This window comes from Lycium barbarum, chromosome 2 (assembly GCF_019175385.1).
Source record: "Lycium barbarum isolate Lr01 chromosome 2, ASM1917538v2, whole genome shotgun sequence".
NCBI classification, from domain to species: Eukaryota; Viridiplantae; Streptophyta; class Magnoliopsida; order Solanales; family Solanaceae; genus Lycium; species Lycium barbarum.
The window spans coordinates 135,858,679-135,930,767 of NC_083338.1; the positions used below are offsets into that span (position 1 = coordinate 135,858,679).

The 72,089-nt window shown below is 37.0% G+C and overlaps 2 protein-coding genes and 2 pseudogenes across 2 annotated transcripts; 1 reads left to right on the forward strand and 3 right to left on the reverse strand.

Moving 5' to 3' along the window:
* Nucleotides 1–4,131: 4,131 nt before the first annotated feature.
* Nucleotides 4,132–6,852, reverse strand: LOC132628970 (putative F-box/LRR-repeat protein At5g02700; annotated as a pseudogene).
* Nucleotides 6,853–32,489: 25,637 nt separating this feature from the next.
* Nucleotides 32,490–33,002, forward strand: LOC132628972 (RING-H2 finger protein ATL46-like). The gene has a single exon (XM_060344723.1). The coding sequence runs from the start codon at nt 32,490–32,492 to the stop codon at nt 33,000–33,002; it is 513 nt and encodes a 170-aa protein (XP_060200706.1).
* Nucleotides 33,003–34,171: 1,169 nt separating this feature from the next.
* Nucleotides 34,172–39,417, reverse strand: LOC132628973 (uncharacterized; annotated as a pseudogene).
* Nucleotides 39,418–62,880: 23,463 nt separating this feature from the next.
* On the reverse strand, nt 62,881–66,196 carry LOC132627453 (F-box protein At5g03100-like). Its single transcript, XM_060342802.1, has 3 exons — nt 64,078–66,196; nt 63,516–63,677; nt 62,881–63,317 (listed from the first exon to the last, which is right to left on the reverse strand). The coding sequence occupies exons 1-3, from the start codon at nt 65,062–65,064 to the stop codon at nt 62,952–62,954; spliced, it is 1,515 nt and encodes a 504-aa protein (XP_060198785.1). The 5' UTR covers nt 65,065–66,196; the 3' UTR covers nt 62,881–62,951.
* Between the last annotated feature and the right edge of the window lie 5,893 nt (nt 66,197–72,089).

Below are 72,089 nucleotides of genomic sequence, written 5' to 3' on the forward strand. Positions count from 1 at the left end.
TCAGAAGGAAATATAATCCTGATGGTTCTATTGATAAATATAAAGCTACCTGATGGTTCTATTGATAAATATAAAGCTACCTGATGGTTCTATTGATAAATATAAAGCTAGACTTGTTGCTAAAGGCTTTACTCAAAAACAAAATATTGATTATTTTGATACTTATGCTCATGTGACTAGAATTTCCTCTATTCGTGTTTTGTTTGCATCGGCATCTATTCACAAATTATTTATTCACCAAATGGATGTCAAAACTGCATTTTTAAATGGTGATTTAGAGGAGGAAATTTATATGGAACAACCCGAAGGTTGTTTAGTGGCTGGTCAAGAAAATAAAGTTTGTAAATTAATAAAATCTTTATATGGTTTAAAACAAGCTCCGAAACAATGACATGAAAAATTTGATCAAGTTTTGTTAAGTAATGATTTTACCTCTGTTGAAGTAGACAAATGTGTTTATACAAAACTTGTTAATAGTCATTGTGTTATTATATGTCTTTATGTGGATGACATGCTTATCTTTGGTTCTAATCTTGATATAGTAAATGAGACCAAAAAGTTTTTGTCTTCAAATTTTGACATGAAAGATATGGGAGAAGCAAATGTTATTGGGCATGAAAATAATTAGAAACAATGATGGTTTGATTTTGACTCAAGGACATTATGTAGAAAAAATTCTTAAAAAGTTTGAAAATTTTGATGTGGTACCTGTAAGCACTCCTTTTGATTCTAATAGTCAATTGAAAAAGAATCATGGAGAAGCACTTTCTCAAAATTATTATGCTCAAATTATTGGTAGTTTAATGCATTTGATGTATTTTACTAGACCCGATATAGCTATGCAGTGTGTAGATTGAGTAGATATACTCATAATCCTAACAATGATCATTGGAATGCATTAAGAAGGCTCTTGAAATATTTGAGAGGTACTATGAACTACAGTATTAACTATAGTGGATTTCCCGCTATACTAGAAGGATACAGTGATGCTAACTGGATCTCAGATTCAGATGAGACAAAATCTACTAGTGGCTATGTGTTAAACCTTGGTGGGGGTGCCATAACATGGAAATCAGCCAAACAGACCATAATTGCTAGATCCACTATGGAATCTGAATTTGTTGCTTTGGAGTTGGCTGTTAATGAGGCTGAGTGGTTGAGAAACTTCTTAGCAAGTATTCCAATAGGAATAAAATCAACACCTTCTGTGTCTATGCATTGTGATTGTCAAGCAGCGATAGCTGTAGCGAAAAATAAATCTTTCAATGGGAAAAATAGACACATACGTTTGAGACATAATGTGATAAAGCATATGCTAAGAGATGGAATTATTTCCATAGATTATGTAAAGTCAGAAATGAATTTGGCAGATCCTCTGACTAAACCTTTGCAAAGGAAATTGATAACTGAAACATCGAGGGGAATGGGACTTACTATGTCAACTTGAGAAGATCAACAATGATGGTAACCCAACCTATGTGATTGGAGATCCCATGAATTAGGTTCATATGGGTAATAACAAGTCATTAGTTGATCGAAGGTGCACTATTAAATCATGTCCCTTCCTATGGTGTGCGACTATAGTGCAATATGCTGCAAGACAAAGTGAGGTTGAGCTATAAACTCTTAATCCATTACCATATTCTTTATAGGTGGTGTATTGCTCTGCAGAATACACTTGATGGGTGGACCTATATGAGTGTGAAGTGGTGCCGCTTCTATGAAATTGTGAAGGATTTCTAGAGCACTCATGAATACCAGGACATGCGCATGGCCTCTTAGCACAAAACCGCGATAACGACAAAGATTGTGCGAGTATAATGTGATAGAATAAGACCATAGGCTTACAAAAGAATTCTTGGTTCATAGAAGTTCAAAACTTCACCATTTATTCTATAAGGATATTCTTATTTTGTCTAGGTCTGGTTCATAGTCTACGCGACACCAGATTCGACGCATTATATTTATATGTGAAAACCCAACAAAACTTTTATTTTATTTCTTATTATTATTTTGATATATATGGGGGATTGTTAGAAAAAATATATTATTTTTCTTTAGTATCTCAAAATAATACCAACGATAATTGACAAAGTTTTATTAGTATTTTATTAGCCTTAAATGGCATCATTCATTTGATAAATATGATTGTTGCCAAACGGTCACATCATTTGATGATCACATCCTTTTTGGTCAAATGTATTTACTGCCAACGTATCTTGCAATTCAATTTGTTGCTTTATGGCTTTTACTTCATATTAAATATTGGGAACGTTGGCAGATGATAGAGACAATGAGAAATCATCTCTTTCTTGGAGTATGTATATATGACCTTGTGTCACCATCTATGGCAGAGAGGAAAAAGACAGAGAGAAAATAGTTCTTCTTATTATTATTTCTTTTGCTGGGTTATTACTTTGTGAAATCTTTGTTAGATTCTGGTTCCTAATTTTGTACTAGAAGAACTTGTTGAATCCTGGGGGATACATCTATACCGGGTGAATTATCCTTAAGGACAGTGCCTTGGACACGCCTCAAGCTTTCAAGAATTTCTTATTATTTCCGTGTTTTGTACAACAATTTACAACACATTGGTCAAGGGTCACTTGATTGTGCAATATGCTTATCAGAATTCAAGCTCGGAGAAAAGGGGAGAAAGCTGCAAACGCGCCAACATATATTCCATGAAAACTGCTTGAAGAAATGGCTAATGCAGAAGGATAGAAAAGCAACTTGTCCTCTTTATAGGAGTGTAGTTATATCAGAGAAAATAGAGGAACAGTATCGAAAACTAGAAGATGAAGGAAAAAGAGATAATAGCTTTGAGAAAGAGCTAGCTCTTCTCTTGCTATCTTGCTTGAACAGAGGATATTGCCATCATTGTCTTCCAGTTTTTGGCTTTTCCATCCGATGTAGCTTTTCCAACTGATGATGCACAAACAATAGAGCCCATGTCAAACAATTATTTCACAAGAATTTATCAGGTTCATCAAAATTTAGATTCACTTTTACTAGTTTGACCGGTCATAGTATTTTGTGTCATCAAAATAGATCAAGTACAAGTTAACATTGAGCGGTAACACGATTTTTCTTTTCACTCACTAGCATTAAAGGGAAGGATTAAAAAACTATAAAAGTTGTAATCTAAGTCAACAGAAGCACACTTTGATTCCAATACCGCCAGCCACTTCTGCAAAATTCAGTAGTTTGGTCTTTTATATCAGCAATACACAATCAGAAATGTCAGCAGTATCTTAATGAGCTTATTCAAGTTGCACTCCATTCTTTCATCTTTTTGCTTGATCTTTCCAAATCACCATGAAAATTAAAAAATTGTATTGTTGGTACGTAAATTGTTTCTACGACCTTATTTGGTTATACTATTTCAATTTTGTCATCAAAGTAGAGCAAACAAAAGTCAAGATGGAGAGTTAACACTTGAAGACCTTTTCATTATGCGGTACCCAAAAAAAAAAATGTAAAGCAACATCTCAGAGTCTGTATGTCAAGGACTAACAAACTGTAAAAGTTGTATAAAAAATCAGCAGAATACTGACCAACATTGTTTGACACTCACCCAAAATTCAGTATGTTGGTATCATTCCTCACGATTCACAAACAGTGTCCTGTAATATGTCATGTCCAACCAAACTCAGAAAACAGTTATTTCCAAAAAACAAAGGGGATAGAAGATACCAATAATTCCTTAGCATGGGATTTATCAAGAAAGCAATTATTCCACAAATTTCTTACAACCCCTAGTAAGCTATTTAAGCCCAACTTGAATCTGCCTGATAAATGAAGATTTCAGGTGAATCAAACAGATGTATCAAAACCAACACTCTTATAATATGAACTTAAGTTCAAAAAATAGCATTTGACCGCATTGCAAGCCTCAACCATATGGCTACGGAATCTTTGAAATAAACAAATAGAACAAACCTCTTTCTTCCCAGAAAATGCCTAAAAGGAACTACCTCCCATATCTTGATGCCATCGACAAAGGTTGCAAAACATATCATTTCATGAGCTTAATTATCATAAAAAGTGTTGCTTGTAGAACGCAAGAAACAAATTAGCTTCAGGAGAAACCAAACAACCATAAAATCTGGTATGCAAAATAAAGGCAAATTAACAGGAACAATTAGTTAGTATTAGTTACATGGACAAATTCAAGATTTTCACCAGTAGTAGATCAAAAACTAAATTTAAGGTAACATTTCTGGTGTACTGAAAACAGAAAACTACTTACAAGCTAGTCATGGGAAGCTCCCTCCTGGTAAATAATCACAGAATTGGTCGAGTATTTTGGGCAATTTAACAATTTCTCAGCCAATTGAAATAAATATCGAGAGACACGGTTCATTGAACAGCTATCACACTTTCTTCTCCTTGATATAATTATGAACTTCTCCAAAACCATTGCATTCTCTAGTAGAAATTCTGAAAGTCTGAAAAGCTCATCATAGCCCCATTCAAGATGCTTCTTCACACACATCCCTGAAGAGCTGACAACCTTAACATTCGTGAAGTTGGGAAACCCAAAACTTGACAGGAAATGAATATCATGCCCATTGGCCAAATATCCCAACTCAAATTCGCATCGGGAACGACCCAACTGGAGAAAGAATACAGTTGGAATCAGATGCAGGTTTACAGTCAATGAAAATCGTAATGCATAAAAGTAAAAAACAATGATTTCTAGTAGAGGTGTCTGGTATAGAACAATTTATGAACTGACCAATTTTTAATGGTTCTGGGAAAATGATTACAAAAGCTGTTCCTCTCAGGATGACTCTTAGAATAGGTAGACCAAGCTAAGAATAAAAGCTCTTGAGTTTGTCAACAATTTTTTCCTATCAAAGCCCGTTAACCCCAGTATAAGCAACACCACTAGTCATATTAACATGGAGTTTTCTAGTGAAAAACGTCTCTCGCTGTAATCAAAGATATATTTGCATCCCCTTAAGAAAACCTTTCAGTGTGGTGAAGGGGATGCTAAAACCTCCTAAATGAATGTGCAATAAGAAGAGGTAAAACTCAAGTAAGTTATGGTCATAATCGCCATAGTTATCTTGAGTGTCTCCACATGAGGAAAGGCTCGCAAAAGGATAGCTGCTCCATTGAAATAAAAACTTGTGAAATCCAAATCTAGAGTTAGATACTTGCATTTCAATTCTGGAAGCTGCTGCCCTCCAAACTGTAACAAGACCTGATGCAGTAATCCCAATGAAACTAGTAAAGGATAGAGAAAGCAAGAACAACCAAAAAGAGAGTAATACACAGCTCATAGATAATGGTATGGAAAACCTGGCCATCTAACGCTTGTGCTGAATGCGTAAAGAAATATCAGACTTTAGAGCATTGACAGAATGATTACAAAAAGTCACAAGAGTTTTATATTTAAAACAGTAGCTTTTTTTAATGTGTGAAAGCTTTCAAATTGTATTACAAAGAACGACACAAACCCAGTGTAATCCCACAAGTGGGATGTGGAGAGAGCAGTGTGTATGCAGACTTTAACCCTACATAGGGAAGGTAGAGAGGCTGTTTAGGCTGTTTCCGAGAGACACTCGGCTCAAAGACAAATGCAATATTCTAAATACTATTCTGTGACTGCTTGCTAAAAATAATGCTAGTATAGAGCAAATAAGGTCATTTTGATTTAATACAAACCTCCGTGAACCATGTTGCGTAACTCAGCTTCTGAAGATAATCTTGGACTAGTGTTCTGATAGCTTGACGATCATCAGGACAAGTGTCATCATCAAAAATATGTTTAGCAACACCAGAACAACAAATTCGGAAAGTAAACCTAGCACTGCCCACAGAAGATACATTTACTAGCCTACACTTGTAATCATACAGATCTCCAGAGATCTCCAAATGCTGAATGTACGAGGCAACAATTTCCAATGAATGATCACCGGTCTCATTCGGCAACCAATACTCTTTGAACACAAGCCTCTTTAAATTTGAAGAATTAATTTCCAGACGACCAAATCCCTCGACTTAAGAGAATTCGAGAGTTTCCAAAGCAGGACAACCTGAGAGTAAGTTTACAATATCGTCATCATTTAATGGAGTTATATATTTCAAGGTTAGTCTCTTTAAAGACTTCCAATCTATGACCAATTCTTTATCAAAATGACAACAGCTCAGATCCAATGTTATCAATGAGGAACAATTGCAGATAGACTGAGGCAACTTCATGGTGTCATACCCATCCCATTCTGACCACATAGTCTGATGCAACTTGATGGTGTCGTACTGGAACAAGTACATGGATGATGATGATGATGCAGAATCCAAGCTGCCACAAGGGAAGCCCGCAACGGAGATAGTCTAGAGTATAGGATTAGCGCACATAGTTTAATATTTTGGAGTTTTTGGTACAATTGACTTTGTTATTTATTAATAGTACTACTGTTTTTGCGTTCTACTATTCAATATATTCTTGTTTCTGATTCATTTGATTCCCAACCAGGCTACCAAAAGTAGGACTAACTAGGTGATATTTGGCACAAATATCATGTTTTGTGTCATATTACAGCCTACTCTTATGACTTTTATCGCTTAATTCATGATGCAATCGTCATATTTGAACTTATGTTGTTATATTTCACGTGTATAGGTACGATGACGACAAACGATGGAAACTGTGCTTAAAATGATTGGGTTTCGTAGCATATGACGATTAGATGAGGTGACGAGTCGAAGACCATAAAGGATGAACTAGAAGGAGATTAATTTGACTGAAAGGACCTCGCTTTTCTTCTGCATCGCGGAAGCATCGCGGAAAGAAAGCGGACCAACCAACTCAGTCATCACCATCTCGCGATCCTTCCGCATCGCGGAAGGAAAGCGAGAACCCTCAGTACATTGCGCGATCCTTCCGCGATGCGGAAGGAAAGCGGGGATCTGCGGAAGTTATCCCGATTAGACTAGGATTTGGATTCCTTATTTGTTATTTTTACCCTAGCCTATATATAGACCTTTTAATAGCTGAGAACGGTGTGTTGGGATTATTCAAGGATTTGTAAGCCACCGTTCTATTTTTCTCTCTCTAGGTTTATTTTCTTTTCATCTTTTTTTCAACCCTAGTTTATTCATGGCTTCTTTTGTCTATGATCGAATCATGAGTGGCTAAACTTCTTAATTCTAGGGTTGTGGCGAAAGACTTGAAAGTTGATTTGATGACAATTTTTATCTATTGATTTTCCATATTTTTGGGTTGCTTATTTATTCTTGATCTTAATTGTTTGATTATCTGGTCAATAGTTAGACACTATCCGTGGTGCGTGAATTGAACTTGAGAAAGGGAATTCACGTACGTAATAAGAATAAATAGAGTTTGTTCGATTTAATCATTTCGCTAATGACGATAGAGATATACCCTTTAGTCCTACTTAGTTGAATACGGAGAAATAAATGCGTTCTTGTTACCTCTGATGACCATAGAGATATAGGCGTTATAGTAACATCTACAGGCTTGTGAGTAGTTCGAGAGAATATCATAAAGCATAATTAACCCGTTAACTAGTAACCCAGGAAATAAAATAGGTGGAATTGTCTGAAGATCAACTGGATTGTCGAAAGCCATAACCCTAGATCTTTCTCTCATCTGATAATTCTTACAATCTTTGTCAACATAGTCCCAGTCATAAAAACACCCATCTCAAATTGTTTACTTTTCAGTTTTAGTTTAGTACAACAAACATCTTGATTTTCACTTTCTTGAATAGTTTCATTCGAATTTGAATTAGCTTAACAGTAGAATCTAAGTCTCTGTGGGATCGATATCTGGACTTAACAGTCTATATTACTTATACGACCACGTATACTTGCGTGTGCGTTTGGGAGCAACAAGTTTTTGGCGCCGCTGCTTTATCCACATGTTCCCGATCTTCTAATCTCGATAAGTGATCTGCTACCTGATTTTCTGTGCCCTTTCAATCAAGAATCTCGATGTCAAACTCTTGCAGCAGCAACACCCAACGAATAAGCCTCGGCTTTGCATCCTTCTTTGTAAACAAGTAACGAACTGCCGTGTGATCAGTGTAGAAAATCGCCTTCGTGCCCACAAGATATGATCGGAATTTGTCAAAGGCGTAGACAACTACCAATAACTCCTTCTCTGTGACAGTATAGTTCATCTGGGCTGCATCAAGTGTCTTGCTGGCATAATAAATAGGATGAAAGATCTTGTCCCTTTTCTGACCAAGGAAAGCACCCACAGCAAAGTCATTTGCATCACACATCAAAATAAACGGCAGAGACCAATCAGGTGCGATGATAATAGGGGCCGACACCAACCTTCGTTTCAGCTCATCAAAAGCCGTCAGACAGGCTTCATTAAACACAAACTTCACATCTTTCTCTAAAAGCTTGCACATTGGATTAACAACTTTAGAGAAGTCTTTGATGAACCGTCGGTAGAATCCAGCATGCCCAAGAAAACTGCGCACTCCTCGAACTGAAACGGGTGGTGGCAGTCTTTCAATTGCTTCAATCTTCGCCTTGTCGACCTCTATTCCCTTGCTTGATATCTTGTGCCCAAGAATAATTCCCTCTCGAACCATGAAATGGCATTTTTCCCAATTAAGTACCAAGTTCGTTTCTTCACAACGAGCTAACACGGCATCAAGATGGTTTAAACAGTCATCAAAAGAATCTCCAAAAAACAGAGAAGTCATCCATAAATACCTCCACATAATTTTCCACCATATCGGTGAAGATAGCCATCATGCATCGCTGGAAGGTACCTGGAGCATTGCACAAACCGAAAGGCATCCTCCGGAATGCAAATGTGCCATATGGACAAGTGAATGTGGTCTTCTCTTGATCCTCAGGCGCAATCATGATCTGGTTGTAACCCGAATAACCATCCAAAAAGCAATAATAATCGTGCCCAGCCAATCTGTCGAGCATCTGATCCATGAAGGGTAAATAAAAATTGTCACGACCCAACCCCGTAGGCCGCGACTAGTGTCCGTGCTGGACACCCATACATACCCAATAACCCAAATCAGCATATTAACAGAATGTATCAATATAAAAGTCAGTTGGCGTTACTAGTTATCATAGATGAACAGATACAGCACGTGGAAGCCGATAAGGCTATCACAGATCATATCAACGCAAAACATATACATAACCCACATGTATATCTACAAACCTCTACAGAACACAACAGAATCATAAGACGGGACAGGGCCCCGTCATACCCCTGAATAGCGTACATATATACAATAGCAAAGGACTGTACCAAAATATAGGCTCCGGACAAAAGAGCGCCCCGAAATAGCAGAATATAGTCCTAAGCAGGCGGATCAACAAATCTGTCATCTGAACCTGCGCGGCATGAAAACGCAGCCCCCGAAGGAAGGGGGTCAGTACGAAATATGTACTGCGTATGTAAAGCACGGAACGTAGTAAACAAAGTCATAATCGAAACAGAAGATACAGAAAATGAACTGAATATCCAGATTAGCAAAATGCTGATCATATAGCATAAATAGTATTCGCTGAAAACATATGTCGTACCTGGTCCCATTACGGAACAAGATCATAACCGAAACAGAACTTACAGAGGAGTGCGTGTAATATCCGAAGTATCAAATGCATATTTTCAAAACATGAGGAGTGTGTACAGAAACATATACCATATCATATCCGACCCCTGCCAAGGGACTCGGCAAACAGAACGTGGCCACCCCCCGACGCTGGTGCCACAACACATAAGGAGCAGAATAGGGGATAACCCCGTAACATAACATATCAAATCAGATGGCCATATCAGATCATATCATATCAGAATGTGTGTACATGGCACAGCATACTCCACAAACCATGTACATATATACCTGGCCCCTCACATCGAGGCATGGTGAACAATGCAGCAGAATACGCTTGACAACATATCCTGGCCCGGGCTCAGTGTGGGAAACATTGAGGCATCCACGAATGGAGTAGTGAGAAACTAAATGCAATAAAAATACCATATATTTCCAGAGACTCAATGAGGCATATCGGATGACAAATCAAATCAATAAAATCGGACATAATCATAGTAAGTGTATGTCGTATGTCATAATGAGTTACGGAAGAATAATCCTTCTGGGATCATTTTCATATTCCAAAATAGTTTACCAGACTCGAGGGAATCATTAAAACAATTTTCCTTAATAGTTAAAAGGATAGTTAAAACGTTTCATTTTATATTGTTCGAAAATAAGGCAATAGTACACTAAAAGGCAAAGGGGGAATAGTGGGAGACTAAATGAGACACAAAATATCATACCTTTACAGATATTCAATAAAGTATTTAGAATAAGTATCATTGGTAGTTAGAAGAGTAGTTAAGGCGTTTCCTTCAGAACCGCTTGAAATTAAATTATAAACACAAAAAGGATAAAGTCGGAAATAGTGGGCCCACCTCGGGACAACGAAGCAGTGGGCTCAAATTACGTATATTAAGTTTATGGGGTCACCTATAGAGGTTCTAAGGACATTTCATAACTTTCTAGACGATTTGCGGAAATTTACACAAGTCTTTATCAAAACATACTTATAGGGTTCAATTCCATTGAATGAAAAAGGGATATTTTCAAATGCGGATTCCGATGAACATAATATTTTCCGAGGCTCAAATCCGATCCTAGTACACCTAGGACATGCCAAAAGAAGAATCGGGATAGCTTTACATACCTTGTATGCTCTTTACGCCTCTCCAAATTCGATTCCCGTTTCGCCCAAAATCTGCAATTGGTCACATTTACCAATTCTCACTTTCCAATCTTTAAGTATCCAATCTTTATTCATAATTGCCTACAGAAATTTGGGCAGCATCTCCCCTATACATATAGCATCCCCGAGAATTTAACTCGGCCAAAACAATCAACAACAACCCAACAACAACACCACCAACAACACCACCACCAACAACAATCAATATAGGACACAATATAACACAACTAGTCTTCTTTCCGACATAATGCAAGAACTTTCATTCCGACTTCCCATTTTCAAACCAATCTCAATGTTTTCATATTCATTATTAATCTAGATTATCACAATATAATTTGGAAGCATTTCACATCATTTCCACAAAATATTCACAAGATATACAAAATATACAAACTTTCCACCAAAGTCATAATTCATCCAAAACTTCTAATATTCAACCTACATATCCATAACATATTTCCATCTTCCAATTTCATCAACCATGATCATAATTCACATCTTAACAACTTCATTTCCATAATATCACAAAATCATTCTAAAGTGACATAATCTTCTACATTCCAACTTCAACCAAAATTCATTCAACTTTCATTCCCAATATAATTTTCACCATAACCACAACTAGAATACAACATAAAATTCAACTCATATCATATATACAACAATATACACACACAGCTACATACATATATACATACCCACTTTGCAAACTTTCATATTTCCATAATTTCTACTCATTTCCACATACCACAACATAAACAAACCTTCATAACATAAGAAAAAGGAATTGATTCTTACCTTTTTCTACAAACTTCTTCATTTGAACAAGTTGTCAACTTGAAGAAATAAGTGCTCCTTCTTCCAAAACAACTACACCAAGTTGTAAAGGACCCTTAAATTAGTAGGAATACCACAAGAAAATAATTTTTGGAGGAAGATTTTGAGGGGTGAAATTCCCCTAGCTATGGCCGAAATTGCTCTTCATGTTTTTTGCTCTTCTTGTTTTGTTTTAGTTCTTGAAGTTTCTAATGGATAAATGATGCATATATGGCCCCTTATATTAATTACCACATGGAAATTATCTAATTTGGTGGGCTTGGACCAGGTATGGCCGGCCACCCTCTCACCTTGGGCCTAAATTTTTCTTTTCATTTTTTTGGGCCAACTCGGTTGGTCCCGAGTTGGGCCTAGCCCACTGACCTTTCGACCTTTCGACCTTAAAACGTCCATATCTCCGTGTACCGACGTCACCTGGGAACCGACGACCTATGGTTGGAAAGCTGATTCAATTATCTACAACATATATTTCTTGGTATTTTTCCAAATTCCAAACTTATAATACCGTTTTTTCCCCCCAAAGTCAGGTCACCCGAAAACGTTTTCTTAAAAATATTCGTTTGGAGGACTTCCACTTTGATTTGGCCCAAGAGTCCTTCTTGAGTTGTGTTTAACTTCACATATGTGATTCATATAATTTGTCACATGTCCCAAAAAAAATCTTGACGTGTGGGTCCCACCTCAACTTACAATTAATCCGACGTTCGAAAATACGGGATGTAACAAAAATGATCTTTTCTGGTGGCGTTGTTCAACTTGCGATAGTCGATACATATCCTCCAGCCCGTAACAGTTCGTTGAGGCACCAATTCATTCTTCTCGTTTTCCACCACAGTTATGCCCCCTTTCTTCGGGACACATTGTACAGGACTCACCCAATTGCTGTCTGAGATGGGATAAATAATGCAGCTATCAATCCACTTTATTACCTCTTTCTTCACCACCTCCTTCATGATCGGGTTCAGTCGCCTCTGACACTAAATACTGGGTTTCCTGTAACACCCCGTAAACTTGAACTAGGTGTGAATATGTAAAAATCTTGTGTTAAGATGATACTTTATCTATATGAATCCATTCTTGATGAATTCGGGTGGAGGATGGTTGTTCTGAAGTCAAACCAACTAGTGAAGTTCGTAAGGGCCCTTAAATTCGCCTAAGTTTTGGTAGGTCTGTCTTATGGACGATTTTCGTGAAAATTTGTTGATAATTTGGACAAAATTCCTCAATGGAAGTTGTAGATCTTTTAAATATCTTTCTAACAGTAGGTCGCCCAGACCGAGAAACGTTTTGTACAAAGAGTTATGACCGTTTTACTGAAGCCTGTCTTCGCTGGAAATTTGGTAACTTCGACGGAGCAGATCGACTCTCCGTCGTTCTGATCGACGCTCCATCCTTTGAACCGCCGATTGTGAGGAAAAGAAAGATTTCTCACTGGAAATTTGATGAATTCGACGGAGCAGATCAACGCTCCGTCGATCTGATCGACGCTTCGTCCTTTGAACCGTCGATTGTGCCTGCCGGGCTGAAAATTTATAAGTTGCAAAATTTTAGTTTTTCTTCCATTCTTTTCATTCTCAAAAACCCTAAGGACGAAAATATCTCTCTAGGGCTCCAACACTAAGGTAAGAACATCTTAATCATTGATTATCAATCCTAACAATAAACCCATGATTCTTAACATGATTCTTGTGACAAAAACCTAGGGTTGCAACATAATTCTTTCCAAAGGGATTCAAGCTAGGGTTTGGGTGTTCTTCATTAGAAAAGTGAATTGTTAAACTTTGTTTAACAAATTAAGGTATGTCTCTTTTAAAAAATCATTTTTGACTATAAAGGTGATTTGGATGTCTCTCTTTTAAAAACTTATTTTGAATGAAAGTCACTTTTGAAACTATTGTTGGAAGTATAAATTTTATTCAAGATTCTTTAATGAATGAAAGTAAAAGTAATCTTTTCATGTTTCTTGGACTCTAATTCATGTCTAAATGGTGGTTAATGTGTGTGAGGGGACAAACCCACATTAAACCGAAATTGTAACAAACCCTATATATGTATAAGTTATTATGAATGTTTTCATCTATGAGAGATGCTTAATAATTATGGTTAAAAGTTGGTGATGACATTCTCATTGATGAATTGGGACATGGAAATCTTTTGTAAAGAAGTTATACGTTTTCAAAACTTTGATTGGAATGACTTATTCTTTCGATATGGCATAATGAACTTTAATGTTATTGATGGTGCGACTACTTTGAGACAAATTGTGAATCGGCTTCTATGCCGTGGACTTTGTTGTTGTGTTTGCCTTGCTATTCGGGAGGAAGAGTAGTCACTATGGATCCTAGTGTATTAATTGCCTTGCCATTCGGGAGGAAGAGTGGCCACTTCCGGGTTCGCTACTTGGGGTGCATTAATTGCCTTGCTATTCGGGAGGAAGAGTAGCCACCGTGAATCCATATTTCGGTGAATTGCGCAGTGTGCCTTGCTATTCGGGAGGAAGAGTAGCCACCGTGAATCCATATTCCGGTGTATTACGCAATGTTGTTGATATTGAGTTGGGCCCATATGGGCGATTGTGATATCCATCTTTATTATGGAACTGATATTTATGCCTGATCGATTTAAAGCATAATTGAAACCGGGATTTTTGGAATGGCTTTATAAACTGTTCAACAAACGATATTAAGAATTATAAAGTGGAATGTCAGTTGTTTTTATACTATCTTTTCAGAACTAATTTCTTTATGTATTAGTATATTTGATTTTATATTACTCATTGTCCCCGAGGCACTCACTGAGTACGAAGTACTCAGGCATACCATTATTGTTTTTGATGGTATGTTAGGTAACGAAGGAGAGCAGGTTCGTGATACTTCAGGCGCTTTGGAAGGGCTGCTGATTTGGTGAGCCCACACGTTCATTCGTGGGACACCCTATTATTTTGTTCATTTATTATTAGTTTTTGGGCTGCGTCCCGATGAGTCAAATTATTATCTCTTTATCCTAGAAGCTCCATAGTATACATTCTTGTGGGTAGTTATTGAGTTTTGTTAACTCTTGGGCGTTGTCACGTTTTGGTTAACTTTTATGATATTAAAGACTTCCGCTGATTTAGTTTACGTATTCACCATTTGTTACATTTAATTTATAAACTGTTGGAGGCGAATGTTGAACCTGGCGGGTTCAAGTATTATTGCGTGTTGTTAGGTTCTTCCGATGTTGTTCATGACGTCGGATGCCGGTCACGTCTAGGGTGGGTTTTGGGGCGTGACAAGCTTGGTATCAGAGCCTAGGTTTAAATACGTCCTAGGATTATTGTCGGTGTCTGTGGAGTTGTGTCTAGTGGAGTTTTCCTTGTGCAGCCTGATCACCTGCATGACCGAGAAACTCCCAGGACATTTATAGGTGTTTCCTATTCTTCTTGATTCTAGATTGTGTTATAGAGCTTAACGTCCTTTTTAGGATCGTTCTAATTCGCTCGTTAATTCGTTCCTTGCAGAAATGACTCTGACGCGATCCAAAAATGGTAAATGAGGAAGTCCCGCGAAAGTTAACCGAAATCTTGGGGGCGCGAATGTTGGTAATGGAAATGATGCTGGAAATCAAGCACCACCCCCAGCACCGCCTGCTCCTGCTGTTCCTGTTGCGGGTGTGCCTGAGATTGGTACTATACAAACGGCTATTCAAATGTTGACTGCTTTGGTTGCGGCTCAACAGCAGCGTGGAGGTGTGGGACCTCATGGTGTAGGCAGACTTAAGCAATTCCTAGACTTAAAGTCACCAGAGTTCTTTAGGTCACGAGAGGTGGATGACCCCTAACACTTTGTAGATGAGACCTTTAAGGCGTTGAGGGCAATGGATGCCCAGGATTCAGAAGCAGTGAGGCTTGCTTCATATCAGTTGAAGGATGTTGCTCACGTATGGTTTGAGATATGGGAATCTGAGAGAGGTGATGCTGCTTTAGCTCCGACGTGGGCTGAATTTGAAGAGGCGTTCATGGAAAGGTTCTTGTCTGATGAGGAAAGAATTACTATGGCTACGAAGTTTGAAAAGCTAGAGCAAGGTAACACGTCAGTTCGTGAGTATAGTTTGGAGTTCACTCGTCTGTCAAAGTATGCTTTATACATGATTCCGACTGAAAAGCATAAGTTGACTCGTTTTGTGAAAGGCTTGATACCACGTATCAAGTCTGCATGTGACTCCTTATTTTCTCTTGATATGGGTATGAAACCCGAACCTTTGTTGAAACCCTTTGCTGTTGATACGCCTTCGGGTGTTCCTGTTATTGCTTCTAGAGTGTATACAAATTGTGTTGTTGTGATTAAAGGCCATGAGATCGTGGCTGATTTGTATGAACTTGAGATGGTGGATTTTGATGTAATTATGGGGATGGACTGGTTGTCTGCGTGTTATGCTAATGTGGATTGTCGCCACAAGTTAGTTCGTTTCGCCTTTCCCGATGAGCCTGTTATTGTGTGGGAGGGTGAAATTGCTAAGCCAAAGGGTAGATTTATTTCCTATCTTAAGGCTCATAAGATGATTACTAAGGGGTGTATTTACCATTTGGTTGCTGTTAATGATACAAAAGCTGTAGTACCTGAATTTGCATCTGTTCCCATAGTCAGTGATTATCCCAAAGTATTTCCTGAAGATCTTTCTGATATTCCTCCTGATAGAGTTATTGATTTTGGGATTAATGTTATCCCTGACACCCAACCTATTTCTATTCCACCTTATCGTATGGCTCCAGCGGAGCTAAGGGAATTGAAAGATCAGTTGAAAGACTTGTTGGATAAGGGTTTCATCCGATCAATTTCCTCACCTTGGGGTGCTCCAGTCTTGTTTGTTAGGAAGAAGGATGGTTCCCTGAGAATGTGTGTTGACTACCGTCAGCTTAATAAAGTGACCATTAAGAATAAGTATCCCTTGCCTAGAATAGATGATTTGTTTGACCAACTTCAGGGTGCTAAGTTCTTTTCAGAGATTGACCTGAGGTCTGGGTATCATCAGTTGAAGATAAAGGAGGAGGATATCCCGAAAACTGCTTTCCGTACGCGTTATGGGCACTTTGAGTTCCTAGTCATGTCCTTTGGGTTGACTAATGCGCCTGCTGCATTCATGGATTTAATGAACCGTGTGTTTAAGCCGTATCTAGACCGCTTCATTATTGTGTTCATTGATGACATTTTGGTGTACTCTAAGAATCGTGAGGATCATGCTAATCATTTGAGGATAACTTTAACAACACTTGAGGAGAACGAGTTGTATGCAAAATTCTCTAAGTGTGAATTCTGGCTTGATTCTGTGGCTTTCTTGGGCCATGTGGTGACCGGGGACGGCATTAAAGTAGACCCTCAGAAAATTACAGCAGTGAAGGATTGGCCTAGACCCACTAGTGCGACTGAAATTCGTAGTTTCTTGGGTTTGGCAAATTATTACCGAAAGTTTGTGGAAGGTTTTTCGTCAATAGCCTCTCCACTGACTAAATTGACACATAAGACTGCTAAGTTTCAGTGGTCTGAAGCTTGTGAAAGGAGTTTCCAAGAGCTTAAGACAATGTTGACTTCGGCTCCTATTTTGACGTTACCTTCGGGGTCTGGTGGATATGTGGTGTATTGTGATGTTTCTAGAATTGGTTTGGGTTGTGTGTTGATGCAGAACGGTAAGGTGATTGTTTATGCTTCGCGCCAGTTGAAGAAGCATGAGAAGAACTATCCGACTCATGACTTGGAGTTGGCTGCTGTGGTATTTGCTTTGAAAATTTGGCGTCATTACCTGTATGGTGAGCATTGTGATGTTTTACTGATCACAAGAGTCTACAATATATCTTAAAGCAGCGAGAGTTGAACCTCAGGCAGACGAGGTGGTTGGAGTTGTTAAAAGACTACGACTTGAATATTCTGTATCATCCTGGTAAGGCTAATGTGGCTGTTGATGCTTTGAGTAGAAAGTCTATGGGCACGTTGGCTTATTTGCGTGCTCATGACATGCCCATGGGGAAAGAGATTCGAAGGCTCGCCAGTATTGGGGTTAGGCTTGATGAAACTGAAGATGGAGAGTTAGTGGGAATCACTCCATCACGGTCTGATATTGTAGAAAGGATTAAATTCAAGCAATATGATGATGAACTTTTGGCAAAACTGAGAGATGAAGTGAAAAGGGGTGAGTACACTTCATTTACTGTTGGGACTGGCGATAGTGTTCTGCGATTGCAAGGACGATTGTGTGTTCCCGATGTTGATGGTCTTCGACAAGAACTAATGATAGAAGCTCATAGTTCGAAGTATTCGGTTCATCCGGGATCCACCAAGATGTATAAGGATTTGAAACAACACTATTGGTGGAAGAGCATTAAGGTTGATATTTCTAACTTCGTGGCTAAGTGTTTGAACTGTAAACAGGTGAAAGCTGAACATCAAAGGCCTAGTGGCTTGGCTCAAAACATTAAGATCCCTCAATAGAAGTGGGAGATGATAAATATGGACTTTGTTGCAGGTTTACCTCGCACAAGGGCCAAGTATAATTCAATTTGGGTGATCGTGGATAGACTCACGAAGTCTGCCCATTTTCTTCCTGTAAAGACGTCATATGCCGCTGCAGAGTACGCCAACTTATATTTGAAAGAGATTGTTAGGTTGCATGGTGTTCCGACATCTATCATATCTGACAGAGGTACACAATTTACTGCTCATTTTTGGCAGACGTTTCAAGAAGGTTTGGGGACTAAAGTGAAACTGAGCACTGCCTTTCATCCCTAAATTGACGGGCAAGCAGAGAGGACTATTCAAACTTTGGAGGATATGTTGCGTGCTTGTGCAATCGATTTTGGAGGAAGTTGGGATGAACACCTACCTTTGGTGGAATTCACTTACAATAATAGCTATCAAGCTAGTATTCAGATGGCTCCTTATGAGGCTCTTTATGGGAGGCGTTGTCGATCTCCAATTGGTTGGTTTGAACCAACGGAAGTAGAGTTGTTGGGTCCTGATTCAATTCATGAGGCGATCGAAAAGGTAAATCTTATTGTTCAACGACTAAATACCGCTCAGAGTAGACAAAAGTCTTATACGGACACGAGGCGTAGGGAATTGGAATTTGCTGTTAGTGACAAGGTTTTCTTGAAGGTGTCACCTATGAAAGGGGTAATGCGTTTTGGCATAAAGGGCAAGCTTAGTCCTCGTTACATTGGTCCTTATGAGATTATTAGAAGAGTTGGGAAGGTAGCTTATGAGTTGAGGTTACCGGCTGAGATGTCCATGGTTCATCCGGTGTTTCATATTTCTATGTTGAGGTTGTATAAACCTGACCCTTCTCATGTGTTGAACTATGAAGAGGTTGATATTGATGAATCCTTGTCTTATGAAGAAGAACCAGTTCAGATTTTGGATCGCCAAGTTAGAAGGTTGAGAACAAAGGACGTTGCATCGGTTAAAGTGTTGTGGCGAAATCATAATACTGAGGAAGCTACTTGGGAAGCGGAAGAGGACATGAAGAAGAGATATCCTCACTTGTTCCCTATTTCAGGTATGAGTTAAGTTTTGAGCTATTATTGCGCAAGGTGATTGTGTGGTTAAAATTCATGTTATTTAATTACCTTCCTAGAATACTATCCTCATTCGAGGACGAATGATCTTAAGGGGGGGATAATGTAACACCCCGTAAACTTGAACTGGGTGTGAATATGTAAAAATCTAGTGTTAAGATGATATTTTATCTATATGAATCCATTCTTGATGAATTCGGGTGGAGGATGGTTGTTCTGAAGTCAAACCAACTAGTGAAGTTCGTAAAGGCCCTTAAATTCGCCTAAGTTTTGGTAGGTCTGTCTTATGAGCGATTTTCGTGAAAATTTGTTGAGAATTTGGACAAACTTCCTCAATGGAAGTTGTAGATCTTTTAAATAACTTTCTAACAGTAGGTCGCCCAGACCGAGAAACGTTTTGTACAAAGAGTTATGACCGTTTTACTGAAGCCTGTCTTCGCTGGAAATTTGGTAACTTCGACGGAGCAGATCGACTCTCCGTCGTTCTGATCGACGCTCCGTCCTTTGAACCGTCGATTGTGAGAAAAAGAAAGATTTCTCACTGGAAATTTGATGAATTCGACGGAGCAGATCGACGCTCCGTCGATCTGATCGACGCTCCTGCCGGGCTGAAAATTTATAAGTTGCAAAATTTTAGTTTTTCTTCCATTCTTTTCATTCTCAAAAACCCTAAGGACGAAAATATCTCTCTAGGGCTCCAACACTAAGGTAAGAACATCTTAATCATTGATTATCAATCCTAACAATAAACCCATGATTCTTAACATGATTCTTGTGACAAAAACCTAGGGTTGCAACATAATTCTTTCTAAAGGGATTCAAGCTAGGGTTTGGGTGTTCTTCATTAGAAAAGTGAATTGTTAAACTTTGTTTAACAAATTAAAGTATGTCTCTGTAACACCTCGTAACTTCGGACGAAAGTTTGACTCATAAAATGATACTATAATGAAACCAATATGAGAGCTATAGGAAGTGTTTTGAAAACCAATTAAGTCATAAGAAATGTCTTTGGGCAAAGAAAAGTTGGAAGCCACTCTACGGGGCATGTTTGCAAGTGAGTTTATGGAAGGTCTTACTTACAATGATCATAACCCCTTTATTAATTGAGAATTTGGGAAAACTTCCTTGATGAAAGTTGTAGCCCTTTGAAATAGCTTTCCAACGGTATATTATGGGTCTTAAACGGAGCTATATACAAAAAGTTATGGCCATTTTACGACAGACTGTTCGGCAGAATATCACCCTCTATCAGACTTTGCGGCTCAAGATGCGGCCCGCAAACACGACATGCGGCCCCGCAGTTCCGACGCAAAGTGTGCCAGAGAGATTTTGTCCAGAATTTTCTGGACTACTTTAAATAAGACCCAACTCGACCAAAATCATATTTTTCATCATTCTTGGTCAAGAAAACCTCTAGAATACTCTCTAACCTTCATCCACACGAAAATTCAAGGGAAACCCATGATCAATAACACCAAATCCATGAACCCAAGTGTATGAAACCTAGCCAAAGTTCATCTAATTCAAGAAAACCCAAGGGAAGTGAAGTAGGGTTTTGGTGCTAGAGGAGTAACTCCGCTCAAGACTTGTTCAACCACTATCTAAGGTAAGTTTCATGACTTTCTCATGATGATTAAAGTGTTGATGAGTTCTTGGGAGAATAGTAAATGGGTTTGATAAAGAGAATTATATGAACTATGCTAGAGTTGTTGGATTGTTGACTTGGGATTGTTGTATTCATATGGGTGATGAAAAATGATGTTAATTACATCTAATTGAGATTTTAGAATTTGCTAGTTGTAATAGAATGGGGATTTGGTGAAGAAAACACCATTAATGAGGGTTGTGGAGCTTCATGCCCACTAAGTGTTCGATAAAATGCTTAGATGACCAAAGCATGAATATTATTGCTAATATAGAATCCCTTTGACTTGTATTGATATAGATCAAAGTTGAAAGGGTTGACGAACATTGTATTACGCTCAATGACTGGAATTAAGGTATGTGAGGCTAACTATCTACGTTAGGGAATGTTCATGATTCTCCCTACGCCTCATTCTTCATACTTGTCAGTAATTTGACTCAGAATACAATTTAGCCCAGTTTTATGGTATGTTGTAGAACTGTTATCTTCTAGGGTTGTAGTTACAAAATTTGTTCATGGTTATCAATTTGAATATCATGAACTCAGCACGTAATCTTTATAGACTTATGTATTGTTACCACATGAGTCTCAGTCTAGAAATTCAGTATGCTCAGAAACAGTCAGTGTATTCAATTCAGTCCAGCATGTCTATTTCAGTTCAGCACTGTTCATTGTTGTTATGGTCTCAGTCCTTATTAATTAACCATAATTATACATATGTGATTTTGCCCGAGGGCACAGCACAGTCTTGTGTATACGTATACATGGCCGAGGCCATTGACTGACGCACTACTAGGCCGAGGCCATAGCGTGCATTTATTACTGGGCCGAGGCCCCACATATACAAACACAGATAATACAGATGATTCAGATACAGAGCATGGAGTATTCATATCTCTACTTCCTTGCTATTACAGTTACAGTTATAGTTTCATTTTCAGTTTCAGTATTTTATTGCTTCAATTGCTTTACATACCAGTACAATTCAAATGTACTGATGTCCCTTTTTATTGCTTGGGGGCCTGCATCTCGCGATGCAGGTAACGATACACAGGTTGACGACTCAGCTAATTAGGAGTGCACGTATCAGCTACTGGTGAGCCCCACATTCCTTCGGGGCGTTGTCAGCTATCCAGTTATTTCAGTTTATAGACAACTCTATTATTCAGTACTCTTAGAGGCTTCATAGACACAATTCAGACAGTCAGATATTTATTATGTTAGCCTTGTTGGCAGTTGTTCAATCGTTTTGGTTTAGCCATGTTGGCTACAGTCAGATATGTTTCAGATTGTCTAAGTATTTCCGCATTATGATTTCAGCCAGACCTTTAGTATATCATTATGTGTTTAGTTGTTTCCATATTCAGTTATGTTTTGATATCACATGTTGATTCAGTCAGCCAGTTGGTTCGCTCGGTCACATGCAGTCAGGCACCGGGTGCCGTGTTACGTCCAGGCCCAGGTTCGGGGCGTGACAGTCTCTTTTAAAAAATCATTTTTGACTATAAAGGTGGTTTGCATGTCTCTCTTTTAAAAACTTATTTTGAATGAAAGTCACTTTTGAAACTATTGTTGGAAGTATAAATTTTATTCAAGATTCTTTAATGAATGAAAGTAAAAGTAATCTTTTCATGTTTCTTGGACTCTAATTCATGTCTAAATGGTGGTTAATGTGTGTGAGGGGACAAACCCACATTAAACCGAAATTGTAACAAACCCTATATATGTATAAGTTATTATGAATGTTTTCATCTATGAGAGATGCTTAATAATTATGGTTAAAAGTTGGTGATGACATTCTCATTGATGAATTGGGACATGGAAATCTTTTGTAAAGAAGTTATACGTTTTCAAAACTTTGATTGGAATGACTTATTCTTTCGATATGGCATAATGAACTTTAATGTTATTGATGGTGCGACTACTTTGAGACAAATTGTGAATCGGCTTCTATGCCGTGGACTTTGTTGTTGTGTTTGCCTTGCTATTCGGGAGGAAGAGTAGTCACTATGGATCCTAGTGTATTAATTGCCTTGCCATTCGGGAGGAAGAGTGGCCACTTCCGGGTTCGCTACTTGGGGTGCATTAATTGCCTTGCTATTCGGGAGGAAGAGTAGCCACCGTGAATCCATATTTCGGTGAATTGCGCAGTGTGCCTTGCTATTCGGGAGGAAGAGTAGCCACCGTGAATCCATATTCCGGTGTATTACGCAATGTTGTTGATATTGAGTTGGGCCCATATGGGCGATTGTGATATCCATCTTTATTATGGAACTGATATTTATGCCTGATCGATTTAAAGCATAATTGAAACCGGGATTTTTGGAATGGCTTTATAAACTGTTCAACAAACGATATTAAGAATTATAAAGTGGAATGTCAGTTGTTTTTATACTATCTTTTCAGAACTAATTTCTTTATGTATTAGTATATTTGATTTTATATTACTCATTGTCCCCGAGGCACTCACTGAGTACGAAGTACTCAGGCATACCATTATTGTTTTTGATGGTATGTTAGGTAACGAAGGAGAGCAGGTTCGTGATACTTCAGGCGCTTTGGAAGGGCTGCTGATTTGGTGAGCCCACACGTTCATTCGTGGGACACCCTATTATTTTGTTCATTTATTATTAGTTTTTGGGCTGCGTCCCGATGAGTCAAATTATTATCTCTTTATCCTAGAAGCTCCATAGTATACATTCTTGTGGGTAGTTATTGAGTTTTGTTAACTCTTGGGCGTTGTCACGTTTTGGTTAACTTTTATGATATTAAAGACTTCCGCTGATTTAGTTTACGTATTCACCATTTGTTACATTTAATTTATAAACTGTTGGAGGCGAATGTTGAACCTGGCGGGTTCAAGTATTATTGCGTGTTGTTAGGTTCTTCCGATGTTGTTCATGACGTCGGATGCCGGTCACGTCTAGGGTGGGTTTTGGGGCGTGACATTTGCTGTCTTCCTCCAATAATATTTTGTGCATGCAAAACGAGCTACTAATACCTCGAATATCAGCTATCGACCACCCAAGGGCTCGGATTCGATCTCTTAGCACTCGTAACACACGTTCAACCTGCACATCAGTCAAAGAAGCAGAGAGGATTACGGGCAATGTGTCTCCACTACCCAAGAAAGCATAGCGAAGGTGAGGAGGCAACGGTTTCATCTCAAGAACGGGAGCCTCTTCAATAGATGATTTCGGCTTCTTCCATGACTCTGGTCTGTCTAGCTCCTCAAACAGTGTACTTGCTCGTAGATAAGCACATGAAGTGTCAAGAATGCTAAGACACTCCTCCACTTCTGCATCAATTTTCAGATCTTCCCCATACACCAAAGTTGTCTCCAATGGATCTCGCGAGGCTAGAAAGTGATCTAACTCGGCATTTGTGAGCTCGGGTTCTACCACGGAAATCATCTTCAACTCCTCATAATGGGCTGGAAGTCTGGTAGCTTTAAACACATCAAAAGTCGCCTCTTGCCCATTAACCGTCATGGACATCTTCCCATCTCTCACTCGGATCACAGCATCGACAATAGCCAAGAATCCTCTCCCCATGATGAGAGGAACACTCTTATCTGCCTCATAATCAAGTATCACAAAATCAACCGGCAGAATAAATGGGCCTACCTTCACAAGAACGTCCTCAATAATACCATCAGGGTTAGCAAGAGATCGATCAGCCAACTGCAACGTAATAGTGGTTGGCCTAGGCTCTCCCAAACCCAATGTTTGGAACACAGAGGTGGGCATCAGATTAATACTAGCACCCAAATCACACAATGCTAGCCCAACTTCAATGTTGCCAATCGTAATTGAAATTGTGAAGCTGCCCGGATCTTTCAGCTTTGGAGGAATTTTACTCCTCACTCTAGATTTGCACTCCTCAGTAAGTGCAACAGTCTCAAACTCTGTCCAACGCCATTTGTTTGTGACCACATCTTTAATATATTTCGCATATTTTGGGACTTCTTGCAGAAGCTCCACCAAAGGTATGTTGATGTGTACCTGTTTTAAGAGTTCAAGAAATTTCTTGCAAGCCGAATCTGCTTTCTGTTTCTGAAGTCGCTGTGGAAAGGGGGGGGGGGGTCGCACCACCTCCTCTACATGTTGCTCTGCGACTGTTTGCTTTGGTTCAGCTCGTTTAGCAGGGATAAGTTCTGCCTCTGCTATGTTCTTCTTTTTCGGCGGCACTTCTTCTAGCTTTCTACCATTCCTCAAGGTGACTGCCTTGAATTCTTTTGAATTCTTTTCAGTATCACTCGGAAGAGCACCTGGAGGTCTGACATTCTGCATAAGAGCCATCTGCCCCATCTGACGCTCAAGCTCGTGAATAGATTTCTGCATCTCACTCTGAATTTTCTGATTTTGCTGCTGCATCACCTGATTTTGAGCTATGAGCTGCTTCATCATCTCCTCTAAATTGTTAGCTGGCTGAGCTTGAGGTTGCTAATAATTGTTCGGCTTGTGGAAATCCTGCTTCCCAAATGGAGTGTTGTAATTATTTCCATAATAGTTTCCCCGATTACCAATACCGCGATTCTGCTTCCCCACAAAATAGACGGACTCTGGATTCAATGGACAATTGTTATAATCATGAGGTTCACCACAACTTACACATGCTGCCTGCTGAATATGTTGAACTGGTTAAATCTGCTGAGCTTGAGGAAACGCCCTTAACATCACGTTAGTGAGAGTACCAATATCAGCCCGAATAGCTGCAACATCATCAACTTTAAGAACCCCAGTAGCTTTTTGTGGTAACCCCCGGCTATTCTCATGATACTCATGATGACCCTCAGACATCATCTCAAGGAGATCTTCCATCTCTTCATATGTTTTGTTCAAGATCTGCCCTTGAGCTAAAGCATTCAACAGGGCCCTCGATTCATGGTTAAGACCCTCTACGAAATAGTTGCCAACGATCTCCTTTGGCTGCATGTGATGGAGGCAATCTCGCAGATAGCCCTTATACCTTTCCCAAGCGTATGGTAGAGATTCAGAATCTCTCTGAGTGAAGTTAGCAATTCTTCCTCGCAACTCCTTTGTTTTCTTGGGTGAGAAGAACCTGTCGATAAACTTATTTGATAATATCTCCCAAGAAGTAATAGAACCTGCAAGTAGATTCGTCAACCATTCCCTCGCTTCGCCAATCAGTGAGAATGGAAATAAGGACAACTTCACATAATCATCGAGAACATCTCTATATTGGAAATTTTCGCTCAACTCCACGAACTGCATCAAGTGCTTATGCGGGCATCACTAGACTTACCCATATACTGGCACGTATGTTGCACCAGCCGCACTGTTCCTTCTTTTAGCTCGAAATTTCCGGTAATGTCAGGCCTAACAATAGCCTTAGCGATAGTTGCCAGACTGGGCCTAGCATAACTGGATAAAGAATCCGTTGTTCTTGTGCTCTCGCAGCTACTCTTTCACCCTGTTCATCGCCGTTTCTAGCTTTATTCCTTTCTGCCTGTTCAAGAGCAAGTCTTGCTGCTTCGTTAGCCATTCTTCTCTGTCGATGAAATGTTCTTTCGATTTCGTGATCAAGATCAGCTAACGGTTTTCCTGAACTTCTAGTGCTTGGCATAAACCAGAGAAGCCTGAAGTGACACAAGTAGAACAACGAAAACGTAAAGACTTGAATAGAAAAAAAAACAAACTCAAATTAGAAAAACAGTAAATTTTTCTAAGTCCCCGGCAGCGGTGCCAAAAACTTGTTGCTCCCAAACGCACACGCAAGTATACGTGGTCGTACAAGTAATATAGACTGTTAAGTGCAGATATCGATCCCACAGAGACTTAGATTCTACTGTTAAGCTAATTCAAATTCGAATGAAACTATTCAAGAAAGTGAAAATCAAGATGTTTGTTGTACTAAACTAAAACTGAAAAGTAAACAATTTGAGATGGGTGTTTTTATGACTGGGACTATGTTGACAAAGATTGTAAGAATTATCAGATGAGAGAAAGATCTACGGTTATGGCTTTCGACAATCTAGTTGATCTTCAGACAATTCCACCTATTTTATTTCCTGGGTTACTAGTTAACGGGTTAATTATGCTTTATGATATTCTCTCGAACTACTCACAAGCCTGTAGATGTTACTATAACGCCTATATCTCTATGGTCATCAGAGGTAACAAGAACACATTTATTTCTCCGTATTCAACTAAGTAGGACTAAAGGGTATATCTCTATCGTCATTAGCGAAATGATTAAATCGAACAAACTCTATTTATTCTTATTACGTACGTGAATTCCCTTTCTCAAGTTCAATTCACGTACCACGGATAGTGTCTAACTATTGGCCAGATAATCAAACAATTAGGATCAAGAATAAATAAGCAACCCAAAAATATGGAAATCAATAGATAAAAATTGTCATCAAATCAACTTTCAAGTCTTTCGCCACAACCCTAGAATTAAGAAGTTTAGCCACTCATGATTCGATCATAGACAAAAGAAGCCATGAATAAACTAGGGTTGAAAAAAAGATGAAAAAGAAAATAAACCTAGAGAGAGAAAATAGAACGGTGGCTTACAAATCCTTGAATAATCCCAGCACACCGTTCTCAGCTATTAAAACTTCTTTATATAGGCTAGGGTAAAAATAACAAATAAGGAATCCAAATCCTAGTCGAATCGGGATAACTTCCGCAGATCCCCGCTTTCCTTCCGCATTGCGGAAGGATCGCGCAATGTACTGAGGGTTCTCGCTTTCCTTCCGCGATGCAGAAGGATCGCGAGATGGTGATGACTGAGTTGGTTGGTCCGCTTTCTTCACGCAATGCGACTGGAGGGCCTGATGTTCTGAGGCTTCCCGCGATGCGAAAGAAAAGCGAGGTCCTTTCAGTCGAATTAATCTCCTTTTAGTTCATCTTTTATGGTCTTCGACTCGTCACCTCATCTAATCGTCATATGCTACGAAACCCAATCATTTTAAGCACAGTTTCCATCGTTTGTCGTCATCGTACCTATACACATGAAATATAACAACATAAGTTCAAATATGACGATTGCATCATGAATTAAGCGATAAAAGTCATAAGAGTAGGCTGTAATATGACACAAAACATGATATTTGTGCCAAATATCACCTAGTTAATCCTACTTTTGGTAGCCTTGTTGGGAATCAAAATGAATCAGAAACAAGAATATATTGAATAGTAGAAAGCAAAAACAGTAGTACTATTAATAATAATACTACTGTTATGATGAGGAGATCTACAAGCACAATTTTATAATAATTAGCCTCAAGAAATGTTATGTTTTGTTACCTTGATTTGGTCAATTACATCAAGGTGTATGGTTGTGACATGGTTCCCTTTTTGGCTTTTTATTTTGGAAAAAACAGGTCTGCATTGTTTGTTTATCTCAAATAACTTTTAGCAATTGTGATTGTGGCTTACAGTGTTGTCATATTTATCACTCGTCAAAAATTTGATTAACACAAGGAAATGTTTCCATCTTACCTAGGAAAAAAAATAAAGAAATGAAGGCAGGGGTATAATACCAGAAGAAACAATAGGAGGAGGTTCAGTCTGAAGTTTAACAAATGGCTAATCTTTAAATAGTTAAAGAACTCTATAAGTTTTAGATAGGCAAATTTACTTGCCATAGGTATTTATTAATAATAACAACTATTTAATTTATTTATATTTCGTAGCTACAGTGATTTTCTAATTTACATATCATAGCTATACCAAATACATAGAGTTATTCCATGAGTCCGTGGCATTTTGCACCCTTAATGTGTGCTCTTTTTTTCAACTTGCACCCTATCCTATTTTTTTTTATGATTTAAACCCCAATCTCTTTATTTCCTTGCAAAACAATAAATTCACCCTTTTTATAAATTTATCATGAGGGAAAAATAGGAATACAAATAATATATCTTTTTTTCCTTCAATTTATTTATTTTATTAGAACTGCAACAACAATAAATTTTATTTTCAAAGCTCTTTTTTTATTTTTTTATTTTAAGTGATATTTCTCTATCAATAGTTGCTAAACATTTGGAGTTCTTATTGTTACAAGTTTGTCGTTTTTCCTTTATAAATTAGTAGTAATTAAATTATAAAGGAAAAATGACAAACTTATAACAATAAGAACTCCAAATGTTTAGCAACTATTGATAGAGAAATATCACTTAAAATAAAAAAATAAAAAAAGAGCTTTGAAAATAAAATTTATTGTTGTTACAGTTCTAATAAAATAAATAAATTGAAGGAAAAAAAGATATATTATTTGTATTCCTATTTTGCCCTCATGGTAAATTTATAAAAAGGGTGAATTTATTGTTTTGCAAGGAAATAAAGAGATTGGGGTTTAAATCATAAAAAAAAAAGATAGGGTGCAAGTTGAAAAAAAGAGCACACATTAAGGGTGCAAAATGTCACGGACCCTTATTCCATTGTATCAAGCTTCTCCCTCACCCCTCTCTCTTCTCCCTCGCCTCTCTCTCCATTCCCTCTCTCTTCTCCGTCGTCTCTCACCCCTCTCTCTCCATTGCACCACTACAGCTAACGGGGCAGTCCTAGCCGCCGGTAATGTCAGAATCCATGACTTTTTCTCAGATCTGCATTTGGTGTATTTTCCGACGATCTCAGATCTGGATTTGATGTATTTTCCGACAATCTCAGATCTGGATTTGATGTATGTTCCGACAATCTCAGATCATAGTTCTGGATTTGGTGTATTTTCCGACAATCTGGATTTGGTGTAAAACCGAAAATATCTTGTTAACACTTCTGTATTTCTTTGAAAATTAGATCTCTATTTGTATTTCTGCCGGATTTGGTGTATTTTCCGACGATCTCGAGGTCTGGCTTGAGTGTATGCGAGTGTATCCTGCATTTTTGAAAGTAGTATTTATGTATTCCGAAGGAGTTTTTTTGGGAAACTAGATATATTTGATTGTATTTTTGGGCAAATTAGATATATTGACTAATTTTCATTCGTTTCTTAAATGTATTTGATTGTTTTTTTTTTTCTCAGATCTGAGTGCATTTGAGTATATTCGTCTGGCCAGATACATTTAAATACAGTCGAATACATTCTACCTTGTGACTTCCGGCGGCGACCTTGCTAATCGGAGCTCAAATACTTTCAAATATAGTCACAACAAAAGGATAGATCAATATATAAATACACTGTTCCGTCGTGTATTTAAATGCATTGGAATACAATCATTTTTTAATACACATGTATTCAAAGAAATTATGGTTGCATGTATTCATATACATTCAAATACAGTCGACATCAAATAAGGTTGGATACAACAGAACAGTGTATTCACACTCAAATACAGCGAATTACCCTAAACTAGCTACGAAATGTATATACATACTTAAAAAGTAAAAACTTACTCGCACCGAGTGTTTACACCGGACCGATAAATAAATGACACTTGTCGCTTATTTTAACTACAATTATTAGTACTTAACTATAGTTAACTAGCATGTGTTTTGCACATGATCTTAATATAAAAAATAAGCTTAAAAAATACCTAATATTTTGCTATTCTCACTTGTCCTCTTAACGGTGACGTCAATAAAGTAGATTGGTGGCTTGTCCTTTTTTTGCCACTAACAACATCTCAGAATCAAAGGCCATCACTGGTCATTTCTTTATTCCTCTTCACTGGCCATTGCGATATAAAGTTTTTCCTTCTGATGTAATTATCGTTAGCAGAGTAAACATTTTTAACCTTAACCAAAAAAATACACTTGTCTCTATATACCCTCAGTACACATCAAAAGATTAACACATACAAAAAATCTTCACAAAATTGTACTTGACATTTTCGTCATGCAAGATTTTCTGTTCAAAACGAACTAGATATACTCATTAGTTTTATAATTCTTTCTAGCACATCCTATAAGCTCTTAATCAGAACTCTCAATCACGTGGTAATTTTGAAATTATGCCTTTTGATTTCCAATGGGCGAATGAAAGAATGACAAAAATATTTCGGAATTATGCTAGAGAAGAACGGAAGACCTAAAAGAGGGACAATGTTGACGGTAACCCTAAGCTTTCTGACATTAAGATATTATGATTTTAGTTTCTTTTAAAATTTTCTATTTATTAAAAGTAGAATTCCTAATAGATTTTAGTTAGTCAACTATGGTTAATTTAACTAAATTAGGTGTAAACACTCGGTGCGGATAAATTTTTACCTACATAAAATATAGCTACCAATTGTTAAAAGCTGTTAAAATGTAGTGGTTTGTGTAAGTTGCCCTTTTAGATAGGGGTGCTACAAGCGGCTACTTGGTTCATATCTACTTTAATTGGGCCTACGTGGCGTAAATTCGGATTAGTCGACTCTAGTAAGTGTCGAAATCAAATCGTTAAACAAATAAAAAAAGGGAAAAAGGCCAGGAAATACAAGAGATCTTAAAGTAACACAACATATCTGAATATATCATTTTTCTTCTATTCAAATTTGCAAGTGGCTATCAAGGACCAATTCCTTGCTTGAAATCCAATGTTGCAATAAATATTACCATATTCTTTGGCCAAAAATACATAATCAAAGTTGCAGCAGAGACGATTAAACTGGAACCAGAGGATATAATCAGGAATAAATGCATGTCTAGGCCCTAATGGAACTCGTCTTGCACAAAGTTAAAAAACAATGATTTTATAGTAAGTGTCCCCTATAGCCATACAGGAATGGTCCTGTAAATGAAGTAGATACATCATTTGTTATTAAGCAGACCTTTTCAATATGAAATTTCCACTTGTCATAGATGGATTGGTTTAAACCACTAATTCAAGATAAAAAAAATGATAAGTAATTTCGTACTAATGAAAAAAGAAAGATTTTCTTGATTCTTTTTCAAGTTTGGAGAAAAAAGATGTACATTGCCTAATTTAAAATGAAAGTGAAAGACCATTTCTGAGGTTTATTACCTTTTTATTTTATTTTTTACCTAACTGTTTGAATTTCTAGTAAAGTTGATAGCTTAATTGCATTTAAATAGTTGTAGCTCTAATTACTTTTCGTTTGAACTGCTTCAAACTATTACTCATGAAATGGTACACGTTATTGATATATTTAAGTCCTCTTTGAACTTTGTATACGATCCCTAAAAATGGAAAAAGGACCAATTGTACTACGCAATGCCATTTCTAGACAAAGCCACAAACGACATATAACACAACAATACTCCATTGACTTTGCCATTTAATGCATTTATTTGAACATAATTTTGTACTATCTATAACCATGCTGAGGGTCTACCAGAAACAATCTCTCTACCTCACTGGGTGTGTTGCTGTTGTATATAATCATTTTATACTCATCTACTGAAAAAATTAAATGAAGACAATTCACCTAAGCATAACTTGACATTGACTTCATATTATTTTAGATTTGTAGTATAATACACTGCATTAAACATGTAGCAGTTGCCTCATGTTCAATAATATACTCAACCTGGAAATGTTTTCTAAAACTCCACTCCATATTTTATGATTTTATACGTACAGGTATGTTTGGATTCATCAATATAGTCAACAGGTTAGATGAACAAATTTGCCACTACATATTAACTTCTCTTCAAAAAGGGGTTATATTATAATCACTGGACAATTTGTTAGTCATCACAATATATATATGTATTTTGCTTCTGCTTGTAAATAGTACCTCATGAGCCAATTTATATGGCAGCTCTCACTAGATGTTTCACTCTTTCCTATAAAATGTATCCCATTTTGTTCTGTTCATGGCTTCTTCAAGTGCTAAGGTTCATGATATTGGCAGCTATTGTTTTCTGGAACTCATGTAGATATGCGGTCGCAAATTACAAGTACATGGAAATGTTAAACAAGAAGAGCTATAAATTTGTGTTTGGAAGAAAGAAGGTTGTGGGTTTCATTGGTGAAGGGTCAGCTGATTGTGCAATATGCTTATCAAAATTCAAGCACGGAGAAAAGGGGAGAAAGCTGGAAACTTGCCAGCATATATTCCATGAAAACTGCTTGGAGAAATGGCTAATGCAGAAGGATAGAAAAGCAACTTGTCCACTTTGTAGGAGTGTGGTTATATCAGAGAAAATAGAGGAACAGTATCGAAAACTAGAAGATGAAGGAAAAAGAGATAATAGCTTTGAGAAAGAGCTAGCTCTTCTCTTGCTATCTTGCTTGAACAGAGGATATTGCCATCATAGTCTTCCAGTTTTTGGGTTTTCCTTCCGAGGTAGCTTTTCCAACTGATGATGCACAAATAATAAAGCCCATGTCAAACAATTGTTTCACAAGAATTTATCAGGTTCATCAAAATTTAGATTCACTTTTACTAGTTTGACTGGTCATAGTATTTTGTGTCATCAAAATAGATCAAATACAAGTCAACATTAAGCGGTAATACAAGATTTTTTTTTTCACTCACTGCCATCAAAGGGAAGGATTAAAAAACTATAAAAGTTGTAACCTAAATCAACAGAAGCACACTTTGATTCCAATACCGCCAGATACTTCTGCAAAATTCATTAGTTTGGTCTTTTATATCAGCAATACACAATCAGAAATGTCAACAGTATCTTAATGAGCTTATTCAAGCTGCACTCCATTCTTTCATCTTTTTGCTTGATCTTTCCAAATCACCATGAAAATTAAAAAATTGTATTGTTGGTACATAAATTGTTTCTACGACCTTATTTGGCTATACCATTTCAATTTTGTCATCAAAGTAGAGCAAACAAAAGTCAAGATGGAGGGTTAACACTTGAAGACTTTTTCATTATGCGGTACCAAAAGAAAAAAAAATGAAAGCAAGAATGTAAAGCAACATCACAGAGTCTGTGTGTTCTGTAAAAGTTGTAACAAAAATCAGCAGAATACTGACCAATATTGTTTGACACTCACTCAAATTCAGTATGTTGGTATCATTCCTCACGATTCACAAAGAGTGTCCTGTAATATGTCATGTCCAGCCAAACTCAAAAAACAGTATTTTCCAAAAAACAGGGGGATAGAAGATACCAATAACTCTTTAGCATGGGATTCATCAAGAAAGCAGTTATTCCACAAATTTCTTACAACCCCTAGTAAGCTATTTAAGCCCAACTTGAATCTGCCTGATAAATGAAGATTTCAGGTGAATCAAACAGATGTATCAAAACCAACACACTTATAATATGACCTTAAGTTCAAAAAATAGCATTCGACCGCATTGCAAGCCTCAACCATATGGCTACAGAATATTTGAAATAAACAAACAGAACAAACCTTTTTCTTCCCAGAAAATGCCTAAAAGGAACTACCTTCCATATCTTGATGCCATCGACAAAGGTTGCAAAACACATCATTTCATGAGATAAATTATCATAAAAAGTGTCGCTTATAGAACGCAAGAAACAAATTAGCTTCAGGAGAAACCAAACAACCATAAAATCTGGTATGCAAAATAAAGGCAAGATAACAGGAACAATTAGTTAGTATTAGTTACATAGACAAATTCAAGATTTTCACCAGTAGTAGATAAAACTAATTATAAGGTAACATTTCTGGTGTACTGAAAACAGAAAACTACTTGCAAGCTAGTCATGGAAAGCTCCCTCTTGGTAAATAATCACAGAATTGGTCGAGGATTTTGGGCAATCTAACAATTTCTCAGCCAATTGAAATAAATATCGAGAGACACAGTTCATTGAACAGCTATCACACTTTCTGCTCCTTGATATAATTATGAACTTCTCCAAAACCATTGCATTCTCTAGTAGAAATTCTGAAAGTCTGAAAAGCTCATCATGGCCCGAATCACAATCCCATTCAAGATGCTTCTTCAAACACATCCCTGAAGAGCTGACAACCTTAACATTCGTGAGGTTGGGAAACCCAAAACTTGACAGGAAATGAATATCATGTCCATTGGCCAAATATCCTAACTCAAATTCGCATCGGGAACGATCCAACTGAAGAAAGAATACAGTTGGAATCAGATGCAGGTTTACGGTCAATGAAAATCGTTTATAGAAAACCATACATTAATAATGAACAATGAAAACAAACATGATTTCATAAAAAATCATACATTAATGAACCACGGAAAATCACCATCCAAAGAGGGGGTTAGGAGAGAAGAGGACACGAGAACATACCAAGATTCTTCACACTTTCCTCACCCAATTTTGGATGTATTCAGCTCAGCGAATCTCAGCCCTTCATTTCATCTGATCTTGACCGTTCCTTTTAATTTGAAATACCATTAATAACAGATGACCCCTTTTCTCCCTAAACGGCGTCGCATGGTTTATTATTCATTTCCCATATCGAACCCAAGACATGACATTCCCTACCCCTTCAAAACATTCTTGTCCTCAAGAATGTGCAGCCTGTTGTTGAATGAAATCTGGAAACTGGGCCTTAATAAACGACCAATCCTCCCATGTTGCTTCCCCAGGAGATAAATTCTCCCACTGGATCAACACCTTGACATACAGAAACATTCTTTTTCCTAGAAGCCTGTGAACGCTAAACCTCCAATGGTATAACAGTAAACTCATTCGTTTTTAGCTTTACAAAATGAATTTGTACATCCAATTTTAGTGCAATGAGCTAATACTTAATAAGAAATAATTCCAACATTATTAATCCTTGTATTACTAATTATTATATTACCAATTCCACCATTACAAGCAATGAAACTTTACAAGAAGCACAAAACCTTTTCTTCAAAGAATGGATTAGCTAATATATATATATGGAAGAGATTTATATTTCTTTTTTAGGGAAAAAAAACTAATTATGATAAATGCTTTTTACTTTCGTAAAGTAAAAGAAAAATCCGAATATATTAAGAAAATCAAGACAAACACCTAGCAGAGGTAAGCAATGAATTATGCCATTATAAAATAAATTCATTGATGATCTCACAGAAAGTCTTAACTATGAAAGACAGACCTTCGATTTTATACCCGATCCACTTCTACTGAGATAAACCAAATGAAATTTTAGATCTAGTTTAGCCACATGATGGTACTAGTAACTATCAGCACATGAAAACATTAATACTAACAGTATTCTGTACTGGTCATTTATAGCATTACTAATTCATGAGCGGGTTCATGATATACTCTTCAAAAAATTTATCCACATAATATTCTTTTAATTGTTTGGCCATGTGGTCTTTCCATGTGCTTTCTGAATGTAAATACTATTTACCACTTTGTTCGAAGCAAGTAACGAAACGTCCCTTCATTTACCATTCACACCACAACAAAACCCGACATATACATTTTTCTGAAAAGCAATGGCAAATGCCATAATACCAAGTCTTGTGACCATTGCAGGCTACGCTTCCTATCACAGTTTCCGTATCTCTACTCTCTGCTATTGTTACCCCTTTCTTCCAAGAAAAAAACCTAAAAGGGAACCAATTCGCAATCTTGGATCTTGATGCCATAGACATAACCAGGTAAGCAGAACAGAACATTTCATGAGGCTAATTATCAATAAGAAATATGGCTTATCTCCTCAGTTTAATATGTCCAAGAAAAAAGGAGTTGCAAGAAATCTAAATGCACATGTAAAACATCTAAAAAGCAAGATACCATAGCATTTTGGTATGTCACAGAACAGTAAGTCCAAAGTAAAAGTAGTAGTAATTGGACCAACAAAGTTTCATTATTGCATTAGCATCAAAAACCTAACATAAGACGACGCGGCAAACTGTTTTGAGTTTGTCACCCAAAGTTCATTGAACATCTCCTGCACTCTCTTGTCTTCGATACGATAACGAACTTCTCCAAAACAGTCGCATTGTTTAACAGAAATTCTGAAAGTTTGAAAAGCTTGTCATAGCCCTGATTGAAATGATCTTCCAAACACACCCCGAAGGAGTTGACAATCTTAACATTCTTGAGGCTGGGAAACCCGTAGCTCGAAATGAGAATCATTTCCTTTGGTCAGATATCCCATCTCAAAGCTGCATTGGTGATTATCCAACTGAAGACAGAATATAGTCGGGATCAAAAGCAGGTCTACAATAAAATGGAACTTTGTTTTGAACTGGAAAAGCAGGTCTACAGTCGAATGAAACTTGTACTGCACAAAATCACAAACCAATGATTTCATAGCGGAAATGTCTGGTAAAGAACAATTTCTGGACCGACCAATGTTTAACGGTTTCCTCTCTTGACAAGCTAAGAATGAAAGCTGCTGAATTGGTCAGAAGTCTTTTTCTTTTTCTTCCGTTATGAGAAGTTGGTACTGTTGTATTCCTCCAAAACTAAGCAAGAAAAGGAATAAAAGATATAACTAGTTACAGGGGAATGGACTAGGTAAACCAATGAACCGGCAGCTATACGGAATCGGACCCAGTGAAAATAGCTGTGGACGCTGCAGAAACATTTAAGAAGGAAACTTGTGATCTAATAATTGTGGCCGCCACAAACAAGAAGCAGCTCTTTCTGAAGAAATGCGACAAGTGTCTGAAGCAATGGAACCGGATCTCGTGATATTTGTTATGGATAGTAGTATTGGATGTTTGGTTTGATAAAGCTCAAGCATTTTGACAAAGTGTTGTAGTTGGCGCAGTGATTGTTACTAAGATGGATGGCCATGCAAAATTTACGGTATATGACACTGACGGACTCCATGACTGATGAAGAATAGCACAGTACCAACCCAAAGATTATGACTGAATCTCGATTCACGCATATAGCTAGGAGATCTGGCTGCCTAGTGCATGAGGTGATAGAGATGTTGGAAGAATGCAAACGACTTGCGAAGATATTCAGCAAGATGAAGGGTCTTAAGATTCCAAAGAAGGGAGATATGAGTTCCTTGTCAAGAAAGAATGCACAAAACATGAGCAAAGTCTTTCCCCCTCAGATGTTGAAGCAGATAGGTGGCATGGGTGGTTTACAGAACTTAATTAATGAAGCAAATGGATTCCTCCAAGAACATGATGGGTATGTTTGGTGGTGGAGAGTAATAATGTGATCACAGTCAAAGTACACTTTACGGGGTAAATGTAAAGGCTAGTTAAGTTATCAATCCATAGTTGGTGGAAAAAGCACATAACCAGATCTTTGTCATTCCCTATCTCCCTAATTTTTGGATCACATGCATGTGGTGAATTTAGTTAATTCAGAATGAAACGTGCTAGGATTTTGCTGGAAAAAAAAAGCTATTACTAGTTGGCAAGCGATCATTTTTCCTTTCAGAGCCCGTTTACCACAGTAAAAGAACAACACTAATCATATTAACATGAAGCTTTCTAGTGAGAATTTCTTAGTGATAATTAAAAAATATTTGCATCTCCTTCACACGACTGTTCGAAGGGAGGTGGGCATGTAGAATTCATAAGAAGAGCTAAATTGCAGGAAGTTACGTTCATAGTCGCCATAGTTATGTTGAGTGTCTCCACATGAGGTGAGGCTTGCAACAGGATAGTTACTCCATAGGAAGAAAACCTTGTGATATGCAAATCAAGAGTTAGACATTTGCATTTCAATTCTGGAAGCGGTAGCCCTTCAAACTGCAACAAGACCTGATGCAGTAATCCCAATGAAACTAGTATATGATTGTCTGATAGAGAAACCAAGAAGAACCAAAGAGAAAGTAATCCACAATAGACAGATAGTGTTATAAAAAGTCTGATCATCTAACACATCTGCTGAATGATAAAGTAAATACCCAACTTTAAAAAGTTGACAGAAAGATTGCAAAAGTCACTAGAGTTTTGTACTTAAAACCATTAGCCTTTTTAAAAGTTCTCAGTTGTATTATTATATTCTGAATGCTATTCTCTTTAAGCAATCCATATTCTGCAACTGTTTGCTAGAAATAATACTATAGAGCAAATAAGGTTATTTTGACTTAATACAAACTCCATCTCCCAAGTTCCAATTGTTAACTCAGAAGCGTAACTCAACTTTTGAAGATAATCTCGTACGAGTGTCCTAATAACTTGATGCTCATCAGGACAAGTCTCAGAAAAAAAAAATTGAGCGAAGCTAGTAATAGCAAGTTCGGAAAGGAAGCATAGCACTGACCACGGAGGATACATTTACTAGCTTACACTTTAGCTGAATATACGGGGCAACAATTTACAAAGAATGACCAGTCATTTGACAAGAGATACTCTTTGAACTTAAAGTGTCTTTAAATTTGAAGAATTAATTTCCAGACGACCAAATCACTTGACTCCAGAGTTTCCAAGCAGGACACCCTGAGAGTAAGTTAACAATATTGTAATCATATAGTATAAAAGTACATTTCAACTTTAGGCTCTTTAAGGACATCCACAAAAGACACCAGGTCAGATCCAATGTTATCAACGAGGAACAATTATAGGTAGACTCAGGCAAAGCAATGATGTTGGCGTCATCCTGCAAACAAATCTGAGGACAATACAACGTTTTTATCAACAGCAGTAGCAAGCCATCGGCTGATTGGGAACAATAATTTCTTTTCAACAGTCTTACGACTCATATGGTGACAGGTAAGTGAAATTCCTGTTGCAATTTATTTTTACTACTGAAGAAAAAGTGATCAACTGAACTCCAAAGGTTAGGGTTTCGGATAATTTTACGGTGGTTTTTCCCCTCTTCTCTGGGATCATGTGAGAAGCTCGAAGAAGGCGAAACGCGATTTTCAGTGCAACCAAATAGCTGCTTAACTCAAAATACCACTCCCTCCGACCCAAAAGATGTTAGTTTAGTCTTGCACACAATTTAAAAAATAAAGGCAAAAGTCATAAATAGCCCCTAAACTTTGCCACATTATTTTTGGGTATCTAAATCGAAAGTTGTACCTATTGGTTACCTAAATTAGTTCGAATTTATACCACATAAATATTTTTTTACTGGTGTGGCAAAAAAAGTGAAATACACTCTCCTCGGGCGCGTGAAGTACTCTTCAATACTATTTTTTTTTTTTTTTTTGGTTGAAAGCTTGCCTTTTTTAAAATATGACTTAATTTAAAAAAAAAAAAAAAAAAAACTAAAAACTGGACAGCAGCGCGTCAGTGACCTCCCCTCACCCCTCTTCGTTTTCTCCACCACTGCTTCTCTTCTTCAATCTTTTTTGTTTGTTCTTTTGTTTTTTGTTTCTTGTTTCATTTGATTCTTTCTATAAAAATAATTTGTGAATTAGATGGTTCGTTTGATCATCATTTTCTTTATTTTTTCTAAATCTAAAAAGCACCATCACCATCACCATCTTGTTCACCGGAAAAAATGGAGACTCACCACTATTAGCACTTTTTTTTTATGAAGTGTGCATTCTTACCTTTGATTGTTCACTTATATTTAGCAAGAATTTTAAAGATTGAAGGACCATAATTTTAGTGGTGGTCCAGCGGTGGACGTCGCCGGATTCGACGGTGAAGAAGTAAAAAGGGATCCTAAGGAGAGGGGAAAGAAAGGGATAAGAAAGGAGGGGTGGGTCTTGCAAAGGCATTGGTGGACCAAAATGAAGGAAGAAAAGGGAAATAATTGTTGGTGGGGTGGGCGGATGGCTGCTGGGGGTGGGGGCGGCGGTTGGGGGTGGTGGTGCGGCGGCTAGTGGTGGGCGAGCAGCGACCAGAAATGAAAATTAGGGGGGGGGGGGGGGGAGGAGATGAAAAAAGGGGCGTGGGGGTGTTGTATAATTTATTTTTTAATTATTATGATGGACCTTGCCGCCACGTGTCATGTTTTCATTTAACAAAATTGCCACGTCATGAAGAGTGTAATACACTGTTATATCCCGTATTTTCAAACGTCGGATTATTTGTAAGCTGAGGTGGGGCCCACACGTCAAGATTTTTTTTCGGAACATGTGACAAGTTATATGAATCACATATGTAAAGTTAAACACAACTCATGAAGGACCATTGGGCCAAATCAAAGTGAAAGCCCTCCAAATGAATATTTTTAAGAAAACGTTTTCGGGTGACCTGATTTCGAGGGGCAAAAACGGTATTATAAGTTTGGAATTTGGAAAAATACCAAGAAATAGAAGTTGTAGATAATTGAATTAGCTTTCCAACCATAGGTCGTGGGTCCCCAGGTGACGTCGGTACAAGGAGATATGGACGTTTTAAGGTCGAAAGGTCAGTGGGCTAGGCCCAACTCGGGACCAACCGGGTTGGCCCAAAAAAATGAAGAGAAAAATCAGGCCCAAGTGAGGAGGTGGCCGGCCATGGTCCTTAATAAAGGACCCAAGCCCATTTAAATTAGTCATGTGATTAATAATAAAAGGGGCTAAGTCTTCATTTTCAACCAAGAACATTCTTGAAGCAAAGAACAAAGAGAATAAGAGCAAAGAAAAACATGGCATACGGCCATGACCCCCAAATATTAGCTCCTTAAAATCTTCCTCCAAAAATTATTTTCTTGTGGTATTTTCACTAATTCAAGAGTCCTTTACAAGAAAGAGCACTTGTTTCTTCAAGTTGACAACTTGGTCAAGTGAAGAAGATTGTAGAAAAAGGTAAGAATTAATTCCTTTTTATTATGTTATGAAGGTTGGTTTATGTTGTAGTATGTAGAAATGAGTAGAATTTATGAAAAGATGGAAGTTTGCAAAGTGGGTGTGCATATGTATGTGTGGCCGTGTGTGTGAGTTAAATGTATAATTGTGATGAGTTGAATTTTAAGTTGTATACTAGTTGTGGTTATTGTCGAATTTGTATTGGAAATGGAAGTTGAATGAAAATTGGATGAAATTGGAAAGAAGCCATGTTGGCCGTGTGGTATATGTTGTTGAGATAATGTTGGATTTATTTTGTTTAACATGTTAGTTGTGTTATTGTGATCTTCACAATGCAAAGGAAGATTATATGAGTGAAGTTGACATGAAAATGGAATGTATAGAATTATGACACATTAATGTGATTTTATGATATTAAGATAATGAAGTTGTTAAAGTGTAGATTGTTGTTGGAGATGAATTAGTAAGTAGAAAATGTGTTGGAATGGTTTTGTTGCATATATAAGAATTTTGGATTGAATATGGAAGTTGATGGAATTGTTGAATATTGAATATATAGCTTGGAATACTTTTGGTTTATGTTTGAATGGTCTTATATTAGTATGTGAATATGAAAATATTGATATTGGGTTGTAAGTGCAAAGTTGGATTTGGAATTGTCGCATTATTTGGAAAATAAGACTATTTACGCTAGAATGCGTTCCTAGTCGATTATTGATGTTGTATATATTGTTGTTGGTATGGTTGTTGTTGTTTTAGCCGAGTTTTAACCTCGGGGATGATATATATATAGGGGAGATGCTGCCCAAATTTTTATAGACAAGAATTGGTCAAGGTTGAAATTTTAAGTCTTATGAATAGTAAATTGGTAAATGTGACCATTTGTAGGTTTTGGACGAAACGGGATTTGAGTTTTGGCTAGCGTAAAGGGCAAGAAAGGTATGTAAAGCTATCCTGATTCTTCTCTTGGCATGTCCTAGATGTACTAGGATTGGAATCACGCTTCGGGGAATATTCTGTCCACCGGAATCCGCGATTGAAATTGTCGCATTTTTGTTCAATAGGATTGAACTCCTTAAGTATCCTTTGTTGGAAAATTATGCAAATTTCCCCAAATTGCCTAGAAAGTTATGGAATGCCCTAGGATCTTTGTAGGTGACCTCATAAGCCTAAAAATACGTAATTTGAGCCCACCGCTTCATTTGTTCTGAGGTGGGCCCACTATTTCCGATTTTACCCTTTTTGTATTTTGGACTGGTCTTCGAGCGGCTTTTAAGGAAAACGTTTTAACTAATCCTTTATCTATTGTTTAAAGATTGTTTTAAATATCCCGTTAAATTTTATAAATTGTTTTGGACCTTGGAAACGATCTCAGAAAGAAACATGCCTCCGTAACTCCTTATGACATCCGAAATTCACTTACTATGACTCCGTCCGATTTCATTGATTTGATTTGTCATTCGATATGCCTCGTTGAGTCTCTGGAAATATATGTGTTATTTTTATTGCATTTAGTTTCTCACTACTCCACTCGTGGATGCCCCAATGTTTCCCACACTGAGCCCAGGCCAGGATATGTTCTCAAGCGTCTTCAACTGCATTGTTCGCCGTGCCTCGATGTAAGGGGGCAGGTATACATGTACATGGGTTGTGGAGTATGATGTGCCATGTACACTATTATGATATGATATGATATGATATGATATGATATGATCTGATATGGCCATTTGATATGATATGCTATGCTACGGGGTTATTCCCCTTTTCTGATCCTTATGTGTTGTGGCACCAGCGTCGGGGGGTGACCACGTTCTGTCTGCCGAGTCCCTTGACAGGGGCCGGATATGATATGGCATATGTTTCTGTACTCACTCTTCATGTTTTGAAAATATGCATTTGATACTCTGGACATCTCACTCACATTTCTGTACGTCCTGTTTCGGTTATGATTTTGTTCCGTGATGGGACCAGGTATGGCATACATTTTCTGTAAGTACTATTTATGCTTTATGATCAGCATTTTGCTAATCTGGATATTCCGTTCACTTTCTGTATCTTCTGTTCCGATTATGACTTTGTTTATTACGTTCCATGCTTTACATACTCAGTACATATTTCGTACTGACTCCCTTTCTTCGGGGGCTGCGTTTTCATGCCGCGCAGGTACAGACTACAGATTTGCTTTTGCTGACCCGCCTGCATAGGACATCATTCTGCTATTCTGGAGCGCTCTTTTGTCCAGAGCCTATACCTTGGTACAGTCCGCTGCTATTGTATGTATGTATGTTATTCAGGGGTATGACGGGGCCCTGTCCCGTCTTATGATTCTGTTATGTTCTGTAGAGGTCTGTAGACATACTTGTGTGGGTTTTGTATATGTTTTGGGTTGCTATGAACTAGGATAGCCTTGTCGGCTTCCATGTACTATATCTGTTCATCTGCGATAACTAGCAATGTCGACTGACTTTCTATTCATATAATCTGCTAATATGCTTGTTTGGGGTATTGGGTACGTTTGGGTGTCCAGCACGGACACTAGTCGCGGCCTACGGGGCTGGGTCGTGACATACACTCTCCTAATTTTGCTGATTATTGTGAAAAAGGTACCTAATAGGATCGAATTCGGACTGGTTTAGGTACCCAATAGGTACAACCCTCAGTTTAGGTACCCCAGAGGAAAATGTGGCAAAGTTTAGGGAGCTATCTATGACTTTTGCCAAAAATAAAGTAAGATTTTTGAAATGTGTGATTCAAAATAAATTATTTTATAAAGTTAAATTATTTTTAAATATAGAAAGATGTCAATCTTTTTGGAACAGATTAAAAAGGAAAGAATTACAATCTTTTTAGGATGGAGGGAGTGCAAGTCTTCTAAATAGGGAAAATTGGGCCACTTTAAGTCCCAATGTAACAGTGAGGGGTCGTTTGGTGGCTAGATAATGGATAAGTTATTCATGTATTAATTTCTATGATAACTTACACAATATTCGGTAGGTAGTAAAGAGATATCTTATTCATGTATTAATTTATGTATATTTATACCGCGTTTGGTATCTAGTTAGGAAGTAAGTTATTCATGTGTAAAATTAATACGACGTTTGGTTTGCAATTTTGAAATGCGCATAACTAATACTCCCCGCGTTTCAATTTATATGAACTCATTTGACTAGACACGACATTTAAGAAAGAGGAAAAACTTTTGAAACTTGTGGTTCAAAATAAACCTTGAAAATTTGTGTGGCTGTAAATCATTCATAAAGTGAATTTGTTTCCAAATTAGGAAAAAGGTCATTCATTTTGGCACGGACTAAAAAGGAAGTAAGTTCAAACAAATTGAAACAGAGAGAGTATATGTATAAGTTATGAGAAATTTTATGTATTATTTTATGCGGGATAAAGGATGAAATAACTAATACAAGGAGAACTAATACATGAATAAAAAGTTGAAAAGACGATATTACCATTATCATACCCTACTTAAATACTTTCCTTTTCTAAACCATATTTTTATATCTATTTTTAATATAATATCTACTGTAATATGTAATATTTTAATATTTTTTAAATAAATAATATTTTTATTTTAATTGTAAACAAATATTTTAATTTTAAGAAGTATATAATATTTATTAACTTCTAATATAACAAACCAATATCCAAAGAAATAATTTATATATAACGAAACCCTGCATAACTAATACCTGTATTATTAACACCTACATAATCCTAACCGACTATAAACGACTCCTAACTGTTTATTACGAGTGGAATTCAACTATGTGACCCTGTCTATTCCAACGGTTGAGTTTTCTTGATACTTTGACTCTCAACACTAGTTTTTACGTGTCATTCTTGTTGTATCTTAAGGTTAAGAGCATTTGGAAAGGCCACTTAGAGTGTGTTCAGTACGGAGGAAAATGTTCTCCAAGGAAAATGTTTTCCAAGAAAATGTGTTCTTGAAAAATAAGTTAATTTCTACTTATTTTCTCATGTTCGTTTGTGTAGTGAAAAATAATTGAATTTCTTACTTATTTTCTCATGTTCGTTTGGTTGGTAGAAATTTTTTTCCGGAAAATACCCACCCAAGCTCCACCAACTCCACCCCAACCCCCCCCCCCCCCCCCCCCCCCCAATTTTTTTTTGAAGTTCTTAATTTTTAATTCTGAATTTCTACAACACCAAATCTCCTTCCCCCCTCTTGCGTGGACCCATACCACACCAACACACCCACCCTCATAAAAGAAAATCTCAAAAAAAGTTTTAAAAGTTACTTTTTTTTTTTGGATTTTTACAACCACCCCCTCCAAAAAATTTAATTTTTAATTACGCAAATTTTCAATTTTTATAACTTCTTAAGAAAGATAAAATTAAATAGGAAGTAGAAAACTTGGGAGGAGGTAGGGGGTGCCTGAGGGGGATGTGTAGAGAATCAAAAAAGAAAACTTTTCAAAACTTAAAAAAAAAATTAATGTTTTTGGAGGGGGTAGTGGGTTGTCGGTCGGGGGGGGGGGGGTCGTGGGATGGGTGGGGTGAAAAAAATAAAAAAAGACACTTTTAAAACTTTTCTTAAGAAAAAAGAAAAAAAATATTTGGGGGTTTGGGGGGGGGGGGTTGGATGTGTTTGTTTAGAAAACCCAGAAGAATTGGACGGGGGAGGGGGGAATTGGGAGGTAGGGGTAGGGTGTGAGGTGGTGCATGGATTGCGGGAGTGATTGGGGGATGGGTGGTGCATGGCTTGCGAGAGTGATTAGGGGTTGGGTTGGGTTGGGTGGGGAATGTGTGGTGCATGGGTTATAGGAGTGGCTGGGGTTTTGATGAGTTATGAGTTTTGATGATCGACATATGTATCAGGGACCAAGTCATTGATCAGGTCCCTTGAGCATTGTACAACTGTGACAGCTGTAAAGCTGTGGCACTGTTCCGACTTGCAGAGCCACAACAGGACAGACGGATCATTGCAATGTCTCTATCTATGTCACATGCTCCTCACACGACCCCCTATATAAACAACATGTTGGCATTTATTTGACCTAGCAACTCAAAATATATTATTCTCATTATTGAAAAGAGTAGCCTCCACTGCTTTCTCAGAGCTCTCAAGATCAAAACTAAAATATTCCACGGATCAGATCCCAATACTAAAGATGTCTTAAGTCCTAGGTTATTTTAGTCTTTATCTTTTGCTCTAAATATTGTAAACCTACACTTCTTTTAAGAAGGGCTTTTGTAGTTGTTTGGTTTATTAAGCTTTTTGTGTTGGCGCCTAATTATCGTTAGTTATGGTGAGTTGAAATTCAGCTAGAGGTAATTGAATTAGTTTGGTTCTTGGCTAGAGTTAGTCAAGTAAGTGCTTGCAATAGAGGTATTGTAAGGCGAGGGATTAGTGAGATAATTCCATGGTTGCAAAAGACTTGTAATCTGAAAGACATTGCTAAGTTAGTAAAGTTGAAAATCCTACCAGGGTAGGTCGTGAATTTTAATCCCTTGAGCAAGAGTTTTCCATGTAAACCTCGTGTCTTGTTTACTTTTTGTTTTAACTTGAGGGAACAGATAATGTCCCTAGTCCCTTATCTGTTTTGGTGGACGGTTAGCTTTTATCAGGTTTGGTAGTTGGGAGGTGGGGGTGGGTGGTGCAAAGAATCAAAAAAAAAAAATCAAAACATTTTTTTTCAAAACAAAATTAAATTTTTTTTTTGGATGGTGGTGGGGGTTGTTGGATCGCGGGGTGGGGTGGTTGGGGGTGGGTTAGGTGGTGGTAGGATGGTTGGCGGAATGCACTTGTGGACTTATTTTCCCTACTTTTATTAGGGAAGTCATTTTCCTCATTTTTTAGAAACTTGTTTTCTTAAAAAAAAAAAAAAATTTAAAATTTTTGACTAAACGAATATGAGAAAATTGAAAAAAATTTTCCGGAAAATGTATTCCTCCATACCGAACACAACCTTAAAAATTGAATTTGCATGCGACTATTGTCGATTACTATCAACTATCAACATCCCGTCACTGCTTCCTTGTCGGACATTTGTTGAAGAAATGGATTGTTATCTCGCCTTGGACAATCTTCACCTAATGAGTTAATTTTTGAAGTATAGTTAGATCTAAAATCAAAATTTGTAGTAATTTCTTTTATTTTTTCCCTCTCATATAAAGGTGTCAACCGGTTCCGTGTAACCGGTTTTAACCGGTAACCGGACCGGTTAAACCGGAACCGGAACCGGAACCGGTATAACCGGTTAACCGGTTCCGGTTAACCGGATATTAGTTAACCGGTCCGGTTTCAAATTTTTCTTAACCGGAACCGGACCGGTTAAACCGGTTAAAATTAAAAAAAAAAAAAAAAGGAAAGAGCCGTTGGACTTGGGCCTCGGTAATGGACCGTTGGCAACGGTCCATTTGCAAAAATGGCCGTTGCCAAACGGTCATTTTCTTAATTTTTGGCCCCCAAAATTTTTTTTTTAACACTTTAACCCCTCCCTCACCCCTATATAAACCCTTCTTCATTTTCATTTCAATTCACTCTTCTTCATCTTTTTCTCAAATCTCAATCTCTCAATTATAGTTACTTTGCAATAATTAGCCACAAAGTCTTATTATAGTTTGAACTTTCAATTATTAATTTTGCAATTATAATATTGTTGGTGGAGTTGGTGATTTTGCAACAATCCGAAGTAGCTTTGATGGATTTGCAATTCTAGCCGCCTTCGCTTTGTTGGAAATTATTCCGGCAATTTGGTACCTTCGTTCCAACTCTATCTTTAATTTTTGCAATTTAATTCTAGCAATTTATTTTTCGCAATTTAATTTACGCAATTTATTTTTTGAAATTTAATTTACGCAATTTAATTTGTTGTAATTTATTTTCTTGTGATTTATTTGATTGTGATTTAAATTATTTCTATTTAATAATGTCAAAGAGATTAAGACGTGGTGCCGGTAGTAGTAGTCGTACTGTTAGGGGTGCGCTTAATGAGGAAACATTTGTGGAAGAAACACCTAATTTAGGTATTGATGTTGGTGGAAATAATTCACTTTTAGGTCATGAGGCAATGCAACAACATTTTACCGACACTTTTAATGAAGACTTAGATGATGATGATGATGAAACACAACCCCCCGAAAATCCTATAGGAGATACAGGTCCTGCACAATCACATACACAAGACAAACCGCCTAGAACTCGTAGGCCAACAGCTAAAGTTTGGAAATTTATGGCTAAGGATAGGGAAAATCAATCAGTTACATGTACCCTATGTGGACAAGTATTTAGTTTTAAGCAAGGAACTGGTAAGGATGGTGGAACGGGTACACTAAATGCTCATATGAGAACCAAACATATGGATGTTTGGGGAGAGCAAACGGGTTCAAATGTGGGGGGGATTCAAATGACGATAGACCCACGAACCGGTAGAAATTTTAAGTATGACAAGAAAAAAGAACGCGTAGAAGTAGCTAAAATGGTAGCTTATGATTGTTTACCATTTTCCTTTCCCTCGGGTTTAGGGTTTGTTACTTACATTCAACGTTGTTATAACCCGTTATTTGAGGGTATTCCTAGAAGTACTTCTAGAGCCGATGTTATAGATTTGTTTAAAAAATATAGATTTTATTTGCGCCATGTATTTAATTCTTTAAATTGTAATGTTTGTCTTACCGCTAATTTGGGTCTTAGTATTAACCATTTAGATTTCTTTGCTATTACATGTCATTAGGTTGATGACAACTGGGTTATGCAAAAAAGAATTATAGCTTTTTTATACGACGAAGGAAAAGGTCGTCACGATGGAAAATTTTTAGCCGATTCAATGTCTACTATAATGAGATTTTTTAACATTTATAGAAAAACGCTTTGTATTGCTTTAGATAATGTTTCTAATAATACAAAGGCAATTGGTCTTTTAAAAAGAGAAATAAACCCTCCTCTAAGAAATATTTTTCATGTAAGATGTAGTTGTCACATTTTAAATTTAATTGTTAAAGATGGTCTTATGCATTTTGATGATTCTGTTCAAAAAGTTAGAAATGCTGTTGCGTTTCTTTTTTGTAATGCTAATAGGGGAAGAATTAGAGATTTTAAGAATGCTTGTGTGGAAAATAACCTTAGACCTAGGAAAATTCAAGTAGAAATTAAGACTAGGTGGAACTACACTTACATTATGCTACAACAAGCATATGAGTATAGGATTCGCATACAACAAGTTCACAACAAATATAATATTGATAGTGAGGATTGGTTAACTTATAGGCATTGGGAAGATGTTAAAGAATGTATTGAACTCTTAGAAATTTTTTATAATGCAACTCTTGCTTTTTCTAGACAATTCTATCCCACGGTAACCGGAATTTTAGCCTACTTAGCGGAAATAGCTAGAGTTTTACAAGAGTATAAATATAAACCCGATTATCAAGTGACTATTTTTGAAATGATAATCAAATTTAAGAAGTATTTTTTTCCCATCCCAACTTTATTTATATTGGGTTCCCTTTTAAATCCTTGTTTAAAAGTGTCTTATACTAAAAATTTGGTTAGTCAAATTTATACATTTTTAGAAATTGAAGAGGGAGTTCAACCATCTTTAGCTGAAGCCGATCTCGCTATTGATGATGAGTTTAGAAGAGTTTTTACTCATTATTCTAGTTTGGAAGAACGTGCTACACCAGTTGCTCCACGCCCTACTACTTCTCATAGTAGCAAAAAGGGCTTGTCGGGTTTAAAAGTTTTACATTCACAGCCTACATCTTCTTCTACTGCAAACTTTGATGAATTTAACTTTTATTTGATGCAGCCAAATGTGGATATCAGCCAACTGGATGAGGTGGACGTCTTAGCATGGTGGAAGAAGTACAAGACAAGCTATCCGATACTTTCAAGAATGGCTCGAGATATCCTTACGGTTCAAGTATCAACCGTGGCTTCGGAGAGCGCATTTAGCCAAGGAAGACAGCAAATTGGAGACCATAGACATTCATTATCCGGCTTTAGCTTGCAAGTACTAGTGTGCATTCGAGATTGGATTAGATCGGAGCGACGCAACCAAAACTCAGAAGCGGAGCAAGGCGAAGAGGAAGAAATTGAAGATTTGATAGCTAGTGGACCGGACCAAATGGAAGACTTTGAAGATATTTCCATGACCGAATATGATGTGGGGGAAATTAACGAAATGGTTCAAAATTGGTGATTTTATTATTCTACTATTTTTGTATAACTCATGTATTATTTGCAAGTTAAAAAAAAATACAACTTGCAAATAAATGTTATCCAAGAATGAATAAAATATATGGCTCATTGAGCTTTCTTCTATTTACTTGTGTTTATATTTTTACTTTTATTAAGTTAGTAATATACCTAAAATATACTAAGAATATACTTAAGTTATATAGTATACTTAAACATATATAAGTATATATAGTATATATAGAAAAAATAGTATATATAGTATATATAGAAAAAATAGTATATATAGTATATATAGTATATTCTTAGTATATTTTAAGTATATATAGAAAAAATAGTATATATAGTATACAAGTATATATAGTATATATACTATATATATTAAGTTATACACATATATAAGTAAGTAAGTATACTATATATACTTACTATATATACTTACTTATATATAGTATATAGTACATATATAGTATATAAGTAAGTATATATAGTATATAATAAGTAAGTATATATATTATATAAATATATATAGTATATATATTAAGTATATATTGTATATATAGTAGATATGTATATATAGTATATATATTAAGTTATACCTATATATATATATTAAGCTATCCTATATATAGTATATAGTACATATATATAGTATATATATTAAGTTATACATATATATAGTATATATATTAAGTTATACATATATATAAGTATATATAGTATATATATTAAGTTATACATATATATGTGTACGAAAAGCACTATTCTGTATTGCTGACTTGCTGTTAGGCTGTTAGTCAGTAAATATTTAAACTTTAATTATAAAATTGTATAACATATGTAAATATACCTACAATATACAAATAAATACTATAATATATATATATATAATACAAAAAAAAAAAATATATTTTAACGAATCCAAACCGGACCGGTTCCGGTTTGGACCTTAAAACCGGTTAACCGGAACCGGTTAAACCAAAACCGGTTAGGCGGTTCCGGTTTTGGAACCGGAACCGGCCGGTTTCCTAACCGGTTCCCGGTCCGGTTCCGGTTGGAACCGGTTGACAGGCATACTCTCATATATGTGGGAACTTTGATTAATTAAATGATCACAGTGACATTTGGAGTTGTACTGTTTCATTCATTCATTTTTTATTTTTATTTTGTTATCAGCAATACACAATCAGAAACGTCAGCAGTATATTTATGAGCTTATTCAAGTAGTTGTCCGTTCTTTCATCTTTTTCCTTGATTTTTCCAAATCACCAAGAAAATTAAAAAATTGTATTGCTCTTTCTTTGGCTATAGTGTTTCAATTTTGTCATCAAAATAGAGCAAACAAAAGTCAAGATGGAGGGTAAACACTTGAAAACTTTTTCATTCTGCGGTACCAAAAGAAAAAAGAAAAAAAGAAAAAAAAAAAAAACAAGAAGAAGCAAGAATGTAATGCAACATTTCAGAGTCAGTATGTCACGGAGTAACAAACTGTAAAAGTTTGTGAAAAAAAAAAAAATCAGCAGAATACAGACCAATATTGTTTGACACTCACCCAAAATTCAGTATATTGGTATCATTCCTTATGATTCACAAACAGTATCCTGTAATACGTCATGTCCAACCAAACTTAAAAAAACAGTTATTTCCAAAAACAAGAGGATAGATACCTGTAACTCTTTAGCATGGGATTTATCAAGTCGTTCCACAATCTTTTACAACCCTGAGTAAGCTATTCAAATCGACTCAAATTTGTGCCTGATAAATGAAAATTCCAGGTGAAGCAGCCAGATGTATCATCATGAAAGTTAAGTTAAAGCATTCAACCGCATTTTAAGCCTCAATCACAATTGGCTACAAATTACTTGAGATAAACAAACAGTACAAATCTCTTCCTTCCAAGAAATGCCTAAAATTAACTATTCCCCAGCAAAATAATACCTTGATGTCATATGGCCAAGGTTGCAAAACAAAACATTTCATGACCCTAATTATCAGAAAAAGTGTTGCTTGTAGATCTTGCCCATCTTGACAGACCGGGCGGTGGTGAGCCAATGAAGAAACTATGAAACACGTAGACAACAGAAAAAATAAATCACGAGCTTGTAGATCTGCCCATCTTGACGGACCGGCTGGTTTGGGGCGGGGGGGGGGGGGGGGAGGGGGGAGGGGGGAGCCAATGAAGAAACTATGAAACACGTGTACAACATCTAGAGTGTAACAGAAAAAAAGTTTCACGATAAACCAAGTATATCATTAAGGGAAAGATAAGAGGAACACATAGTTAATAGTTACATATACTAGTTCAAGATTTTCATCAGCAGTAATAAAAAATCTACATATAATCTAACATTTCTGGTAAACTGAACAGAAATCTACTTGCAAACGTTTTTTGTTGAAGTCTACTTGCAATCTAATCACAGAAAGGCCACTCCTGGAAAACCATAATTACAGAATTAGTAGAGGATGTTGGGCAAAATAACAGTCTCTCAGCCAGTTGAAATAAATATTTGGGCACGCAAGAGCTCTCCCACTTTGTTCTCTTTGATATGATAACGAACTTCTCCGAAAACTTTGCATTCATTAACAAAAATTCTGAAAGTTTGAAAAACTTGTTCAAGCCCCGTACTGAATGATGCTTTAAGTGTGTCCTTAAGGAGATGACAATCTTAACATTCTTGAGGTTGGGAAATTCAAAGCTTGAAATCCAACTTTGCAAATCAATTTTTTTTTAATTTATATATTTTTTTTATTAACAAATGAAAGTTAACCTCATAGAGAAGAGTACAACCAAGGGAGGCTAGGCCTTACCTTACTAATCTTAATGAGGTAACAAAACCTCTACTAACTAACCAGCATGAAAAAAATAAGAGCTAGAGACAACTAGGTATTCTATTGTTACGTCCCGTATTTTTTTTTTTATACATTAGGACAACCCGGATTAATTATGATAATTTAAGGCCAAGACCATTCGGGGATTCGAAGTCGGGACTTTTGACCATTTGATTTTATTTTGAGATATAAGTTATATATGAAATTGTTGGCATTGAACACTTAGGGAAAATTGGGACCACAATTCATAAAATTGGAATTTAAAATGTGGTGCCAAAAATGCCATGGGGCCGTGTGAATTAAAAAGGGGTCCCACACATTGTGTGACCAATTTTAATTGGTCCAACACATTGTGTGGACCCAAGGCAATGTGGATATTTTGTGAACCACTTAAAAGATGAAGACCAAGTCTTCATTCCTCATTTATTCACTTCATCACTTAGCACAAAACAAGAAAATAGAGAGCTCCCAACCCCCACTGTTTTCGGCCCAACCTTAGGAAAACCAAATCAAATTCTAGCTTCCCAAAAATTATTTCCTTGGTGTTAACCCACTATATTGAGGTCCCTAAGTAGCGTGGAAGAGTTGTTCGGGTCATCCAACCATTAGTTGTACCCATTTGCAAACCCTAACTATTTGGTGGATTGAAGAAGAAAGATATGTTTTGCTCTTGTTTTTGTGTTGTGAACATTTATTCATGTTATGGTATGTTAATAGGGATGGAAATCATGAAATATAGTATGATTGGAAGTGGGTTGTGTGATGGGTGTTCTAGCCGTGTATATGGGTGTGACAAATGGAATTGATGAATTAATTCTATATTATGTTAGATTGGTATCGAGTGGGGAAAAGAATAAAAATCATCGATACATGTATATGTGTAGTGTAGCCGTGTTTATAGCCTCCAAATTGTAGCAAAGAAGGAATTAATCTCGCTTAGCGTCGTAATGGTTATGGTGATGACTTGTAGGTTAGAAATGAGAATTTAATGTCCCAAATTGACATAGTAAGCGTTGCGGACTGATTTGGAGAACTTTGTGCATTGAATAAAATTTGTATATATAAGAATCATTAACATGTGTATGTGTGTGGCGCGGGCGAATGTGAGTTTTATAATGTGTCGAAGATCGTAATACTATCGCTTAGTATTTTAGTTATCGTCGAAACGAATTCTAGTTGGAAATAAGTGTTTAAGTGGCTCAAGATTGATGTTGAGAAATTGTGGGCTGTTTTGAGGCTAGTTGTGCGTTTGACGTAAATTGTATATTTTATGAAAATCATATCGTTATATTGTGGATTGTGGTACAAAACATGACTTGAAAATGAGGAATGGAAAAGGGGACTGTTTTCGGCCAAACAGTGGAAAATTTTTCGGGTCGTTGGAAATATTATGTGGATTGTTTAGAATGTCCTAGAATATTGTGGTAAAGACTCGGGTGGATAATTAAATGTGTGAGCGATGTGGTGGCTTGAATGTGAGCCGTTGAATTGAATATTTGGAAAGTTGTCGAATGATGAAAAAGAGAGCTATTAATGTTATTTTGTCTTCCGAATTTATTATTGATGTTGTTAGGTTGGTTGTTGTTGTTGTTGTTGATTGATACGGCCGAGTTAAATTCTCGGGGTAGCCTATTTACAGGGGAAATGCTGCCCAAATTTCTGTAGAATTAAGGGCGAAATTGGAATTTAATGCCCAAAGAGTCTTTAGCTAATGTTTGGCATTTTATGGCTTATTTTTAGATCGTGGGCAGCCCGAATCATAGTTTGGACTTAGCTTGAGTTGGATCATATTGGAGAGCGTTTGAGGTATGTAAAGCAACCTTCCTTCTTTTGGCATGCCTTAGTTTCACATAGGCTAGATTAGAGCTTTAAGGGAATTCCAAATTCGAGATCCGAGCATGTTATGATCCATATATATATATTCTTTGGCACTCTTATGTATGTTTTTATGAAATATGAACCATGATGTATTTGAAGTAATCGCTTTCCGAAATTCGCATAGAAAATGTTCACTTTAAGGAATTTTGTAATCTCTGAATGCCATATTTTTCGCATAGAGGCTCGGATCGCTCCAATAATTTTTATAGGAGTTTGCTTGATGTATAATGGGTATGTTTTTCATAGGCGGGCTCAGTTCGGGTCTATACTCGTCCGTGGGTCCCGCGACGCCCTTTATGTAAATTTGACAACTTTGAATCAAAAAAGTGATAATTATTATTCCGATTTCGAATATGACTATTTTACTTACCCTTCGGATTTATAATAATGATTTTATGCATATGATTCCTCACTACTCCGCTCGTGCCTACTATGATATCGTTCGCCGGTTCCCGGGCCGGTTCTGTTGTCGTGCACTTTTTGATACATTCCGGTGTTATGCTGTGTTTATGGTTCACCGTGCTCCTCGCTCTAGGGCCGGGTTCCACTTATGTTTGGCGTTATGCTGTGTTTGGCGTTATGCTGTGTTGTGATGTGTGACGGGGATTCGGAGATTTGAAACTTTCTGGTGTTATGCTGTGTTGTGGCGCCATCGACAGGCGGGCGACCACATTTTCCAGTGCCCTATGCATAATTTATACTTTGAAAATAAACATTTTGATATGTATTATTTTCTGTATATCTGATTCGATTATTATTCAGATTTATTTCTGTACCTTCTGCTTTGCATACTCAGTACATATTTCGTACTGACCCCCTTCTCCGGGGGCTGCGTTTCATGCCCGCAGGTACAGACGCACAACCTAGTGATCCACCTGTTTAGGACACCCTTTCTGCTATTCGGAGTGCTCCTCTCTTTCCGGAGCTTATACTTTTGGTATATATATTTATTAGTGCATTTGTATATATTCGTTCATGGGTACGGCGGGGCCCTGTCCCGTCATATGATTTTGTCGGTCTGTTTAGAGGTCTGTGGACATGTTTGTGGGTTAGGGTCTTTCTGTATAGATGTATGTACATGTCGTTTGGGCGATCCCATACGCCGAGGCGGCCGGTCCGCATATGTTGTTTGGGCGAACCTATACGCCGAGGCGGCCGGTCCGCATATGTTTATATATTGCTTGGTTAGCCCTGTGTGGCTTTTGTTGGTATTTTCTGCGTGCAGGGTATATTGGATAGTCCGTAAAACAAAGGAAACTCTGCCGAAATTTTCTGGAAATTACCTAAATTTGAAATAAAGTCTTGTCGGCTTCCGCCATATACTAGAATGAGTTGATAGAATTTGAGATAATATTTGATAGATGGGTTCGGGTGCCCAGATCGGGCACTAGTCACGGCCTACGGGGTTGGGTCGTGACATCTATGATCATCACAGAGTTTATAATACACTCAATGATGATATTACAAATGAGGATACTTAAGCAATGTAAAAATATAAAAACCAAGAATAAAGTTATCAACCTCAAACTTCATTTTATATATGTATGAACTAAAAAAGATAGTTTGCCCATCTAAAGTGACCTGAAGTACTTCTCTCTTGTCTTCTTCTTCAAATTTGTCCAACAAAACTTGATAGTTCATCACTTCTTCTTGGATTTGTTGGATCTTGTTAAAGTTGTTGACACTGTCATATGATTTTGCTTTGCTAGTCGCATGGGTAGGTGCCTTGGAACAAATTCATTTGTCACCTTGCCATCCCAACTATGTTGTCTTCCATGTGTCTTCTTTTTGCTTTTGTTGCTTCCACTTCTTTGTTGCCTAGGTGAGAGATCCCCATCCTTAGCCAATTTATCAAAGAACATGTCTAGCATATCATCCTCATCATCCTCATCGAACATGTCATCGCCCAAGTCAGTATCATTAGTTGTACTTGGACTAAATCCTGAAACTACAGCTCCTGGCTTATGACTCTCTGGCAATACTCCCATATCCTTGGTGGTAATGGCTAAGCTCTTTTTAGAGTTATCAATTGCATTCAATATATCCATATCATGAGAAACAAGAGAAGGAAGGATATCTCTATCAACCAATCTTACTTTTGTAGCACTTAAATTAGAAGAGGTACCTATCACTGCCATAGATGGATTTGTCTTATTTGAAGGCGCAAATCAGGTGCTTGAGGACTCAACTTACTCCTAGGAGGTGGAGTAATATGCTTCTCTTCCTCAACTAAATCTGCCCACCTAGGAGCACTCGTTTCCCCTTGTTTTTCCTCTTGAGTCGAGGTGTTCATTGTGCCTAAATTAAGCATCGGAATAGGCATCCCCGTTGCATTTAAATTCCCTTTGGATTGATTTGTATCATGATTAGTAAGTAAATTCCTCGGCAGTGTATGGAGGGGATTCATGTTCTACAATATTTGAACTCCAATGGATTTGAATTTCATATTTGAATTTGAATCCTGCCCTATTAATTTAGCAATTGCGGGTGATAAGGAAGTTACTTGAGCCACATCTTGAACATCTTCGGCAACCACTAGTTAAGGATCATCGACGACCTCCAGTTGCTTCTCATTACCCTGTACCTCTTCACTACAATAATCACCTGGAATAGATTGAAAAGCATTTTTAATTGACACAACTGGAAGAGAATTCGAGTTAATCTTATTCGCCTTAGCAGCTGAATTATTCTTAGCAGCAGATCCCCTAGCACCAGCCATGCCATCTTCTTTCAAAACTTCCTTACACACTAATTGTTGCCCAGATTTTTCAACTTGCGCCACAACTTTCACAGCCTTGTTGTTGTCAACTCCCACATTTGTTCGCTGCCCAGAATCACAAGCTTGCATTTCATTGACTAGTTGAAACTCTTTGTTCCTACTAGAAGTAGTTCGAGCAAGTCCAGCACATGTAGCGTCAGTTTTCTCGGCTTCATGATGATTAGAAACAGTAGCAACTTGTGGTGCTGGGCGATTTGCTTTACTTGGCTATCCAATCCTAATTCCAGCAGGGCTCTTATACGTCACCACAGTCCAACCATCATTATTTTTTGTCTCCACAGCCTTTTCATTATTATTTTCTTTATTGCCTTGAGTGACAGAATTAGTTTTTGTAGCATCAGCCTCTACTAATTCTTTTCTAGTATCTGGAGTAGTAGGTACTGCCAAATCAGTTTTTGAGGCATCCCTAGTCACCAAATCACTTGTGGCCATCCTTTTCTCATTTAACATCTGCCGCAAATCACCTTGATATTTTTCTCCATTGGCTTGCTCCTTATTGTCATGTTCTGCATGTTGTAGCACATCATTTTGTTGGTTCTGCAAGCGTAAACGACAAACGGACTCATCATGTCCTTGATGCTTGCAACATGTGCAATATTTTGGAAGATTATCATAGACAATATCTTGATAGTGTTCTATAACTTTTCCAGACTTTTCATCCACGTAGAATAACCTTATACGCTTTGGATGCTTGTCTGTAAATCAAGAATGACTTTAACCCTTGCAGTGTTGGCCTAGACCTTTCTTGCGTAGCTTTATCTACTGCCAACGGCTTCCCAGCAGCAGAAGCCATTGATAACAAGGATATCTTGGCAAATAAACTTGGCGGCAGACTGGAAACGAAATCCATACCAACGTCATGGAGGTTTCTTCCTTAGGATTAAAGAAAATAGTCCAAGGGAAAACTCTAAATTAATACGCTTCCCCATTAACATTAATATAACCAACAGATTTGGACAAAACTTGCACAAAATCTTCATATAAATCAAACTTGAGAAGCAAGTGCCGAAACTCGAGCTGTCCAATATTGCGTCGCCCTTTGATACCAAATTGTTTTGGAATATTCTTGTGAATCTCATGAAAATCTGGTTTGTTATGTGCAAACTTCATAATCACTGCTTGGTGTAAGCCTTCTTCCATCGAAAAACTATCCAATTCCTCCATTGTGAATTTAATAGTTGGTTCTCCATGAATGTATTCAATTGGTTTCAAGATTGTTTTGGTTAACGGTTGGTGAGATGAATTGTTATGGATTAACGAAGCATACGTAAGGTTTGTTGGTGGTTCTCCCACAGCTTGAAGCTGGGGCGAAGCAGATTCGGCCATGGAGGTCTCAAGTCTCCATGAAGGGAGAGAGAGAGGAAGCGTTTCCTGGGGTTTAGGTTTCATCTACCTGTGAGCGTTTGAGCAACTTACATTACGATTTTTTTAACTTTGCAAATCAATAGATTCTCCTTTGGCCAAATATCTTGACTCAAAGGGGCAATGGGTGATATTAAACAGGAGACAGAGTGATATAATCAGGGCCAAATGCAGGTCAGCCTAATAAAGTTGCAGAAAACTCTCAAACAATGATTTCACAGTAGGAAGTGTCTGGTATGAAGAAAATTTCGGAATCAATGAATTTTAATAGTACTTGGGAAATGATTCAGATTGCAGTTCCTGTGATATTAATTTATGGCATATGTAAACCCAAGTAAAGAGTGATAGCACAACAATCATTTTCATTACGGAGCTCTTTTCCACAAAAAACTTGAAATACCAAATAATTCATCTTCCTCTGTAAGCCATCTTCTATCCTTTACTCTTCACCAACAAATGCCCCCTTCGCGCTTCATTTTCCGGCGACTGGTTCTTCTATTTTTTTTGTCCAACAAACACTTTCTCTCATAGACTGCTACGCGAACATACCGCTATCAATAAAGTCAAAACAGATTCTCCTGTGCTTGGATCGAAATGACTGTTTCTTTTTTATCTCTAGAGTTAGACTGTCATGAATTGGCATAATCCAGACCCCTCCTCCGGAAGGGTAAAAATATGACTGCTTTTCTTCCTTTGGAACTTGAAAGTACCAGGAACTTCTCAGACTTCTATTAATCCACAAAGTCTAATTGTTGATTTTGTCTGTCAACATGATTTTGATTTAGTAAAGCATATATAGACAACCACAAAAGGCATGTATCAGAAGGTGGAGAGTTTGATTTGGACCTCAAACTCTTGGTTTGCACCTCGAAGCACAATGGAGCTGAACATAGGATTTTTTTAATGAACAAAAACATTGTTCACACAGCAATTTTATATTCTTGGGGGTGAGTGACTTTTACGGGGAAAATGGGAGTGAATCGGGGAGGCCTTCTGACGGGACAGTGGAGAAGAACTACATTCGGCTAAGATTTTCTGGGTTAAAAGACAAAGTAGCCACCATTGTTTGAAGAGATAGTAAGGGGACTTAAGAAAAATTAATTTTTTTTTTTGGGGGGGGGGGGGGGGGGGGATGCTAATCTACTACTCTTTAGCAAAACCCATTAAATATATATTTGCATTCTCCTTCAGAAACAACTTCTTAGGGAGGGGAGGGGATGTTAAAACTTCATAAAATGAACAGATGTAAAGAAAAAGAGAGGAAGTTACCTCAATACTAGCAAAGTCTATGATAAGTGTCTTCACATGAGGCAAGGCTTGCAAAAGGCCAGCTACTCCAAACAAATTAAGCTTATTCATATGCAACTCCCCTAGCCTTAGATATTTGCATTTCATTTCAGGAATCTGCACTCCTTTGAATTGCAACATGCACATGAGCTGGGTGCAGTTATCCAATGAAACTCGTCAAGAATGGAGGAAGCAACAACAAAAATAAGAAAGTACTCCACCGCAGAGCGGCAGTGTTGTGAATAGTGATGAACCAAAAACCATCTAAGATTTTGTTTTCCAACCACTCTGTTTCTTTCTTTTATCAAACAAAAAATAAGCATGTAAATACTTTAAGCCACCTCAATCCACAAAAAGTTTGGTTTCTAGAAATATCTTTTGGAGGTATGATAAAAGAAATAACAGGTTCTAAAAGTTGACAAAAGGGTTGCGAAAAGGTCCACAAGGCCACAAGTTTCCGTGATTGATCTTGTTATGTTGGTCAAATTTATGCAAAGGTTCTCAATTGTATAATGTTTTACACTAACCGTCTACTAATTATTAATACAGCAAAAATAAGGACTTTTGAGTTAGAAACAAACCTCTATAAACCAAGATCCTATAGCTAGCTCAGTTGCACAGCTCAACTTTTGAAGATAATCTTGGACGAGGGTCCCAAAAACATGATGTGAATCACGACAACTGTCTTCTACAACATCAACAGCTTCCTCAAAAAGAGCTTGCACGTCTTTGATACATGAGGTGTAGAACGTAAGCTTAGCATTAACCACGGAGGACACATCTACAAGCCTATATTTGTGTTGAAGTCTTGACATCTCCAAATATTCAAGATAAGGAGCACGAGTCTCCAAGATATGATTACTTTCATCACCAGGAATCGTAAAACCTATCAACTTTAGTCTCTTCAATTTTAAAGAAGTAATTTCCAGGCGATGAAATCCCCTACCCATATCAAATTCCATAGTTTCTAAAGAAGGACAAATCTAATGTTACCAACGACAAACAAGTGTAGAAAGATTCAGTCAATGCGCCACCGTCCCTATTAGAACTTGAGCAGTATACAAAATCTTCCACTTTTCTTTCAAGGAAGAACTGTACGCTATTGTCAAATCGCGTATTAAAAAATATGGAAAGAAAAAACAGAGAAGGTAACATGCATAACTGTACAATGGAAGTAGATTAAAATATTGAAACTCAAGTGAAGTTTAACACTTTCATACGATTGATATGGCCTGTATTATCCTCTTTGGTAAGCGATATCATGAAATGAAATGGCTATTGTCCAAAATCTCCAAATTCTTAATGAGCCATAAGTCTTGCAAAAGCTGCATCCAGAGGAAACATACCTCCACTCTGCTCATCTCAACAGCCATTGTCATAAGATGAAATTTAGCAAGCATATCAGCAGCAACACTGAAATAGAAAGGACCAATGAAGCCCTGAAGAACCATAAACTGTTTTGACATGATCTTTCGATCTAGGACATTTGCTACCATATTAGCTTCACCTAAGATCACACCTAAATAAACTTTGTTGTACTGTGAGATGTGTTATAACCTCTTTACATGCTGCTATCTTTGTGAAATATCCATCAAAGAAACAAAAAACATCAACAAGCTTCAGAGTTTGTTGACTCCGGGCACCAGCAGCCATAAGAAAACCATAACAAAGAGACACTAACAGTAACTTCACTCAAACATGTCATTCTAAGGTTTCTAGCACATGAAAATGAATACCAGCTCTCATTCGCATCATGTGAGGGAAGTTCTTTTAAAAATTAAATCCAAACAAGGTACAGTCATATGATAGTCAAAAGTCATTTTTAAACCTATTACAGAGATTCTTTTGTCTATTTATAGTAAGAATATCAAGAAAGTTGTTGTTCCACCCAAAAAAAAAAAAAAATCCCAACCCCTGGTAAGCAGTTCCAAACACTCAGAATCTGCCTAAGGAATGAAGATTCACGAAAATCAAGCGATTAGATGTAATTGAATAGTCCTATTATCAGCATAACCTCAAGTAAAAGCATTCAACAGCACTGTAAGCCTCAAATAGAGCAGCTACAGATTATTTGCTTAAACAATGGGGAACTCTTGCTTAAACAATGGGGAACTCTTTCTTCCAAGTAAAAGCAATCAGAGAGAGAGAGAGAGAGAGACCATGTCGCTGTCGTAAATGTTGATGCTATCGACAAAGAAAGCAAAATAGAGCATTTCGAGAGCCTAATCTTGACAATTCCAGGAGAACAAAAGTTGCAATATTCGAAGCACATATGCAATGTCTAGAGGGAAACAATCAAAGGCTTCTAAGAAACCAAGAAGCCAAACATTTGGAATGCCACAAGGTCAAAATTACATCTGCAGTAAATCAAAAGCTAAAATATAAGGTAACATTTCTAGTATGCCGAAACAACACAACTTCCAGTCTGGTTATGCTAAGCAAACTCTTGGTAAATAATCACAGAATTTTTTGATGATTTTGGGGTGTCTAACAATTTCTTAGCCAATTGTGATAAATGTCGGGACACGCAGCTCTCTGAACAATAACAGCACTTTCTCCTCTTTGCTACGATAACAAGCTTCTGCAAAGCCACTGCATTCATTAGTAGAAACTTCAAAAGTTCCAAAAGCTTACAAAAGCCCCCTTCAGACCAATCCTTCAAACATTCTCTTGGGCAGCCGACAATCTTAACATTCTTAAGATTGGGAAACACAGTGTTTGGGATCCAACTCGGCAAATTGATGTTATCTACTTCGGCAAAATAGCCTAGCTCAAGCTGGCAGGAGGAGGAATCATTAAACTGGAACAAAGAATATAGTTAGGATCCAACGTAGGTCTACCCTGACCATTTAATTTTTTGTTCTACAGTAACAAAATATTCTTAATGATATTATATTTGCATTCTCCTTAAGAAACTCCTTTTGAGGGAAGAAGAAGATGGGGGGAGGAGGGCGGTGTTCAAAAATTGAATGGATTATAAATCAAGAGAAAGAACGACCTGAGATTCGATGTGTATGTTGAGTGACTCCAAATGAGGCGATGTGTGCAAAAGACTGGCTATTCCATACAGATTATGCTCCGATACATGCAACTTTAGAGTTAGACTTTTGCATCTCAATTCTGGAAGCATCACTCCGTCAAGTTTCATCATGAACACGACCTGGTGAAATAATCTCAAAGAAATAGGTAAAGGATAGAGAAAGAAACAACTACAAAGAAATGTAATCCCCAACATAAAGATATACTATGACAAATCTAACCATTTTAAGGAACAACAGTGTGCAAAAGGCTAGTTTCTAAAATAATCTATGTCCAGTAAAGGAATTCCAACTTCAGAAAGTAGATAGGAAGATGATAAAAGGTCACAAAAGGTGAAGACAAGATACTTTTGTATACATTAAAAAAAAAATCCTTTCAATTATTCAATAACAAAATAAATTCCACTGGGATTCTCATGCATACAAAATTTCATAATTGTATGATATTCTGATAGATTCACATCCCACAATTCTTTGCTACAAATCAAATAGAGAATAAGGTTTCTTGGAATAGAAACAAACCTCTGCAAACCATCCTCCAATTATTAGCTCAGTCACATAACTCAACTTTTGAAGATGGACCAAAATAAGGTTTCTGATACCTTGATGATAATCATAGCAACTGTCTTCCTCAATATCATCTTCCTCCCACTCTTCATTGATACAACTCAATCTAAAAGTGAGGCTGGCAATGACCAAAGAAGAGACATTTACTAGCCTAATCTCAATATGTCCAAGATTTCCTGAAATATCCAAATGCTGAAGATTTGGGGCAAAAATTTCCAAATAATCATCTACGGCGACAGAAAGGTTTGTCAACGTTAGTCTCTTTAAATTTGAAGAAGTAATTTCTAGATGACGACAACCCTCGCAAAATGAAAGCTCCATGGTTTCCAAAGCAGGGCAACTTGACAATAATTTCGCAATATTACTGTCTTCTAACTCTGTTAAGTGCAGCGTTAGGCTCTTTAGAGAGCTCCATGCTATGCCCGTTCCTTCATCAAACACCCAACCGCTCAATTTCAGTGTAATCAATGATGAACAAGTGTACATGCATAGAGGCAATTCGTAAGTGAGATTGTCATCAAATGAATGTAACACAACATCTTCCACTTTGTTTTGCACGGCAAAACTGAGCCATGGGCTGATTTTGGAATTAAATTCCCGGTTACTTCGATCAAAATCGAATTGGAATTTTTTTATTTTGGAGCAAGTGGACTGAGTTATAACGTGGTCGACAAAGGATATGAAGTTTTTGACTTTGCTGTAATTTCGATTAATGAAAATGAAGTTATCAATAGAAGTCCAGATACGACGCCACCTCTTTGAGAGAACACATGATGAGACGGCATCTTTCGTCGGCAAAAGAGATAGAATTTGTACAAGGACTTCGTCTGGCAACCGACTGAGACGATCGTCTAGGGTTTCAGTGACTTCGTTTTTTTGTTTTTTCGACATTGAATATTTCGAACTACTTGTAACATTTTTGCTGGAATGGCATGAAACCATATTTCAAGAGGGAAAGGATTTTGTGAATTCAATAGAAATTGGAGCCTGTTTGGATTAAGCTTATTTTAGGTGCTTTTCAGGCAAAATACCTTATAAGCACTATTGAAGTATTTGGGTAAAATAAAAAGGTATTTTTAAGTATTTGTTCTAGCTAAAATAGTAAAAGTAAGCCAAGCTAAAAGTGAGGCCGGCAATAACCAAAGAGGAGACATTTACTAGCCTAATCTCGAGATGTCCCAAGATTTCCTGAAATATCTAAATGCTGAAGATATGGGGCAAAAATTTCCAAATACTCATCTCCTTCGAAGGAAAGCTGCAAATGGTTTTTCAACGTAAGTCTCCTTAAAATTGAAGACATAATAAACTTGAAGACATAATTGCTAGACGATGACAACCCTCGCAAAATGACAGCTCGCTAGTTTCCAAAGTAGGACAACTTGACAGTACTTTAACAATATAGTCATCTTCTAAAGGACAACTTGACAGTATTTTAACAATATAGTCATGTTCTAACGTTGTCGAGTCCAGCTTTACGCTCTTTAGAGAGTTCGAAGCTATGACCATTTCTTCATCAAACACCCAACATCTCAAATTTAATGTAACCAGTGACGAATAAGTGTACATACATAGAGGCAATACGTAAGTGATATCGTGAGCAAATAGACATGAAGGTAACACAACATCTTCCACTTTGTTTTCCACAGCAAAACTGATCCATTTGCTCATTTTCGAATCAAATTTCCAGTCTCTGTGAGAAAATCGAGTTAGATTTTTTTTTATTTTGGAACAAGTGGAATGAATTAAAACGTGGTCTACAAAGGATATGAAATTTTGGACATTGTTGTAATTTCGATCAATGAAAAGGAAGTTATAAATAGTAAGTCCAGAAATAATGCCACCTCTTTGAGAGAACACATGATGTGACCGCATCTTTAGTGGGCAAAATAGAGAGAAGAAGGATTTCTTCTTCTTCCAACTCCACTGACTCCATTCTTTTGTTTCTTCCACATTATATCTCTCAAATTACTAAGGATTCAATAGAAATTCATATGATTTTTGTAGGGATATTTCTTGAAATGGCAAACCCACGTCCAAAGAAGAGAAAATTAAGGTCCTTTAATGTACCGAACACATCATCCGATCTATTTAGGAGCTAAATGACGTCTCACATTAAATGGTCCTTAATACTCACTCCGGATAAAAAAAAAATAGTCCACTTAACCATTTGCACACCCTTTAACAAAATACTAACTCCCAGATAAAAATAGATAATTTAACTAAATTACCCCTAATTAAATAGGCATTGGGATTTGATCATATAATACTTAATATGGGCAAATATGAAAAAACAAGGTTAATTCTTTCTTGATTTACTAAGTGGACTCTTTTTTTTTATCCAAGAAAAAAAAGCTAAGTGGACTTTTTTTTTTATCCGGAGGACGTATATTACTACTGTCACGACCCAACCCCGTAGGCCGCGACTAGTGTCCGTGCTGGACACCCGGACGTACCCCTTAACCCAAACTGGCATATAAGCAGAGTATATAAATATAAAAGTCAAATGGCGTCACTAACTATCACAGATGAACAGATATAGCACGTGGAAGCCGATAAGGTTATCATAGATCATATCAACCCAAAACATATACAGAACCCACATGTACGTCTACAGACCTCTACAGATCACAACAGAATCATAAGACGGGACAGGGCCCCGTCATACCCCTGAATAGCATACATATGTACAATGGCATAAGACTGTACCAAAACGTAGGCTCCGGACAAAAGAGCACTCCAAGACAGTAGAGTAGGATCCTAAACGGGCGGATCAACAAATCGGTCGTCAGTACCTGCGCGGCATGAAAACACAGCCCCCGACGAAAGGGGGTCAGTACGAAATATGTACTGAATATGTAAAGCCTGAAGCACAGAAACAAAATCATAACCGGAACAAAACGTACAGAAAATGAGTGTAATATTCAGATTATCAAATGCATATTTCCAAAACGTAAAGAACGTATACCGAAACATATGCCATATCATATCCGGCCCCCGTCAAGGGACTCGGTGAACAGAACGTGGTCGCCACCCCGACACTGGCGCCACAACACATCATGCTCCAGATTAGGGAATAACCCCGTAACATAACATATCATATCAGGTGGCCATATCAAATCATATCATGTCATATCAGAATGTGTGTACATGGCACAACATACTCCACAACCCATGTACCAGTGAACCTGCCCCCTCACATCGAGGCACGGCGAACAATGCAGTGGAATACGCTTGACAACATATCCTGGCCCGGGCTCAGTGGGGGAAACATTGAGGCATCCACGAATGGAGTAGTGAGAAACTAAATACAATATAAAATACCATATATTTCCAGAGACTCAATAAGACATATCGAATGACAAATCGAAATAATGAAATCGGACAGAATCATAATAAGTGTATTTCGGATGTCATAATAAGTTACGGAGAAATAATCTTTCTGAGGTCGCTTCCACATTCCAAAATAGTTTACAAAACTCAAGGGAACTATTAAAACAATTGTCCTTTAGTAGCTAGAAGGATAGTTAAAACGGTTCATTTTACATGGCTTGAAAATAAGACATTAGTACAATAAGAGACAAGTCGGGAATAGTGGGCCCACCTCGGGTCAACTGAAGCGATGGGCGCAAATTACGTATATTAAGTTTATAGAGTCACCCATGGAGGTCCTAGGGAAATTCCCTAACTTTTTAAGCAATTTATGAAAACTTGCACAATTCTTTCAACAAAACATGCATATAGGATTCAATTCTATTGAATGAAAAAGGGACAAATTTAAGCGCGGATTCCTAAGAGTAGAGTCGTTCCCGAGGCTCGTATCCAAACCTATCACACCTAAGACATGCCAAGAGAAGGAAAGGTAAAGCTTTACATACCTTACGTCGTTCAATAACTCGGTCCAACCACGAACTTCCACAATTAATATGCCAAACCTAAATCCTTACTTATACTACCTTCACACATGGCTCTAGAGCTACTGAAAATTTTAGCTCGCGTTACCATCTACAAGTCTCCATTTCAACCTCTGTTCACACTTTACATAAGAAGAGATTGCACCAACGTTGTTGGACACATTTTTGGCCAGGAAAATCAGCAAAGCAAACATTTATTGATTTAAGAAAACACCACTGAATGAAACTTTCTCCATGCCTATCACTTTAGCTAATATTTCTTTTTCTTTAAGGTAGACCATGAAACCTTTATTTGATGTCTTGCTCCTTATGGTCCTTACTAGCGAGAAATAAGAAAAAAATAGCTATAATTGAGTTGTTTTCCACAAGGCGAATCAAACTGCTCAAACATATCAAGGAATTTGAAGTAAAATTAGCTATTAAAGAGACGTATAATCACTGGATGAAGAATAAGAGTAGTAGTAATTTAAATGGTGTTGTGAAGATGGAGATGAAGGAATGGTTTGGAACGAACAGTTTAGGGAAAATGTTATTTGGAAAAGGATTTAAGGGTAATGCTCAATATAATGATAAAATATATCATGTGCTGTACTTAAATCATTTTACAAAGCACAAGTGTTTTTTTTTTCCCTTGTTTACACGTAGCAGTAACATTAGTACAACAAATACATATAATAGCATTTGAAGGTATCTTAAAATGATAGCTAATAAACACCTTTTTATACCCCTCTCAAACATTAATTATTAACCTTGTGTCCATCATCCCATGCACTGATCTTTTCACGTGATATGCCCCCTTTTTTGTCACTTTTAATGAAAAAGATTTTTTTTTTCCTTATCATATTGGACGATGGGTCCCACTCCTAATAATGCCACCTAGCTAGCTTAATCACTTAGTCATTCTAGTTGCTGCCACATGGGGATGACATGCACGTTTATTATTTATCCAAAATCCCATAATTAGTTTATTAATCTCCCACTAAAATTTAGTATTTATCCAATTATCCACACAATTAATTCTTGCTCTCAATTCACTTAAATATGAATCACTTTGAACACATTTCATATACTCATTATCATAATCGAGTGGTAAAATTCTAGTCCATAGCCTCTTTATACCTACACAAATATTATTTTCAATCATCGTCGTCACTTTTTTTTTTTTTTTCTTAAATCATTTCGAAATTTTATTCCTTGTATCCGTATTTTCAGCAAACCAAGCGTCCTTCTTTAGTAACACAAATCTCAACCTTAAGTGTAGTATCTACTTAAATGAGTGAGCATAATCCATTTATGGCCGTGGAACCCATAACTTTTTTGGCTTTACTTATATAAAGAGTTTTGGTCCTGAAAGTAAACCAAATGAATACACACATTACATTAGTAACCTTATGCATTTTGCTCATGCATCCACGTATTCACTAATCTTCTACTAATTCAACAATTAACGGAATTTCCTAGATAATTAATAATTTATCCACTACCCTCCATGTATGATTAATTGCACACATAATTAATTCCTAATCTTCACTAACATCTCCACACTAATAATAATTAACTAGCATCCCGTGCAATTTTTAAAGTTGGGGTTTAAAATTTCTTGTCTCATGTCTCAAAAATAATTTTGTCCTTGAACTTATGTCGATTAGCTTACGAATAACCCAATGTACAAAAGTACGGGATATAACAACTACTTTCTTCGTATTAGTTTGTTTGGCTTAATTCGGAATACGAGAATCAAACTAACTAATGTTGGTCCTCGAAATCTAAAAATTTCTTGAGTCAATTGATTATGTAGACTTTTACAAATTTGCTTCTAGTTTTATGTCCTTTTTACGTATAAAAAAAAATCTAAAGATAACACACAAGAAATTTTTGTTGGATCAGTAAAGATCTAACTGACTTATTTAAAATCTCTTTTGGTACGGAACGAGATAATAAATAGGATGTGTTTGGTACAAGAGGTTTTCAAATTTTATCGTGTTTGGTATTTTTTTTTATTTTTTTTTGAAAAATAAGTTCCTTAAAATGAGGAAAATGACCTCCTTATTGAAAATAGAGAAACCAATTTACACAAGTGATTATCACCTCCGCACCCTCAAACGCACCTCATCTTCAACCCCCACTCTTACGGTCTTACCCGCCCGCACACCCCTTCTCTACCACTCCAGCCCCGCATCTCTCATCCCACTCACCTCACCTCCATAAGATAATATTTTTTGGTTTACGTACATACCGAACACAAGAAAATAAGTAAAAATCCAATTAGTTTCCCAGAAAACATTTTCCATCATACCGAACACACCCACTCGAAAAATCAGGGTCAATTGATTTTGTAGTCCTTTACAAATTTACTTTTATAGGCATAATACTTTGAGATCCACCAACTTTTAACTCAACATACATTTAAACTATTTTTAGTCCTAATTATCCTTATATTTAACTACTTGATAGCTAAGAATATTTTCAAGCATAAGAAGAATTCAGATCCTTTTCGACTGACTTGATGCATCTTCTACTCGAACCACTTCTTCGTGTTGTATGATCCGACTCTTGTGTATGATCCTCATGATTTTACTCCTTCATATGACTTGAGAGCATGGCTTTCACGATCTTTACTCAAAAATTTGATATCAACATGGAAATCCCTCTTAGCATGAGTGTTAATTCAAAAGTTATCATATTGTTAATAGTATTTCTGATCTGTCCGCTGAAAAAAAAAAGAGGATAGAACTGAAAGAATTTGGTTGGACAAGATTGTGACTATTTTTTTTTTTTTTTTGGGTACACTGAAATAAACTAATTAAAAATATCAAAAAAATTCACAAGCTATATTGCATATATCAGCCAGCAGTAAAGAAGATTGTCACTACGTACGCTGATAAGGAAACGGTGCTAATCATTTGAAATGTGTGCTAACCGATAGATCGACTGATAATCACTAAGTCGATGCTAAACTAACCGATATCTTATTGATTCTATTAGTGATTTAATACATCTTAAGAAGTATTAACCTATAATCCGAACCGTTAAGCACAAATATCCTACTGAACTGGCCCATAAGCACCCCTATCAAAAACCCTCAAAGCTCGGACCATGCTTGAAAGACAGTTTTAACTATCTTTAATACAAAAGATGTCCAAAATAGTATCTTCCAGCACATGTCCAAAATTCTAAGACAGGCTGGATTATATGACCTCAGATTTTAGCAAATCGAATCTGAAGCACCAAATTGCACCAGCATTATATAGTATGTACTATCCAAGAGCTATGAATCTAAAGCACCAAATTTCACCAGTATATTTGGACTTGTAACAAAAGTTTTCAGCCATAATTTGGACTCAATGACTGGTATTCAAATGCCAGAAATGAGATAAAGTGACTTATATGTGATAATATTTGACAATTGCACAAAGGTACAGATGCCAACTTAACTTGTTGTATAGTAGCAAAAGTGGGGGAAGAATCTTCAGGTAATTCTTAACATGTTTGACAGAGAATATATCAGATTAAATTTAAACTTACCTAATTAGATTAAGCTGCATCACTGAGATATTTGAAAGTTATACAGAACAATAATACTAATGGACTCATATCAAGTTTTGGATATTCCAAATGGTAACAGTCACATATATTAAATGGGGACAGAGGGACAATTTTTTTTTACATTTCATATATACAAAACGAAATGGTCTGCTTTCACCTTGAAATAAAAAGGGTCATTCGCACAAATGCCTTTATTAGGGGGGGTGGTCTTTAATTTTTGCCCCTCAAATTGCTGGTTTTTAATTTTGTCCTTTGGTACTTTAAGTGGTCGAAAATATCTCTGAGATTCTGGGTTCGATCCTCAACAGAATATTAAAAAAATATTTGCAAGGCAGAATTTCATAGCAAATTAGACCTATAAGGGCAAAGTCGGTAGAATCCAACAGAGTAAAAAAATAAATAAATATATATATATATATATATTGTGAGGCAAGTTATGCCTTAAGGCATAGTTTCAATATAGAAGTTCGTGTCTGATATAACTTAGAGCTACAGAAGTTATGCCTTGTA

Excerpts from the sequence above, each read along its gene's own strand:
- LOC132628972 (XM_060344723.1), top strand. The coding sequence starts at position 32,490 with ATGTATCCCATTTTGTTCTGTTCATGGCTTCTTCAAGTGCTAAGGTTC.
- LOC132627453 (XM_060342802.1), bottom strand. The coding sequence starts at position 65,064 with ATGGTTTCATGCCATTCCAGCAAAAATGTTACAAGTAGTTCGAAATAT. Across the intron at positions 63,678-64,077 it reads TTGGAGGATGGTTTGCAGAG|GTCGTGTTCATGATGAAACT; the intron begins GTTTGTTTCTAT and ends TTATTTCACCAG. Across the intron at positions 63,318-63,515 it reads ACATACACATCGAATCTCAG|TTTAATGATTCCTCCTCCTG; the intron begins GTCGTTCTTTCT and ends TCTTTGTTCCAG.